Below are 72,089 nucleotides of genomic sequence, written 5' to 3'. Positions count from 1 at the left end.
AGCACTACAGTGCTTAAAGGGGCCCTGCAATCATATTTAAGCGTCCACCTTTTATGCGGTTTCCACGTCTCTTGGGGTTCGGACAAGCCAGCGGGCACGGAAAGAGTAGCTAAATATCAGTGCGCCATATTTTAACCGGACGACACGAAAACCTCCTCCACCGACGAGGGCGACCCGCGGTACCGAAAGCGCGCAAAATGGGACGTCTTTGGTCCTGGGCTTACTACTGGTCAGAGCCACTAAAAACTTCTTTTTGGTCAAAATACAAAATATAAATGGCGCGAACCGTTTCATTTATTTATGAAAGTAGTTTTTGCTCACTATTATAGATGAAAAAAAGAAAGAAATGCAGTTTATAAAGTACGGAAACAAGGAATGACCCGTCAACATACCCGCCACCAAGCGGTGGAAAAGGCGGCGCATACTAGAAAGGAGTAGTGGGATAAGGCGCCGACACGGAAAAATCCCGGATGTACGCGGTGGCGCTGCAGTCGTCTGGACAGGAGGATCCGACCGGCTCCGAGCGTTCCGAAGGCCTTCGGCGAGGGGCTTTGTCTTGCGGTTTGGCCGTTTCGCGGTATGGCAGCGCGAAGTGGCTCCCATTCTGAACTGATCTTTACCCCGTGTTTGCTGTCGTTTGTGGCCAATGAAGTGTCACGCCGAATTAGTGTTTAATCGCGCAGCAAACGCAATGAGAGCCGCTTTGGCTGCCTGCTGCATACAGCCTATCCAGAACATGCTTTAGTGGCGCCCTCTGGCGCTGTCGACACGAAGTGCAGTGGCCGTGAGCGCTCAATGAGCTCACTATTCCTCCTCTAGTTCACGGCCACTCAAGCCAGGACCTACGACGTCATGAAGGAGGTTATTGTTTGCTTGTTTTTGTAATTCTAAATTGCCTATAACTTTTAAAATAAAGCGAATTTCGCGAAAAGAAAAGTTTCACTAAGTTACTACGTTCAGTGCGCTCAGGTTCGGTGCAAATTAAAAAAACAGTAAAAAGTCCTTGCAGGGCCCTTTTAAAGAAACCCCTTAGCAAATCAACTAATCCGGTGCTCGTTTCTGAACTTCTATTTATTCACGCCACAGCAGCCAACAATGAACAACACATTATGTTTCAGTGGGTGCCAGGTCACTGTGGTCTTCCCAGAAATGACGCTGCGGCTGCCTGCGGACATAACATAGAGCTTTGGGAAGACGTACCATTCACAAAAGCTGACTGCCGTCAACTAATTAGAACATTAGGAAAAAAATCTTTTCCTTGAGACCTGGACATCTACATATTACCACACCTTCCCTCATCGCATTAATCCGCTTTTACAGAACTTTCTGCCAAAAGGCCTCCCAAGAGATCTAGACAACCTTCTTCATCGGCTAAGACACAACATACCCTACACAAATCAGCACAAATACAAATTGGGATTTATATCCAGCCCTAACTGCAGTGCATGTCATATACCAGAAACTATTGAACATATCATTTCCGACTGTCCACTCTACAACACTGAACGCGCGGAGCTCCAGAATTTTATGCCAAGTCACCATACCAACGACATGAGCATATCAATTTTAGGCCACTGGCCGTCGCCATTTTTCCAGCGCAAGGCCTTGAAGAGCATTTCAGCATTTCTTAAAAATACAGGCCTGGCAGAGACTTTAGCGATAAAACCTGGATCTAATGTTTACCCTAACGATAACTGTGACAGTAGCTGCTCTATGAATATTTGTGACTATGAACATATTTGCGACTGTGACTGATGACCATGAATGTGAGCGGGACTCTGTGACAATGAAAGTGTCCAGACTGCCTGCACAAAAAGACGTCGCCAGTTGAAATGTGCGTGGGCGTTTACGCCGAAGTGTGTCCCACTTCTCCCTCTCTCTTCCCTCCTTTTCTGACACTCTTTTATCCTTTTTCCCTTCCCCTAACAGAGTAGCCAGTTGAGGGTACTCCTTGGCTTACATCTCCTGTTCTCTCTATCTTTCTGCTTTAATAAAAAAAAACAAAAAAACACAGTATTCCAAACTCTACACGCTAAATACCTCATATCAAGATAACAACCAAAACCAACAGGTCAAGCGAGGGAAGGGAGGGGACACTAATTACCTATTCAGAATTTACAGAAAACCCAACCCAAGAAAAGATCCCCGAAATCTCCACAACAACTAACGAAATCGGCACCAGCGCCAGCAACCAGGGTGGACACCAAGACAATCCAGGAGACGGGGGAGAACAGGAAAGGGGAAAAAAAATGTATGTCAAGAAGCGGAAGGGGGAAGAAGAGCAAAAGGGAACCTGCAAGTCAAGAGTGAATTGGGAGGGGATATAACTGTTAATAAAAGCCGCTGACCGGGCTCGTCCCCCTGGCTGCGGTTTCGCTAATGGCATATACCGTAATATCCCGAGTCATCGCCCATCCCCGAGCCATCGCCCACCCCATTTCTTGGGCCAATATCGATTTCCGAAAAAACACCGAGTCATCGCCCACCCCTTCAAATACCCCAGCGCGGACTCGGCGATCCGCGAACACTCATCCTACCCGAATGACGCGGCCGCGGACCTTACAGTTGGAGGACGTCCGTGACAAAGTAAAACAAAGGAGGGAAAGACACTTCTTTTTGTTTACGCATTTCCTCCGTGGGCGACCCCAAAGTGGTCATGTATCCGTGCGAAAATAAAACGATGGAGATAACAAAATAAGAGTTTGTTAATGTAACCGCGGGGTGTTAAGTCAAAGTCTGTCTCCGCCGAAGGACACCGCGAACCCGCTCCTTCTTCCCGCCCGTCGCGACTGCGGTTGTGCAATATTTTAGGCAAAGCCAACGCGTAAATAAAGCTTTGCTGGAACGCCCTACACAGATGTTTGCAGAGCGTCCCAACCGTGCATTGATAGCCCCCCGTGCACGGACGCACGTATGTACGCACCAAACAAGAAAGTTGCGCAAGAGCTTGCGATTGACAAGGCGCCCGACTTGGCCCGACGCCAAAGTATTTGCCAATGCGACCGCCGGCTTTCCCGCTTTCCCAGGATTGCTCTTGGTCGCTTCTCTGGTCCGCTCGCTCGCTCGTTGCGCCTGGTCGGTTTTTCTATTTTCTTGTAGACTTTTCTTTTTTTTTTTTTTACTAACTAGGAGAACATAGTGGTGACATTCTTTCACGGAACAAACGTTCGCGCTATGTGCAGATCGGCGGTGTTTCTAGCGCGTATGCAAGCAACGAACTTCGCTATAGTAAAATATTCTTTCGTGAGCATTTTTTTCTATAAAACAATGAAACTAAATAGAGTTTTGAGTTTGATGTATCTTTTGTGCATCAGCGCTAGATACGCAGTCAAAAATAGGCGTTTTTTCCCGCTTTTTTTTCAAGTGTTTGTGCTCACCCACCGAGACATGGCCCACCCCACTTTTTTAATGAATTTCAAGTGGTAGGGGGGTGGGCGATGACTCGGGATATTACGGTATATACAATTTTTGTTTTTACCTAAATTCTTTTTGAAAAATTTTTTGCCAATTGTTGGCTTTGGCTTTTGCCCTATTCATTAATTTTTTATTGGTTTAAGTCTGCAATGCTAATGCGGGAGCAGACAGAGGCACTTTACTGTTCAGTACTTAACTATGCCTCAACTCAAATCTGTCGTTACTGCTACCCCCCCCCCCCCCCGCCTGGGGGAGGTGCCCTAGCTTTGGGGCTCCTCTCAAAGAAGGGGAAAATATAGAGGGGAGTAGCGCCCCTAGCCATCCCTGCCTGGGGGAGGAGCCCTATCTTAAAGGCTCCTTGTTTTGGGATAGGCTAACATAAAGATTGGTCTTCCCACATATACTCCCACGATGAGAGAGACCCTCACTTTGGGGTTCCTCTACGTGGGAGCGGTGGGATAGCAAATATCACTGTGGCGAGACCGCTTGGCGCATGGTTGCCTTGTGGGTCCACCGAACTCACTGTGATGCACGCCCGTAGCCCCTTCGTGGGGTTGGGCGGGGGTCGGGCACTGAGGGGTCTGTCTTCGCCGGTCTTTCCCAGGTCATCACTCCAGCCAGCCCCAGAATTTTTTTATTCCCCATTGGCTTTTTGATGAATTTCGCACTTGATCCTAGGATCCATTCGTTTATATAAAATTGGCTTTAAATCGGCTGTGCCTACACTGGCAGTACCGATCAAGGCATTATTTATTTTTCAATCTTTTTTACAAGCTACACCCTATCAAATGTTGCTACTGCTGGATGATGAGACCTTAAAAGGTCAAATTCTCAAGATCATTCGAGATCTCCTTTGAGGAAAACTAATGAAGAGGAAAATGAAGAAGGACGGAGCTCTTCAGAACAGGCAAATGACTCGATCGAGAGTGTAAAGCGGAAGAAAAAGAAGGAGAAGAACAATTCATAAGCACAAAAAATAGAAGAATCTGTAACAGTTGAGGAGTCAAACAAAAAGAGAACGAAACGAGGTGAAACAAGCGAAACAATAGAAATACCAGAAACAGAAGACACACAAGGGTCCAATGCCGTGGGGGACGCTGTACCCCGCTGAAGTACTGGAGGGTTCCTTGGGGGACAACTTCTGGGCCCAGTTGGAGGCGGCCCAACTGGAATACATGACGTCAGTGGCACCGACAGCGGCCACACTTAGCAAAGAACAGCTAAAGCTACTCGCATCGAGTCTACAGACTTTCACAAACATCGCTGTAAAGTTGATCGAGGAGAATGCATACCTCCGAAAAAGGCTTGATGAGCAAGCTCTCCTGCTGGCCCGGACATATGCTGGCGCTCTCCAACAAAAGACAAAAACATGGCAAGTCCACAAAGCAAAGAAAAAGGGTCAGAAACACCGGAAACCAGGAGGAACGAGCCAGAGAAGGCAGCACTTCTTGTTTTCCCAAAAAAAAATCCACAAGGGGGAGGAACTGGCACAGGTGATACCATTGAAATCGGGGGGGTCCTCCCAATGGAGCTGGGACTGACATATCCGGAATTCCGTCCCATCAAGAAAGGAGCGTTGATATTGAGCCCTTCCAAGGATGGAATTTCTAACTTGGAAAAAGCAATCAGGGAAAGAAGACAACTGCAAATAACCTCGAGGCTAAAAGGCCCTTCAAAAGAAAGCCACAAATAAGGATCACCTGCATCATCAGCAATGATCCAGAACTGGATCATTGCTGATCACGGCACACCTTCTTCGCCCTGTACTCCTTCTCCTCCTGCAGGTGCTGGTCAACCTCCTCCTCCTGCTGCACCATCTACTGATGGCTTGGCGTGCGGCATGCACATCATTTATCCCAAAGAACACTGTAAGCTTGCTTGAACTTCCGTCCAATCAATGTGGGTCCCGTCATCCAAAGGCTCTTTCACAAGATCTTGGCGAAGCGGGTCATGGCTGCCGCAGCACTGGACTTCCAGCAGCGTGCCTTCCAGTCGGTGGATGGATGTGCAGAAAACATCCTGCTGCTGTACACTGCACTGGACGAGGCCCACCAGAAGCTGCGCCCTCTACATCTTGCCAGCATGGACCTTGCCAAGGCCTTTGACCGTGTGACGATGTAATTTACCGTAGTGCACTACAAGCTGGGTTCGACGACTCTTTCCTGGCGTACATCCGGGAGCTGTACGCCACTTTGTACACCACTACAGGAGCTCGTGGTGCAGCCAAAAACAAGAATTCGGCAGGGTGGCCCTCTATCTCTCGTGCCCTTCAAACTCGTGGTTGCAAGTCCCTCAGCAACGTGGACCCCAATGTCGCCTTCAGGAGTGGCAAGTTTTCCCTGGATGCAATGGCATTTCGCTGACATCTGGTGGCGTTTGCATCTACGCCGCAAGGGCTACAGCAGCGCCTTGATGACCTGGCTGCCTTCCCGACTCCCAGGGGCCTGACCATCAACACAGGGAAGAGCTTTACGCTCTCCCTGCGGCCCTCGGGAAGGGAGAAATGCAAGATCATCACTACCAGACCATTCTACATTAACGGCGAGCCACTACCAGTTAGCAATGTCGCCTCTGTTTGGTGGTACCTGGGCATTTCCTTCCCACCAGATGGGACGAAATCCAATGGAGTGGAGATAGAGTTTGCTGGCCTCCTCGAGCGAGAGAGGTGGCGCCTCTCAAGCCACAGCAGCACCTCCTGATACTGTGGACTTACCTGCTGCCTCTCCTGTTCCACCGCCTGGTCCTCGGTCCCTGGTCTGCGGGGCTGCTCAAATTCTTTACACTCAAATTCGGTCATCCCCGCGGACTTGGCTAGCCCTCCTCCACGATGTTCCACTCGGCTACTTCCATGACCCTGTGGGGGAGGGAGGACTGGAGGTGGTGTCGCTGCGAGCATCGATCCCGTCCATGCACCTTTGCTGCCTAGACAACCTTTGCTTCAGCGACCATCGTCGTTGTGCGGTGGCGTTGGAATGCCCTCACCTCAGCGGGTTGCGGCGGAGGGCGCTGGATGCCTGCCATTACCAGGGCGTCGAGCTGCGCGACAAGACGTGGGCAGCGCGACTGCATCGGAGTTGCGATGGGGCGGCCCTCCGTGACTCCAGGAGGGTGCCAGCAGCCCACCAATGGATTTCTGAGGGGAGCTGTCTACTACGAGGCCGCCAGTTTATTCACCTCGTGAAGTTGCGTATTAACGCCCAACCAACCCTTGAAAGGACAAGCCGGTGTCGCCGACAGGACGTGAACTGCCGAGCTGGCTTCCGGGCCCTGGAGAGTTTGGGGCACGTCTTGGAATCGGACAAAGCGGCACGACGTCGTCCGTTACATGTCCGGACGGCTGAGTCAGCTTGACTGGTCTGTGCTGTGGGAGCCCCACTACATCCTGCCAGAAGGTGTCCTGAAGCCTGACCTGGTGGCCTATAAGGAGGACTCCCTGGTCATCGACGCCCAAGTCGTCGGCATGAAGATGGGCCTAGGATTCCTCCACAACCAAAAGGAGAAGTAATCTGGGGCGGAGCTGCGGCGGCTGATCCAAGGAAGGAGAATTAGTTCTGTAACTACCACCCTCAAATTGTGGCCGCTCCAGCTCACTCCTTTCTCGGACCTCCACGTGTGCCGGTCTAGAGTGCCACTCAACCACCCATGACGTGTCCCCCCCCCCCCCCCCCCCCACGCAGTCTTCCTCCTCTGCTTCCCACGAACTTCAGGGGGGTCTGGTCGTCCAAAAGTGCCCGAGACCTCCTGAGCCTCGGGCTGAGGGAAAATGACTTGAAACTTCTTATTGTGCGCTGTCTGCGGGGCGAAATAAGGTGCTTCTGGGTGCATCACAGTATGACCACCGCAGTGTAAAGGACGTGGGCGACGTGCCTAAGTTGGGGCGCTTAGCCTGAGCTGGCTCCCACCCTAGCCTGGTGGGGGCAAATACTGGGTACCTCTGCTCTTAAACAGAGTGGAATATACAGGGTTGTCTTGTTGGCCCCAAGTCCAAGCCTGGCCTCGGAAGGGGCCAGATGGGGAACGAAACTTGGCGGTCGGCAATCCCATTAAAAAAAAGCCAAATGCCTTGCCATCTAATTAGTGCCGCGCATGAATGGCTTAACGAGATTCCCAAAATCAACCAAATCAGACGAGGGGTTGCCAACATTCTGTGTGGTGCAAGGTCGACAATGCTGGAAGCAAGAACACTTTATGCTTTAGGGCATGATAACTTTTGATCGACCGGCACCAGGAAGCTCAAATTTCTAGGAGAGAGAGCCAAACCGAAGTACATTAAAATACAAGTCTAACCATGCTTAAAGGGACACTGACACCCCCCAAATTTTTTTTTTAATTTTTTGCCAGGCGCTTCATTATGGTGTCGGAGGACTACCCAATTAATATTTTGCAACAGAGTAGCGTATTTTTTTAATAAAGTCAAAAGGCGCAACTGCTCGAAACCGAAACCGAAACCCGACTGAGGTCGGAGAAGTGGAGAGAAGAGAATGAGTGGCGGAAGTCACGTGGCTACACCCGACCCTTTTTTTTTTTTTTTCTCCTTCCCGGTAGCAGACGACATGCGGTGTTTGGGAACTGCTCGCCGTGGGATTCTTTTGCAGTTATGTATGTTCCGCTCGTTGTTCTCTACTCCGAGATGAGTTGTTTTGTACATTGAGGAGTTGGAGATGAGTAGTGAGTGCCCGTGGTGAATTTTGATCGGCTCCGAAAAGAATACACCAAAGATGTTGCGTGAAAAGCTGGCTCACATGTCCCGCGTCCGAAACAGAAGTGGCATTGTGCGACAGAGCTTCCGAAAGATCAACGGGATCGGGACCAATGGCTGGCTGCAATTCCTCTAAACCATTTACGGGCACCTCGGAAAGCGGACGCTACCTGATTTATATGCTCCTTGTATTTTGTGGAAAGTGATTACATTGAAGAAGAACTTGTAGTTGGGCTAGTTGGTAAACGCTGGTATTCTGTTTGTCTCTTTCTCTCTTGTGTCCGTGTTTTTGCGCCTTGTAACATGAATACCAGTGATTACATTGAGTTCGCAGGTGTCAAAAAGGATATCCCATACCATCTAATTCAGCGACGCGTCGTCCACAACATTTGTTTCTTTTTTTTTTTTTTTTCTTCAGTAATAATTGTAAAAAAAAAAGAAATGTAGAAATCAGAAAATATTTAGAAAAAAAAAAAAAAAAAAAAGGTTTTACGGGGGATCGAACCCGGTCCTACCGCGTATGAAGGAGACGTCTTTTCCACTGAGCTACTGGGGCATATCGAAAGTGGGGTATCTTTTTCCTTAGTAATAATTCAGCCGATAAACTAAGTTGGAAAGTTTGCTGCCGATTTTCCTCTAGCAAAAGCACTCCCGGGTCGAAGTCGGGATGCACCACGCATTGGCGACATTCTCACCTAGTAGAGAAATCGTACGCGTGCATATTCCACTCGAAGTAGACACGTCGCGCTTGACGTTTGCGCGAGCGATGTCTTCAGCCACAAGAAGGGAGCGACGGCTCGGCGACGTCTTCGTGCAAATCGGCTTGGTGGTCGGGCGTGTCGTACGGGATGAATACCAATTCTTTTGACCAGACCCAAATTTCTCTTTTAAAGGCAGACAAAATTCGCCGGTACCGCGAACGACAGTTCTGAAATAGAGGTCCCACGCCCGTCGTCCGCTGCCATCGCCGTCCCTGCGAGTCCCACGATACGCGAAACGACGCACGCACAGAATGCTTCCGGTTTGTCTGTGGAACTTTTTTTTCAATCGACGTATTTGCAGCTTTTTAGAAGCCACAAAAAATGGGTTTTATATTTTTTTCTATTTTTAATATTGAGTGTGTGCTTTCAGTGACCCACGACTTCGATTAAATTTGGTGGTCGCATCGATACCTTAGAAAACGGCCCGTGACCGCGGAAAAGAGAGTGAGCGAGACTCGAACCGGCCAGTTCTTGATCGGCGGTTTTCGGGCGGAAAAAAACCGAATTTCGAGCCGCAAATTCTGTTCTGGGTAGTTGAGCTCTCATATGTCACGTACAACTAAAAACCTCGGCGAGCATAAATACCCTGTCAGTGTCCCTTTAAGAAATAGAGAGGGAGATAGAATGGTAGGCCCTATGCAGATTAAGAATTAGCCTAGAAACTCCTATTAGATTGCTGCCATACACAGGAAGGAGAACCATAACCAACCCACTGAAGGAGACCAGTGAAAAAACCCTAAGATGACAAAATCCCAGTCAGATCAGGAGGAAACCACTGAGATGCACAATGACATGGGACTTGACAGAAAAACAAAAGGAAGAAAAACAAAAACAAGACAGAGTAGAAAACTTGACACAAAAGACGTTAAGGAAAAAGAAAAACACAGCTAGGGAAGAGGATGAACAGGGGGAAAACACTGATGAGGAGGACGAGACCTCCAAGGATCAGAAAAGCCGGAGAGGACAATTAACAAAACTTAAAATCACATCCGTAGTTTTGGAACTAACAATCGAGACTGGAGAAAAGGAAGCTGCAGAAAAAATATTAAAATCAGTGGAAAAAATTGTAAACCTGGGTATTGACTTAGTAGAAGACGCAGCATACAACAAAGGAAAAGCAGAGAGCCTAGTGGAGTCCATCCAAATTCTCAAAAAAAGAAAACAAAAGCTTCAGGGAGCAGGCCAGGCACCAAGCACCAACCAGCGAGAAGCTGAGAGAGAGCACATGCAAACGTCCTATCAAACAGAGAAGGCAACAGACAAATGGAAGATATAAGAGAACCAAGGAACCAAAGATCCAACACGGTAACAAGAACACAAAGACCAGACGGGCCAAGGATGGAAAAGGAAGGCCTTCTCATTTAACCACGAGAAAACAGCGAAAATTCACCATACCACACAGTGAACCAAATGCTGAAAGCACTCACCACCACACACAAGCTCGGCCTGACGGCCATAGAGATTAAACCAGTAAGAGGGGGGGGGGGGGGGGGGTCGTCCTTAGCTCTAGCAAAGAGGGACTAAAGAAACTCGAGAACAAAATTGCCACAGACCCTAAAACCTCCGGACTTTTCCAGACATGCCGAGCTGAGCGCAGAAAATTCAACTGCCGAGCTGGCTGCCGAGCCCCGGAAAGTTTGGGGCATGTCTTGCAAAATTGCCACTGGGGACATCGTAACCAGACACAGAGGGACGACAACCTCGTCCGTTACGTGTCCGGACGGCTGAGTCAGCTTGACTGGTCTGCACTGTGGGAACCCCACTACACCCTGCCAGAAGGTGTCCTGAAGCCTGACCTCGCGGCTTATAAGGAGGAGGGCTCCCTGGTCATCGACGCCCAGGTCGTCGGCACGAAGATGGGCCTAAGATTCCTCCACCACCAGAAGAAGGAGAAGTACTCTGGGGCGGAGCAGCGGCGGCTGATCCAAGGAAGGAGAACCAGTTCTGTGACTACCACCCTCAACTTGTGACCGTTGCATCTCGCTCCTTTTTTCACACTCCACGTGCGCCGGTCTAGAGTGTCACTCATCATAGAGCTAAAACCATCAGCATTCTCACACATTATCCAAAAAAGAAGACTGCTCATTGGGTGGACATCACGCTCGGTCTGTGAAAATATCCACATCGCGACGTGCACCAAGTGCTGCAGGTACGGGCACGCCACACAGAACTGCAGGGGGGAGAGCAGATGCTCTGGCAGACACCCATACCAATGGTGCGAGGGGGAGTTAGACGAGAACGGATACCTCCTTCTCAACAGATGCCCTGCATGCACTGACATGAAGCGCTGAAATACTGCACATTGTATATAAGTACCTTTTTGAGCGCGCAGTGCCCATGCAGCAGTGTGCTGTGCCTTCTAGTCTATCCCCGAATAGATTCCAAGGTGGTTGGGACATTACAGAGATGAGTATACTCGGCTGGACAGGTGGGCAGCAGAACGAGTGTCACCCACCGACTCCAATGTAGCACAAAAAAAAAAAAAAAAAAAAAAAACCTTGAGCTCCTTTAAAGATGGCTGACAGCCATGATAAGAAGGGTCATCTTATCCTGATCTGCACCACAAGATATGCTCAGATCGCTTTGGACCATCTTGTTTTTACGCATCACACAATAAGAGTGTTTTAAAGACAGATGCTGTGCCAACAATCTTTGCTTTGCACCACCCCACTGATCAAATGAGCAACTCAAGATTACATTCTACCCGATTTTAATAAGGCAAATGTTAACTAACAAAATTCTTCTAAAAACAGTCACCAACAGAAGAGCCCAGCCTCCCTCAGATGCCATGTCAAAAAACTCAACAGGTAAGGTAAACGAATTGAGTATGATGTGGGTAGTTAGCCTCACACGTAAACCATTCTACGACAGTCTCCAAGCAATTGAGACCAGCCACCCTCGTTCTCGAACAGTTACACCAACCTTGAGAGAGACAACAGATAAGGCAAACAGATTGCAAATCAGATCCAAGTAGTCGACGACGCACGCGTCCCCCATCCAACGATAGTCTCCAAGCGGTCAAGAGACCAGCCACCCTCGGTCTTGGATGGTAACACCGACCCCAAGAGAAAGTTGACAGGTAAGGCAAACGGATTGAGAGCCAGGTCTGGATAATAGTAGAATTAATCTTTCTCACAACACACCATCTTAAAAGTCTCTTTAGACTTTAACAATATCCATACAACCATGAAAAGGAAAACACCATCAAAATAGCATTCCGTATAAAGCTTTGAATTAACCTTGTAAGAACACCATTGAAACAGTACTTCGTAGGAAGTTTTCAACTAATCGTACAAAACACCAGTAATTCTTACCACTAGAATCAATCTCCTTTGCCTAACACCATCTTAAACTTATTTCTAGCTTTCAACATAGTCCCATTTTTTAGAACCGCTTAGCTTTGATCAAAAATCAGATCACAGAACACTACACATAAAGATAGGCTGAAATCTGAACATAAACAATAGACTACATAACTTTCCAAGGGTGGAACTCACGGCTCTTTGGTCCTTGGGATTGAGCATTCAGATCTGCTAGGTCCGCGCTCTCAATGGTAACAATCATCTCTTGCTTTGTACACTCTCCCTTCCACCATTATTGACTAGTCTAACAACACATCATAATTTAATCATAGTCCCATAGAAGCACACAGTATTAGCAAATAAACCATTCTCACAGGTATTACTGTATAAAATGTTTCTGTATAAAGTGTGTATAGACTAATCTAAATAATTTCCTTAAAGGGCAACTACGCTCAATTCCAAAAAATTTGTGCTTGCGTGCGACTCCATTTCAGAAAGCACCACTAAACAGATCTACGTTTTTGGATTCGCGAAATGTGAAATATTATTAGTGTAATCTTAATTTAAACATCAGCAGATACCGAAACTTTGGTTGCGTCAGGCAACATTGGTCTCGTCGGAGTCGTGGCCAGCCAGGTCATGTCGAACCACGTGGTCTTGTGATGTTCGTGGGGGCAGGTCGCTTCAGATGGCGTGAACGGTGATGGCCCGGGAGACAGGGGGAACAGAAGAAGCCGAAAGAGTAGAGTAGAGTAGAGGAGAGGGGAGAAACGGGACATGGGGAACAAGTTGGGACTGGCCGGGGGAAGTGAGTCCGAGTGGGAAGACACGCCAAGAAAAGTGCCAGGGAGCGTGCTGGAGAGAGTGCGGGAAACAACGTATATCAGAAAATCACAACGGAAAGGACACCCGCTGACGTCAGCACCCCAGGCCCCCGAACCTTGAGTAGCCTGGATCGCCTCAACCGCTAGGCCATTCGCTAGCGTCAGCGCTCCAAGTCCCAGAACCTTTTGAGCCTGACCAGAAAAACACAATGGCCACCCGCTGGCGTCGGCGCCCCCGAGCCCCGAGAAGCCCGGATCGCCTCAATTGCAAGGCCACCCGCTAGCGTCGGTGCTCCAAGCCCCTGAACTCTGTGAGCCAACTCGCCCAGGCACCGTGACGGACAGCCTGGGTCACTACCCCTTCAGAACGCCACGACGGTCGGTGAGCTGCGGGCAGCACCAGCACAGACTCCTATTATTATTAAACAGTAAATATCGTCTCCCCTCACCTCACCTGTGTGGGCCCACCACAGTGCGTCTGTGCCTCCCCTACGGGGGGTCGTCACAGTCTCAAAAGTCACGCGATCGCCGGCGGGCGAACGTAGAGCAAAGTGCAAGTTTCATCTGCTCCGCAATTCTCGCCAATGTAGTTTGCTACAACAGACTGTGGAAGCTTGTGAAAGACAACTCCCGGGCTGGTCAAGTAATAATTCTAGCAGGCAGTGACACAGCATCGTGAGCCTATGGATCTTTCGACATTCATCGCAGCTAGGTATCGGAGATGTGGCCTGCACTCGTATCGTAAACAAAGCGTTCTTCTCAAGCTAGAGCAGCAGCGAGACGAAACAGACTGCTTCCAGCTCTTAGCTCCGATAATGAGCGCACAGGAGAGCGCAAACTTGCGCATCCGTGTTACGGTGATCACGAGGACGCCGTTCAACCAACACCGGAAGGAGAGACTCATGACGTCATCGTTCAATTTCTCTCCGAGAAGTAAAAACAAACAAAACGTGATAATGACGTAGTCATGCCTTTGAGGCAGAGCCGTATATGTAGAGAGTTTGGCCATTCGTTGGGAAGTATAGGAGACAAATGAGGAGGCGCCATTGGCCGAAAGCGGGCTGGGCGTGTTCCAGGGCGTCTTCAGAAATTCAAATGTGACCAACCAGAAGCCTGAAATATTACCCTGGCGGTGGTCGCGAGAAACAAACCTGATAACTACATCAGAGTAACTCTAGCTGACTGAAAATATGGTACACGTGATGTTCCAATCACACTCATCCAAAATGATGGTGGAAGAGTGCGACTAGCGGATCGATCGACATAATCCGTACGCCAAGCGCCGAGAATCTGCCGTCCGAGCGGTCACACTCTGCCCGAGCAAAACAGAGTTGAGCAGCGCATTCGTTTCTTACATCTTTCTGTATGATTAAGGTCAAAATCAGACGTGCACTGTATTTTCAACCACGAAGAGTTACTACACTTCACTCTTACGCGCTTAAAACCATTTACGAACATATACCTTTGATCAGAACTGTTTCTCATTACCACCGCTAGGGGATTCTTTTTGGCTTCTGGTTGGTCAAGTGAGCATGCCAAGCCCTCTTTCCGAGTCTGATGCACGCCCTGGCTCTGCCCGCGCCTCCCATTGACCAAACTCACTGTATACACGGCTCTGCTCTGGGGTAGTGGCTCAATGTTGACTGCTCCAACTCCGCGGCATTGACTGCGCTGATGATTGCGCCTCACAACGCACGCTAGAGTTGGCAGATTCGGCAACTTGGCCCATTTGAAAGTTTGCTGGCCAGTTTATTAAATATATAGATGGAATTAGATCGTAATATTTGACATATGGTCTTCCTATATGATACTGAAGAGGGCTGCATAGTTTTCTAAATATCAAAAATGAAGCAGAGTTTCCCTTTAATGTACATAAAGTAAATAGCTCCATAATAAGTGAATTATTATGGAAAGTTTTGTCGGTGGCGGGAAAGGAGTTTGTTTGGGGAAAAAAAGAGAAGGAGGAAAGGGAGAGAACCGAACAAAAATAAAACAAGGTCAAAAATATTAGGAAGAAAATAGAAGCACTTAAACTACTTGGTCCTTATAAACATCTCAATAGTTTATCTTATCATAATCCTGCTAATTCAAAGAGCATAATAACTTCAACACAGACTTAATAAAATATTATGAATAAACTAGGTCACTATCACTAACTCACTAATAACTACATCTAAAAAACATCTTTTGAACAGACAACATCGATCATCCCAGTCTTCTTCGAAAAATACAGGGGGCAGGAAGCAAGAAGGACAGCACCTATATTTAAAGCCAATAGATTACATAAAAAATATACAGGTTAACTTCTTTGATTACGATAACTGCCCGCTTGATCCAAGACCATTCCTGATCCTGTGGTTTCGAAGGCCACACAGTTTTCCTTTAAAATTGGCTGTAACGATAAATTCACTCATGGTTATTTAACCCTATTTATTTAATTTTTGATTGGTTTAAACCTGTTATGCCATTTAACGGTGCAGGTATAGAGGAATATGAGTAATGAGGAATATAAGTAATGCTATTATGTTCTCCAAGAGAGGAATATTATTTTAATTATTTTACTGTCTCTCAATTAGAAATTGGTTTGAGTTTTCTTTTTTTCGAATTGTTCCCCAAACCGGACAGATTTCTGTCGAAGATGTTTACTTTCAGTCAGGATCTGTATAGCGATTTTGCACACACTAAATAATTATTAACCTTTTCTGACCTTGTTGATTTATTTTATTCCTACCGAAACATGTCTTATTAGATGTCCTTGGCTCCAAGTGACCATAATTGGCAATAGGCATCAATTTTTTATGAGATCGACTTGAAATGACTCTAAGTGACTAGAAGTGATGAATATTGATAATTGTGATTTTTCGTTTGCTTACACTTATGAACGGCTTCAAGCAGATTTTGTTGGCTATTAGCATCTTCTTTGACCAGATTGATCTTAAATGGCTGCCAATGGTACTGACAATTATCTATTTCGGCGTTGGTGAATGCATATGGCTTCAACTGGATATTATTGCGTTGGTGAATGCATATAGGAACCGTGCGGATCTAATTCAAGCCCCGACCAGGGCGCCCCTAGCGGCAAACGGGTCCGTTGCATCGGGCATCTTCTGCCAGTCGCTGCGTTGATTGTGCATTGTAATGGGTTAGCGCTGTAATTTCTGAGATGGCTATTCCGCACCAAGAAAGCCGCAACAATTGCTGCGTGGTCGGCAAGATCGCGCACGGCACGAAGTACTACATCGTCCCTTCGAAGCCGTACGAGGCGGAGTACTGCGCGACCTGGGTACGACTTGTGCGTCCATACAGGTTAGTGGTGTTTCTTACCTTCCAGTTCGCGCTTTGTTTAAGCTGCTGACGAATAATACAATTAACTTTTTTTCTCTTCTAGCGACGATGGAACAGCATCGACACCGACGGCAAACTCTAAAGTATGCAGAAAATACTTCACCGAAATCGAGAAGCGGAATGCGGTCGCCCTCCTAAGCCTACCGTTGGATGTTTCCATCAGCCTACAGGAAGATAGTAAAGAGAATCGCGGAACGGCGCGAAAAAAAATCGCCCAGTTATTGTCAAGCTGATTCAGAAATAAACATACATAATTACCGCAGTCCACTCAACGGCAACAAAAAATTTTTGCGGGCGCGCTTAATTTTGTTTGCAGAGTACGGCGCTCCGTGACATCCACTTGTCCGTCGAAACGGACCTCCTTCACGTCGCACACGCGGCCAGATTCATGAAACAGTTTTCTCTTCGTCATATTGGCACCACGGAAGAAGCTTTCTGGATTTGTAACGGCCTTAAACCCCGTCGTAATCACCCCGGGAACACTGTCTGCTGTGCTGCTAATCGCCACTCCTCCCCCCGATGATTCTGCACCGGCTACCGAAGAAGCTTTCCGGATTCTTAGTCGCCCACTGTCCTCTGTGCTGTTCGTTGCTATTACTTCGCGATGATTCTGAGCCGGCGGCACCGGCTTCCGAAGGAACTTTTCGAACTGGTAGCTGCCTTAAATTCCGTCGTAATCACGACGGGGACACTGTCCGCAGTGCTGTTCGTCGCCATTGCTGCCCGATGCTCCTGCGGCAGCTACCGCCAGGTCGCGGCGAACAATAGGCGACCGCCGCGACACGGCCGGCTTGCTCGCTTCCTATGGCTTCAACTGGCTATTATTGGCTATCAGCCTCCTCTTTTATATTAATTTGCTAGATATGGCTACAAATATTAATAATGAGTAATGAAAGACTTGTTGGCTATTAGAATATATTTCTGACCAGATTGGCTCAATGGCTACTAATGGCTGTTAGTCAGTATAATAGCAATTATCTGCTGTCCAAGTGTTTATGAATGAAACGGCTTAAAGTGGCTATTATGGGCTATAAGCACCTATTTTTGAATGGATTGGCTGCAAATGGCTTTAACCGCAATTAGTAGATAACTATTGCTTGAGCAATTTGTATATTTACAAAATGGAATGGCTTCAAGTGGATAATGTTGGCTATTTGTATTTATTTTTGACCAGATTGAATTGAAATGGCTGCTGATGGATATCAATAAGATCATTAAAAAATTATGTGCTATTCGGAGGCTTAAAAATGAGTATGGCTTCAAGCGGCTATTATTGCCTCATGCATCAAATTTTAGATAAATTCGATTGAAATGGCTATTGGTGACTAGTGTTAATATTTATGGGTGTTTTAGTGTTTACTAGCTGGAATGACTTTAAGTGGGTATTGTTGGCTATTAGCATCTATTTCTGATCAGAGTGGCTTCAAATAGGTAGCAATGGCTATTAGCGAATATAATTGACAATTCTGTGCTATTTCACTGTTTACGGACGAAACTGGCTACAAGTGACTATAAGGATTTATTCTCAATTAAATTGCTTGAAATAGCTACAAATGGCTATTAGTGGCTAGTCTTGATAGTTGAGCAATTATAGTGTTTACTAACCGGACTGTCTTTTAGTAGCTGTCGTTGGCTATTATAATTCATTTCTGACCAGATTGGCTTCAATGGGCTAGCAATGGCTAAGCAAGTATAATTGTGGATATTCATGAATAGCCATTCAATGGATATTCACTAATAGCCATTCGAAGCCAATCTGGTAAAAAAATAGATGATAATAACCAGAAATATTCACTTAACGCCATTCCAGTTTGTAGACAAAGAAATAGCTGCTAATTAGAAATACTAGTCACTTATAGCCATTTGTAGCCAATTCAAGCCAACCAGAACAGAAACAGATGCTTATAGCCAATCCAACCAAACCTTGTCAAGGATAGGTGCTATAGCCAAAATATCCAGTTGAAGTCATTCAAATCTATACACGCTCCAATTGCATAAATTATAACTAATTGCTGATAGCCATATATAGCCATTTCTAGCCAATCTAATAAAAATCAATGCTTATATCTAATATTAGCCATTTGAATTAATTTTCATCTATAAACACCAAAATAGCATAGAAGGGTCAACTATATTCGCGAACAGCTATTCATAGCCATTTGAAGCCAGTCTGGTAAAAATAGATGGTAATAGCCAAAACTAGCCACATGAAGCCATTTCAGTTTGTAGACAAAGAATAGCTGCTAATTATAAATACTAGTCACTTTAAGCCATTTGTACCCAATTCAAGCCACCTAGGTCAGGAACAAATGATTATAGCCAATCCAAGCCAATAGATGCCTCTAACCAATAATATCCAGTTGAAGTCATTCATATCTTTACACACTCCCATTGCATAAATTGCCAATAGTTGCTGATAGACATGTATAGCCATTTCAAGCCGATTTGGCCAAGAACTGCCCATAATAATAGTAGACACTTGAATCCATTCATATTCAAAACATCATGAATACTATGTCACTAATGTTCATTCTGAAGTGATTTAAGGTGATATTTTTAAGATATGTTATTGCCAACACTAGCCACTTGAAGTCATTTTCATTCATAAGTACATAATAGCAGAATATTGCGATCAATAAGCACTAATAGCCATTTTTTGGCAATTCGAGCCAACCAGTCAATAACAGATGCCTGCAGCCAATAATAGCCATTGGAAGCCAACTCAGCCTGCATAAAATCAAACAAGTCAAAATAGTGACTGATTGTCATTGATAGTCCCTAGAAGTCATTTGGACCCCAAATCCACCATATAATTTATAAACATGATATAGCCAACAATAGCCATATGAGGACAAATCAGTCTGCACACAATCAGGTGAGTCGAAATAATGACTAATAGCCATTGATAGTCACTAGAAGTCATTTGGACCCCGAATCTGCCATATAAATAAAAATGATTGTATAGCCAATAGTAGCCATTGAAGCCAACTCAGTTTTCAAACAATCAAAACTCGAAATAGGGACTGGTAGTCATTGACAGTCACTAGAAGCATTTGGATTCCAAATCTGCCATGTAATTATAAATATTACTGTATAGCCAATAATAGCCATTGGAAGCCAACTGAGCCTGCTTAAAATCAAACAAGTTGAATTAGTGACAATTGATAGTCACTAGAGGTCATTTGGACCCCAAATCTGCCATATAATTATAAACATAATCATATAGCCAATAATAGCCATATTAGGCCAGCTCAGTCTGCACACAATCAGGTAAGTTGAAATAGTGACTAATAGCCATTGATAGCCACTAGAAGTCATTTAGACCCCGAATCTGCCATATAAATAAAAATATGATTGCATAGCCAATAGTAGCCATTGAGACCAACTCAGCCCACACACAAATAACTCAAAATTGTGACCAATAGTCATTAATAGTCAGTAGAAGTCATTTGAACTCCAAATCTGCCATATAATTTATAAATATGATCAAATAGCCAATAATAGCCATATAAAGCCAACTGTCTTCACACAATCAAATAACTCGAAATAGGAACTGGATATCATGGAGTCACTAGAAGTCATTTGGACCCCAAATCTGCCATATAATTATAAATATGAATGTATAGCCAATAGTAGCTGCTGGATGCCAACTCAGTCTGCACACAACAAATAATTCGAAATAGTGATTGATAGTCATGGAAGTCATTTGGACCCCAAATCTTCCATACAATTTATAAACATGAACATATAGCCAATAATAGCCATATGAAGCCAACTCAGTCTGCACACAAGCAAATAAGTTGAAATGGTGACTAATAGCCATTGATAGCCACAAGTCATATGGACCCTGAATCCGCCATATAATTCAGAAATAGGATCAAATAGCCAATAATAGCCATTGGAAGCCAACTCAGTCAACACACACTAAAATGACTAATTGTCATGTATAGTCACAAGAAGTTATTTGACCCCAAACATGCCATATAATAAAAAAATATCATACAGCCAATAATAGCCATTGGAAGCCAACTAGTCCATACATAATCAAATAATGTGAAATACTAAGTCATTGATCATCACTAGAAGACATTTGAAGCCTGAATCTGCCATATAATTAATAAATGACTGCGTAGCCATTGGAAGCCAACTCAGTCCCCACACAATCAAATAGCTCGAAAGAGTAACTGAAAGTCATGCATAGTCACTAAAAGTTATTCGGACCCCAACCCCACCATATAATTCAGAAATATCAAATAGCCAATATTAGCCATTGGAAGCCAACTTAGTCGTCACGGCATCAAATAACTTAACTATACTCTGTTTCACCTTGTGTTGTACCGCTGGAAAGGCTCCAAGCGCGAGCTCCTTGCTCAAGCACATCTCAGCGGAACAAGCTCTCGTGCACCAAGGGCAGCTGCCAACGCTATGAGCTCGCGCTTCTAGCCTTCGCTGCGGTACAACATAAGATGAAACGGAGTGTAGAAGTCATTTGAACTACATATCTGCCATATCAAATTTTGATCAAAAAGCCAAAATTAGCCACTGAAAGCCAACTCAGTCCGCACACAATCAAATAACTCAAAATAGTTAAATAGTCATTGATAGTCATTAGGAACCAAAATCTGCCATATAATCAGGAAATAAAATAGCAAATAATAGTCATTCAAATCCAATCTGAGACATAACCTCACAAATATCACGAAATGGTCACTAATGGTCATTAAAGTCTATCACAAGTGGAACTACCTAATAGCTGCTTGGTCTATATGCCCCAAAATAGCGTAGGATATTGGCCCAGAGCCATTATTAGCCCTTGGAAAGCAATTAGTTCATACTCGTCCAAATAACTCAGAAGTACAATCCAATTGTCATTGCAGTCATTAGAGCCTAACCAGGCCCCCAAAACGACAGGTAATACTAAACCCGACACTATTTCTACTTCCTTATAAATACTGGCTCTTCGTTAAACAGCCAGTGGAGCATTTACTGGCTTTTAATTACTATGTCTGTAGCACTTCCAGCCTCAGTGGAAGTGAATCTCATATAATTTAAAATATGGACCCATGGAGCAATTACATATGTGAATTGCTATGCTTTATTTCTAACTGCGAAGAGCCAGTCACTACAGCTCGTAACTGCCATTGCCTTTGGAGTGGTCCATAAACAGTCAACTTAATAGAAAGCGACTAATTGCCAGTAAGTCATTTGTACCAGGTGTAATACATAGGTCCATATAATCTAAATACTTACTGCTAATATGAAGCGCACCTCATTATTAGAAGTACCGTGTATCAGCTCTTGCTCAATTGAAATCGGCACACCGATTTGCCATTTATTCACAATTCCCGATAGTGAGAAGAGAAAAGATAGTGTAGTGAATGACTGTTATCCTTTTAATTTCGAGCTCATAGTTTACCACCCCACACCGAGAGATGACAGCACTTCTGTGTCTCCCGACAGCCCCATGTATTTTGGCTCCAGTTTCCAGTATTGGTAGTCAATGGTATTTGATGTCACCAAGTAGGTTTTTATGCCATTTGATGAGGAGCAAAGCATGCCAGGACGGCGAACCTGGAGACTTTCTCGAGCAGCTTTTCACTTTTCAAACTTTTTTTTTTCACACTTTTCCGTGTGATCGTCGGTTATATGACCTGGGCATACTAGGTATCTTGAAGTGACAGTGTCTGGTAGGTATTCTGACTTTTACACTATTAATGTGTAACGTTTATAGGCTAGCATTTGGGCGAAATGTGAATGACTGTTGGGTGAAGCCTGAGTGACTGAGTTAAGCCTGGAGAGGTTACCTGGACCTCTCGCGTCCAGGTAACCCCTCTCCCACAATCTTTTCTGCCTGTGAATCCGCTTGATCTCCCTAAGGCTTCCAGCAGGAAGGCTTGTCGCCCAGGATGGATGATGGATGTCCATCATCAGTCTTGCCTTCACTCTAAACAGCGTTGCGGACTTAGCGAAGAGACTCTTTAAAGGAGGCAAGAGCAAGTAATTCTGACAATTCAGCAAGCATAAATATTGTGGTTGCCTTAAAAAGTTTGCGACTTCAAAAGTTTTCATTCAGCATACTGCTTATGCTCTTCCTTCAGAAACATAACCTGTAACAAAATGTGTTCCCTCGCTCAAGGAACATCGGCACATATCGCTTGAGCCAGGACCATCTAGAGCTGTTCTTCAGCTGCGTCCGGCAACGAGGTGGCTGGAATAACACCCATTCAGCCGCCCAGTTCCGCTATGCATACCGCAGCTTGCTTGTCAATGCAGACATTCAAGCCCCAGCAACTACTAACATCACCCTAGACATGGAAAGAATCTCAACCCTGCAGCATCAGGGAATGACAAGGACGGCGGAAGAGGATGAGGAACCTCAAAGTTTTAATCCCCTGGAATTGGTTATTCCAGACGATGACTATGGGGTACCTTATGGCCTATCGAAGTTCAGTGCCGAGGCAGTGAAGTTTATCGGAGCCTCTTTGACAAAAGTAGTGGCAAAACTAATCACATGCTCAATGTGCTTGGACCTTTTGATGCAAAATGATGCAACAAGCGTGGTGATCTATCTCAAAGAAGACCTCGTTATGCCATCCACTTTTGTTCATCACTTAATCAATTGTGCGGAGTTTGTATTCCTACTAGATGTCAATGCTCCAGAGAAGGTAAGCGTCCAGCATCTCACACTTAAGGCATTTCGATATTTCACAGATAAACATGAGACGAGCCTTTCAGACATACCCCACTTCTGAAGTGACCAGGAGCATGTCATTGCCCTCATGAAGGTGATCTTAAGGGAGTAAGCTGTGGTGCGTTTATGTGACTTGACTAGGCGTATCAGTAAGCAGATGAGAGGACCCTACATAAGGTCGCATTTGACGAAGCAGATCTTGTTCAGGAACCAGTAGACCCAGTATGTTGTTAACATGTATATATGTTGCTGCTGTAATTAGTATATATCTGTGTGCTTATACACGTGTACGCTGTAAGTATGCATATATCTTAATACACTGTAAATAGGTACACATAATGCAAATGTGCTGCAGATATCTATATTTTCTATAAATATACTGTGAATATGTATGTATATATATATATCCATACCAGATATGATCTATACATGTATTAAATTTGCTATAACGCTGCCTGAATGCCAACATTTTTATGGACAACTTTGCTAAACTGCTGAAAAGCTGGTAACAGGGGTGTATTTGCACAAAAAAAGGAAATTGAAACTCGGGTGGGATTCAAAAACTCTCCCACTTTGCATAGCTACACAGCACGGACTGAGCTCACATCCAAGAGTTGAAAACACTGTAGGGGTTCCACGCCCCACGCGCGCACACATATCCAAAGCACGCTCCATTGACAACCTCATTACAAAAGCAAGACAAAACGCTTGTAGTTCCCGCCCTCAGTACACGTTGGACATCTTCAACACTTTGACATCGGATAACTGGATGAACAAGGATTTACATTTACTTCAGAGGTCACTCTTGCCGCTTCCTCACCGTCGAGCAGCCGAATCAGCTGGAGACAAGCAGCGGATGAAAGGTTTGAGCATCAACAGCCCAAGTGCACTCAGTGCCGATGCGGGTTTCTGTCAACCGGTAGCCCAGCACAAACCGTGAACGTTCCAGCTCTTCGTCATGACATGGTATTGCAGAGAGCAGGGTAAGCAAACGCACTGTTTTCGTAAATCTTAGCTTGTGATTGCGCTGTTGTAGATCTTATTCATTTTGCTGGAGATGCAAATGACAGGCATAACAAAATCGTTTGCATATTCCGCATACCAAGCAAAAGCACTTCCCCAGTCACCTTGCGAAAAGCGCAAAACACAGAGTCCGCATTGTCCTGACTTCCCAGTCTTTTACCTGCTTCGGAGCAGTTTGTACCCGCTAGTAGGCACGTCAACTGCAACTTGAAACTAGGGGCACAGCCAGAGAGAAAAAAGACAAAGTTGCTCGCTCTCCCCAATTTCTGAACTCTCAAATGATTGTACCATAATAAATGCACCAACGCCGCTTCTCAAAGTAAAGAAAAAGCACTATGTTCACTACGTAAAACATGGTCTCAGTTCATGCATCTGTGGGCAGGTAGGAAATCTTGCCCAAATTTATTGACACCACACCACACAAACACGCACGAGATTTACAGGAAAATATCGGTAGCGGCTTAAGTTTCCCCGAAATACTGTATAACTGGTCGTTTGTGTAATATAGTACCCTTAGGGGGCGCCACCAAGCAGGGAAAGTCAGAAAGAGACGACAAGAACGAACACGCGACACGGGTGTGGCCCGGGTAGGCGTCGCCATCGCATGTACCATGGAACGTCCATAAATCACGAATATTACATGGTGTCAGAAGTGTAAGCGATAAAGTATCCACTGAAGCGCTGAGAGTACCGAGCGCGCCAATGCAGAATCCTCCAGAAGCATCGGGAGTACCGAGCACAGACGCAAGTATCCTGACAAGCCTACTGCCGCCACCCCGACCGTTGGACCTGAGTGGCGACTTGGAGCAAGCATGGAAGATGTGGTACGAGGAATTCACATTGTACTCTACGGCTACAGGCCTCAAGGCTCAAGACCCAGCAGTAACATCGGCCACGTTCCTGGTGACCATTGGTGAGGACGCACGTCGCGTCTATCATACATTCACGTTCGCAAATGAGGCGGACCAACACGACCTGGACACTCCGATAGAAAAGTTTCACGCACACTGCAAGTTGACAGTGAACCAAACGTACCGGGAGTTCGTTTTTGGGATGCGAAATCTCAAGCCAGGAGAACCTGTGTACGTCAGAAATCGAGCAAGCCACCAGTGGGCACCAGCCATCGTCCTCGCAAGAAAACAACCTCGCTTGTACATTGTTCAGGACGATGAGGGACTATTACATCAGAGGAATAGGGTTGTGCTGCGACAGAGTACCAGAAGAGCAAAACCTCTTGCGCGGTACACCGACCCAAACTTCACGACTTAAAAAAAAAGAAGAGAAAAGGGGAGATGTAATATAGTACCCTTAGGGGGCGCCACCAAGCAGGGAAAGTGGGAAAGAGACGACGAGAACGTTGACATGACATGAGTGTGGTCCGGGTAGGCGTTGACATCGCATGTACCATGGAACGTCCGTCAATAAATCACGAATATTACAGTTTGCAAGACTGAATCATCTACTCGAGCAGTGTGCGTCGCTGTGCAAACATGTCACTGTGCAAACGCAGTCCAACACGAAGCATAAAAATGGCAGATCTAGGACAACAATCCGGAGTCCATTGTTCAATAAAACATATTTTTGTTGAAAATGCCCGCAGCTTTTTATTCACGGTATGCATCGGGAATCTTCCACATTTTGAAATGGAACGAAGGAAGATTTACTTTTAAAGACTATCACTGTGTCCTCCCAGACCAGCTGGACCGGAACAGCAGACGACGACGGGACTGAACCTGTTGAACCTCAACCCCACAACAAATTTGCACTCCATGTTAGTGTGGTTTTCTACCTCCAAGCACCACACCACACACCATGAATGTTTCAGCTCTCTGTCGCATCGCCGTGTTGCACCAAACAGAACGAGATCGCCAAAGTCAACGTAGCACTGTCGTGAATGTTGGCTTGTGGTTGCACACTCGTGGACCCTGTGACTCCCTTCGCTTTCAAAGCACACAAAATGATTATGAATGATACTTTCCATCTTCCGGGAACATCACAGGGGCATTTCTCCGGTCACATCTTCGCTACATGTGCTTGCAAACCGCGGAGCTTCTCGCGTACCGTCAAACCAAAAAGATTGAGATACACTTAAGCATTCCTTACGAGTTATGAATGCGAAAACATGCAAGCCGCTCGTCCGCTCCCTTTCTCGTCTGCCGCATACTTTTCGTCACCGGTTGGCGTGTGTGCTCCCCTGGTGACCTTAAACGCATCGCGCTGATGGACACGCAGCGCCACGGGGTGAGCAGTCGTGGAAACTGACGAGCGCAGCTGCCAATGGGAGTCCTGTCGATGTGCACCAGCCAATGGAACTAAAGGAAACTATGTGCCGTTTCCGCGCTTCAGATTGATGACATCAGCTCGCTCCATGAGACAGTTAATGCTTTCGCATAAAAACAATACCGGCGCCATGTTGCATTGTTGCCAGATTTTCTCCGACCAAACAAAAACAATGAAAGCAAACTGGCTCTAGCTTCCAGCGTACATTGGCGTTGCGCCGTGGCCAGACTTTTTCCGTCAACTCCAACCTAAAGATGACCTACAGATGCAGCAACACTGGTACGGAGTTTTCATATGGTGGCCAGCACGAAGCACCGTAAATTCTGAGGAAGTTGCATGGGAGGCCGCACCTTCCCCTTCCCTTCCCCCCTTCTCTTCCCCCCCCCCCACCCGGCTTTAAAGAATGAACACCCGTCGCGCCCCCTACAGGGCAAAAATGGAACTTAAAATAAAATTTTAAAAAATTTGTAGAAAATCTATTGACAAAAACAAAAACAAGATTTTTCTTATTGACAAACCAAATTTTCAATTCAGAAATCACGCTTTCAGAGTCGAAATACACCCAGAAGTACCGAAAGCTTCCCCCACACCAATCCGTTGGCGGGGTAGCACACGAGATAGAGGAGCGGAAAAACAAAATAAAAAACATTAAAAGCTTTTAAGACCTCTAACCCCTCCACACGTCTTAGACAACATAATTATTTCGACAAACCATGCTTAAAGGGGCCCTGCAATCATATTTAAGCGTCCACCTTTTTTGCGGTTTCCGCGTCTCTTTGGGTTCGGGCAAGCCAGCTGGCACGGAGAGAGTAACTAAATATCAGTGCGTCATATTTTAACCGGATGACGCGGAAACCTCCTCCACCGACGAGGGCGACCCGCGGTACCGAAAGCGCGCAAAATGTGACGTCTTTGGTCCTGGGCTTACTACTGGTCAGAGCCGCTAAAAGCTTCCTTTTTGTTGAAATACAAAATATAAGTGGCGGGAACCGTTTCAATTATTTATAAAAGTAGTTTTTGTTCCGTATTTTAGATAAAAAAAAGAAACGAATGCAGTTCATAAAGTACGGAAACAAGAAATGACCCGTCGACATACCCACCACCAAACGGTGGAAAAAGCGGCGCATACTAGAAAGGAATAGTGGGATCAGGCGCCGACACGGAAAGGTCCCGGATGTACGCGGCGGCGCTGCGGTCGTCTACCGGCTCGAGGATCCGACCCGTTCCGAGCGTTCCCAAGGCTCTTGGCGCGAGCTTGGCTGGCGATTTAGCCCTATGGCGGTATGGCAGCGCGAAGTGGCTCCCGTTCTGAACTGATCTTTACCCCGTGTTTGCTGTCGTTTGTGGCCAATGAAGTGTCATGCAGAATTAGTATTTAATCGCGCAGCAAATGCAATGAGAGCCGCTCTGGCTGCCCGCTGCATACAGCCTATCCAGAACACCCTTCAATGGCGCCCTCTCGCGCCGTCGACTCTGATTGCGGCAGTTGTGAGCGCTCGATGAGCTCACTACTTCTCCTCTAGTTCACAGCCACTCTCAAGCAACCAAGGACGTCATGAGGGAGGTTATTTTTTGCTTGTTTTTGTAATTTTAATTTGCCTCCAACTTTTAAAATAAAGGGAATTTCGAGAAAAGATAAGTTTCACTAAGTTACTACGTTCAGTGCGCTCAGGTTCGGTGCAAATTAAAAACTAGTAAAAAGGCCATTGCAGGGCCCCTTTAAAGTGGGGATGCATCTCACTAGTTCTGAGGACAAGGGATCTGGTCCTGAAACGGATGCCGATTACCACTCAGTGAAACAGGATTCGAATATGGAGGTTGACCCCCGGAAGGGACAAAAAAGAAAGGAAAAGAAGTCTACCAAAAATTTACCCTCGACTGAAGAGGATACCCTAACGGAGGCCTCCCACGAGTCTCAGGATCATGAAGGGACGGCGGAGAAGCGAGCAAGAACCACGACCATTGCTTCCCTAAAGGACGCTCTGCCCTCCATGTCGGCGCCCGAAGCGGGCGAGATCTCGGTGGAGTTCCAAACCTCGCTAGGGCAGGTACAGTAGGTATGTGTCAACACAATCGCCCCAGTGGGGGGATTCTCAAGCGGGATCAGTTGGAAGCAATCACGTCGAGTGTGCCACATGCTTACAAATATATGTACCGATTTGTTAGGAGGAACGCCTACGTCGAGGGGCATCAGGAGAGTGAGGTGAAACGCAACACACATCACGATCCTATGCCGATGCCACAAAAAACTTTGCAACCGAGAAAAGCGCCACAACCACAGCAGCACGAGGCTGCTGCGGGACCGAGTAGAGAGGACCAGAAACAGGAGGCGCTGCTCATTTACCCCAACAAACCTTCAGAAGCGAACGTTTGCCCAGTTGAGCTCCGTACTGAGATCCGCCCTTGCCCCAGACGACTTGGGTCTACAGACTTGGGTCTACAGAGACCAGAACTTAGGCCAGTCAGGGGTGGTGCAGTCCTGCTGAGCACTTGCGAGGGGATCGCCAGGCTCGAAAAACATCTCAAAACGAATTACGACCTCAAAAAACAACTGAAGGCCAAGAGGCCGTATACAAGAAATCTGTAAATTAAGGTTTGCGGAGTGGTCATGGCGGATGCCGCAATCATCAGGCGAAAGCTACTGGCACAAAACCAGCTCCAGGGGTCCGAGGACGACGTGCAGATTGTACATACCTTCGAAGGGCAGAACAGTATCTCCACTCTGATTGTTGAAATAACCCCCAGCACCTTCCAGCAGTTGAGGGAAAGGCGGAAAATCGTCCTCGACTGGACATCATGCCCAGTCAAGGAGAACTTGCGTGTTACCTTCTGCAGAAGATGCAGCAGGTACGGACACAAAATGTCAGGCTACACCCTGCTGCTGTGATTGTGGATTAAAACATCTTAAAAAGGACTGCCGGGGAAATATATTGAAGTGTCCATGCTGTGCAGACGTCCCACAGGACAGAAATGGGTCTTTTGAAGTAGACATCCGGCACTCCGTGTTGACTGCAAAATGCCCTGTTTTCCAGTACCAGGTGGAACGCCTAAAGCGTAGGATCAGGTACCATTCCAACTCAAGCACGACCCCCTACATCCTAAAGAGAACAGATGAACAGTCAAGTTGGCAAACTGACCGGAACATTCCTAAACATCAACTAAAATCTCTCAACATTACACAACATGATTCTAGTCACTCATATACCGCCACGGAACATTGAAGAATTACCCTACAATCAATGGATATTCACATATCGCGCTTACGGGAACCCTATTACCTAAACGACAAAATAATTTAATTCGCGCTCGCAGACACTGTCATCCAACACCACACAAAATCGCGTGCAGCGATCATAGTACACACAAAATCCGTCGATATTTTCCCCACATACTTATCTCGAGACACCAGTTGCAGTCCATCACACAACACAAACTATGAACTGTTACCTTCTTTCCGTTTATGCCCCACCACATGACGACATTGAAAAAACACTCATCACAATAAGACACCTTACAACAAAATACAGTCGAACACCAGTATTGATAGGCGGAGATTTTAATGCGAAAAATATAGTCGGGGGGGGGAGGGAGAGAACCGACTAGTGGGGAAGTGAGCATGCACAATTCATTAACTCTACAGACCTTTACCCTTTAAACTCCCCAAACTCTCCACCAACCTTCCAATCAAACATTGGACACAGTTGGATAGACATAACGCTCGTCGCCTCCTCCCTGGACTGTGCTCGACAAACCCTCTGGCAGTGACCATAGCTACATTTTTTTTTTCCAGGACTACCCAACACACACAACCAAAAAACTTACTAAAGCAAAACAACTTAAACTTTTAGATAAATTATCCAGGGCCACATGGTTTACACACGCACAAACACTGCCCATTTCAATGGAATGCAACTCGCCCATATCATCAACATATTTTATAGTAAGATCCTATCATTATCCAAAAGAAACAGTTGTCTAAACACCCTGGTGGACCACACAACTAGATATACACGTTTGCAAGTCCGGCTTCAGGGCGCTGCCATCTTGCTTGGCTGGGGTGCGCTTGGACGAGTCATAATCCGATTACGGACCCTTGCTAAGGCGCTGTAATTGGATTATGGCCGCGCCCAAGAGCGCACCCCACTGAGGAAGATGGCGGCGCCCTGAGACCGGACTTGCAAACGTGTATAGAATGGCAAAAAGTTAGAGCCTTCCGCAGATGGTAGCAGCATGCAACACCTCCACTCAAGCCCATACACACTCATTAGAGCTAGAGCCTTCCGCGGACAGTCGGAGTCCACCTAGCCAAGAGAGAGCATCACGCGTACCATTCCGTGCTGCCAAGGTAGACCCCCTCTTATCAGTGTGGAAGAGCCGCCTTCGCTACATGACACTCAAAGAGCCAGCCTCGAGAAGCAATGAAGACTCTGACGACAACCTCCCTCATATCATACAGGAGGCTTCGGGAAGTCACACACAGGTTCTGCGTGAAGCTCTGGCAGAAGATAGAGCACAGTCAAGCTGCCAGGTCTTGAAAATCATCCGCTAGGAAAGAACATCAATGCAAAACTCGCTCATGCAAGCCCTCCAGGCTCTCTTCCCCCAGAGCTACCCAGACTACGAGAGACCCCAAAGAACCTATCCCCTCCGGGATCTCTGCAGGCTCAGCATGCACCCTCCCCCTTCATACCAGCATCGCCGGAGCTGCCAGCTCAACGGACGCCTACACCTACCAGCCCACCCTGGGTGGCTATGAAGCCACACCAGCAGCCTAAGCCTTTGGATTCTAACAACCAGCCTACAAGCCCGGATTTGCTCTACACCACCCCAGGACGCTGGGCAGACAAAGGATCTTCACAGTCCAGGATCCACCCGCCAGAAAGGAGCTCAGAAAAGCCTTCGTACACGTCCAAAATGCAAATCGCAGCAGCCAGCAGCTGGGAAAAGAGAGATATCATTGACTACTATTTCGATGATGTCCTCATTGCCACAGAGAACTGGGAGGAAAACCTAAAGGCACTAGTTGTTCTTCCGGCGGGTAAAGGATGCCGGTTTAACAATCCGACTTACAAAGAGCGGAGTTGGTTTTTCCCCTCTGTGAAGTTCCTCGGACACATAGTTGTCGGGCATGTTCTTCTGAGGCCGCAGGTCGAGACAGTGGAGAAGAGTGTGGGGGACAATGAGCCTCACAGCATGTGGAGGGACGGCGCTAAGAGCGGCGACGAGGAGGAAGGGGCGAGGCTTGTGGTGTGTGCGCGAGGACAGAGGAGTTCGAAGGGCAGAGACCAACGGAAGAGACGGTGCTCAGGAGCGCGCAAAGAGCCGGACCTCACAAGCCCAGGAAAGGCCCGGATCTCAGCGAGCCAGGAAATACCCGGACCTCAGCGAGCCCATGAGTAGCAATTAAGGGGGAACATGGGGATCGACCGTAACTTTGTCAATTTTTTAGACAACTGAATGAAATTTGGAGCACATGTTACTTACACTAGTACAAGTAACTCTGTGAAATTTTAAGTCTCTACATCCAAATGTTCCCAAGTTATGAAGGTATGCATATCTCTTGCTTGTGCAGCAGAGCCTCACTTAACAAACTGTATCAGAACCTTGAAACCTTGCCTACATGTGCCCAAGACATGCCCCAAGGGGAAGAAGCTATTGAAATAATTTTACAGTTAAATGAATTGTAGTTTTGTTGATAATAACTTTCTGGGGTCACATGTACTGGGAACATATGACAGCTAATCCTAGCATCACTAATCCCAAGAGTATACTCTGGAAAAAAAAATAGCTTCTCCCCCTGTATATAACATTCTGGATCATTTTGCTGCAGACGAAATAAAATCGGATGATTGGTTCTCAAGATATCCAAAGCACGAGCAGCAAATGCAAGACAAAAATGTTTATTGGTAAAATGCAAATGAAACGGGGAATAGCAAAAATGCAAATGAAATCAGTGTTTTAGAAGGCGCCGGCACAGTACTGCTCCTTCTCCTTTGGACCCCTTTTCCTCTTGGTATTTTCACACAGATATTTTGCCTTCCGAAGCCTGCGGGCATCTTTTTCTTTTGCACATTGCAGCGTCTGTGTTCCAAGTCTCAGACTTAGCCCTTGGGAAAGCTCTTCAATTGCACTTTCATTCCCTTCATTGAACCTCAGGATGGCTGTGCTTACGCCGTCCTGTACTGCAAAAAGGGAGGCGTGCTGCTCTTTTGGCAACAAAGACCAAATTACACTGTGAAGAGACTCGGCGCTGTTTTGAGTCTTAGCCCCAAGGCATCGTTGTAGGAGGGCTCGGTCAGAGAGCCTCTTGTATATAGGAAGCATTGCGGCACACACATGTTGAGGAAGCTTGTACCTGTGTGGAGGTGGCTCCTCTCCTCGTGCCTTAGCACGCTGCTGTTTGCACCACGAGTCTGGTCCTTGGGGGCACAGGTCATGGTGTCGGTTGTCGTCAGTGGAGCTGACGTGATGGAATGTCGCCATAACCGCTCTCTGCATCTCTTCAATGCTGGAGGAATTGTTCTTCATTGCAAACGAGTAGTAGTTTGTTAGCTCTTTGATGAGGTCTTGAGTGAGTTGGCCCTTTCCACCCAGTGGCAGCTCTCCTTTGTTTTTTTTCCACAATTGCCCGCAGCGCAGAGCCCATACGTTTCGACACATGGTTCAGACATTCTTCTTTCTTGATAGGTATAAAACCGTAAGTCCTGTTCTCAGTGAGTGCGAGAAAGGTCCTGCTGTCCCCATCGGACACCATGGTTGTATATCTCAGGTCATGCTTTTCAAGAGAACGACCAAACAAGATAAGCGCTGCTTCCACCTCCATTCTCCCAGATTTCACCTTGGTGTTTTTCTGGCACTTGTGATCCTTCCTCCATCCGGCATAGTGCTCATCCTCTGAATCTGGAGCAGCCACTTGACATCCGAGGCAAAAGTTTGACAGAACCGTAGAGTCAAGCACCAGACCAGTGTAAAACTCTATGACACATCCCACAGCAATGTGGGAGGAGTGCCCCCGGGTTTTCCATGTGCCATCGTACACGACTGTGATATCTTTGGTCCAGGATCAATACTTTTGTACAGCTCTTTCACAATGGTGGCAGCCCTGGAGAAAGCTGCAGTGACAGCAGCTTCTGACACCCTTCGGAAATGCTTCTTTTGGTGTTCTTGATACGTCTTCTGGTGTAAGCCACGATGTGAAACGCCCATTGCTGCCCAAAAGTCATTCATTCCAGTAGGGCCTTTGCCAATTGCCTTTGTGGCCAGCATCGAACGGAGATTCACCTCAAATGCTCGAGATCCTTCATGACGTGGAGATGACTACGCGCTTGCAATATTTCCGCAAACTGGACAACTTAGCACCCACTTCACAGCTAGACCAAGCTTCGTCGACTGTTCTAGAGTCAGTCCAGGTTTGCCACACTGTTGACACAATGTGTGAAAAAGCAAGTTGTTAATGGCTGCAATTTCAATAAGCGTGAATTCCAGGGCTGTTTGCAACATGCTGGGTCGCTTCTGAGATGTCAGCCTTAGCTTTCTTTCTGTTGCAGAAACGGACGCAAGTTCTTGACGACGCTCCGCGATCGTTTTTGACAACGCCTGCGCCTCCTCGGTCGTCACGTAGCGAGGCACAATGTGAGCACTCACCGTAGAACATCCAGCACTCGAGGTAAAAGGAAGTTCGGTGGCGTCCTGGATCACCGGTGATGCCGCACGAGACGACTCGGAAATCACCTCCGATTCGTCCGAAGGGACATCGTCCGGACGGCTTGGTTTCATTCTGCCGCGATTCCAGGCCTTGCGTTTGCGTTCGCCGAAACGTTGTTTCGTTTTCCGCTTCCGTGAGAACGAGCATCCCATTGCGACGAGGAAATGTCCAAAGGAAAACAAGCTGAAAACTGTTGCTTCCAAGCCGATATTCGCAAGGCGAAAGAGATGCGCACTTCTTGCCGCGAACAAAAAGTAACGAAAAAGTGGCTTCGCGCGCGAAGCAGACGAAACGCCGCTCTCCCGCCGGCGGTTGCTAGGGGCAACCACGTAGCCGGCCAATGACGAAACGCGCCGCGCGTGACGTGGCGACGGGGGCCAATCGGACGCCGCTCTTTCTGTTTCTAGGCGCTTGAAGTTTTATTTTTTATGTGTTTGCTTTACGCGGGAGACGAGAGCCGACGCGGGAAACGGGTGGATGACGAAATGCTCTTTCATTTGATACCAAGATGACCGCGCTCTGTTGTGTCGTCGCGAAGTTACGGGGGTGCGAAAAACACTTGTTTTTCAAGGTTTTTAGTTGATATTGTGCCAGCTGAACTGCTGTAAGTAATTAATTAGGCCATTTAGAGATAGTTTTCAGCGGAAAAACTTCGTGATCGCGAGGAAGAAGGCCTGTGGAAGTGAAATATCAAACTTTCTAAAAATCAACTTTTTTTAAATTTTTCGCAAACTGAAACTCGCGTCCCCCCTTAAACCTTTCTTCATGATAGCGCTCCCTCGTGTGGCTTCCTCGGGGCAAATACAACTCGGCCTGATTGATTGATCATGACAGGCGACCCCCATAACTGGCGCCCAACGTGGGCGCCAGTTATGTGTTTGGATTGTAGCAGAGGGTTTTTGCAGATCCAGGTAGCACCACACGATATCCAGAAGACGGCGTTCACCTGTCACAGGGGTCTGTTTGAGTTTATCCGCCTTCCGTTCGGATTGTCCAACTCTCCATCGAGTTTCCAACGGCTTATGGACATCGTGCTGGGGGACGCGAAGTTCAACTTTGCCATGGCACACATGGATGATGTCGTCGTATTTTCAAAGTCATTCGAGGAGCACCTAGCGCACCTTGAGATCATCTTAAGCAGAATGAGCAAAGCGGGGTTAACGATTAATCCAAAGAAGGTACAGCCTGCGGCCTCAAGGGTCAACCTCTTGGGTTTTATCGTAGATGATGGTACTTTGAGGCCGAACAAGGATAAGTTGAGGGCCGTTCTTGATTACCCACCGCCGCGCAACGCGAAGAGCCTTCAAAGGTTCCTTGGAATGGTCGGTTTTTATCGGCAGTTCATTCCAGGGTGCGCTGGACTGACACGTATACTGAACCTGCTGCTCCACAAAGGCTCGAGATGGGCCTGGGGCCGAGAACAAGACATAGCTTTCTCTTCCCTCACGAAGGCGATAGCAGCCACGGCTAGCCTGTGCCTGCCAGACCTTAACCGTCCGTTCGCGGTACAGGCAGACATGAGCAACTATGGCGTCGGTGCGATGTTATTGCAAGAGCATGACTGACAGCTGCGCCCGGTGGCATTCGCCAGCCGAACCCTTACACCGCCAGAACGCAATTACAGCGTGACGGAAAAGAAGGAGCTGGCCGTCATGTTTGCTCTAAAGAAATTCTACCTGTATTTAGACGGGGGGTTGGCAACCAGGCGCCAGACGGGAATTAAACTTAAACCGCGGGCGCCGAAATTCGGAGCCTCCATTCCCCATAGGAATACACATACGGATCTCGCCCCGTCCATAACTTTTCACTAAGTTGTTGGTGGGGGTTGGGATTCGTGTGGGAGGGAGTTCCATATGAGATCTCACTCTGTATAAAATTTTATTTATAGGTTTAGCTTAGTTTGGAAGTTACGAGCAGCGAAAGTTCCGAGGCGGGGGCTCAAGGGACGCCGCCATCTTCTTTTTTCCACCTCAACGCTCCGAAAAAGCTTTCACTTGGCGCTTTACCATTTCTTAACCTAACGGGTTGAAATTTAAATCGCATCTTCCCCTCGACGAATAGATCATCCTACGTAAATTTGAAATCAAAATATGAAAATTTGATTAAGATACAGACGTATCTCCAAAATCCAAGATGGCGCCGCTCAAAGGACGTTAGCAGACGCTAACTTCCGAGGCTAATAACTTTTGAAGTTTTGTATCTAGATTTTTGAAATTTGCCACACGTTTGCCCGCCAGTGGCGGCTTTCTTACTGGAGATTCTTGTCCATGTGCATGCGCGGGTTGCCCAGTTTTTGGTGGTTGAAGTTTTCGCATTGAAATACATGTGTTAACTCCGGACATTAATAACTTTTAGAGATTTATTCCTACAGTTTTGCAATTTTCCACGTCGCTTGGTATCATTACCGAGTTCCTTACTGGAGAGTTTGGAGGTTGTGGACATACAACTGCACAAATTATAGACAGACACACTTTTCCCATTGAAACACATGTGAAATGTCGTGGTCGAGAAATCATTCTCGCGATACGGTCAGAGATCACTCACGATCTCCCTTAAGGGATACTGACGATCGAGCACAAACCAACATGGACACTCAAATGAGTTCCAAGAAAAAGAAAATGAAAGACAAGAAAAAAGAGGCCGATCAGGAAAAACAAAAACAGATGCCGGGCGCAGGCTCGTTGAGTTCGTCTCACGAACCAGAAATCAAGAAGACACGTACAGAAAGTACAGTACCCACCGCTCAACAGACCAATCTAGCACCGACCTCTGTGGTGGACCTAACACAGTCGGGTGTGGAGGGCTCTCAGGCGTCCTTCAGGGACAGGCTGGGGAGGGCTCAGTTGGATTACCTGGCCGCGGTGACCCCGTGTGGAACACTGCTAAGCCCGGAACAACTGAGCGCCCTGGCACAAAGTGTGCAAAACTTGACCAATATTTCCATCGAAATATTGGAACGAAACGCCTACCTACAGGGAAGGTTGGATGAACAGGCTCTTCATCCAAACCAGACGTATGCAGAAGCGACTAAGGGTTTAACAACAACTAAGCCGAAAGAGACCGAGGAACAAACACAAATGGACACCGTCACTCAGGAAACACCTAGTGAAAAGGTTGCACTCCTAGTCTTCCCAAAACATCCCACACGGGGTCAAGAGTTTAGTCAGGTGATCTCCACCCTGCAGTCGGCAGTCCTTCCTGGGGAGATAGGACTGACTGCCCCAGAATTTCGATCTATCAAAGGAGGAGCCCTGGTCCTGAGTACTTCCAGGGAAGGGATTGCTCGGTTGGAGAAGACCATCAATTCTCACATCAAACTGAAGGACAAGCTTCAGGCCAAACAGCCTTTCCGTAGAAATCCACAGATTAAGTTGCGAGGGCTGCTAAAATGTGACGATCAGGATCTAAAACAGAAGATACTGCAACAAAATGAGGTCGTGGGAACGGCGGATGATATTCAGATCATCCGCCGATTCGAGGGTAAGGATGGACTCTGCACAGTGATAATTGAGGTCACGCCGGCTATCTTTGGGCAGATCAAGGCACGGTCGAGGGTCTTTGTAGACTGGAGCTCTAACCCAGTCGAAGAGAATCTCCACGTGTTGTTCTGCAAAAGGTGCTGCCGCTATGGTCATCTGGCATCCAGATGTACCAGCACTCCACGGTGTACAGAGTGCGGAGGCGACCACCTTAACAGCGACTGTGAAGGCGAAAAGCATCACTGTCTCAGCTGTGCAGGGAGCACAATCCAGAGTAAGAGAAACCATGCTCACTCCGCTATGTGGTCGGGTCGCCCGATCCTCAAGGCACAGATCGAGAGACTTAAGAGCAAAATAAACTACAACTAACTCCAACAAGATGTCAAGTATTCGTTTTCCTTTAAACATGGCTGACCCATTAAAAATATTACAAATAAATGTAAATCACTCTTACTCCGCAATAGAACATTTAAAAATCACTATTGCTCAAATTCAACCTAATATAATAGCTCTCCAAGAGCCCTATTACCACAATGACAAAATAATCGGCTTTTCCCTAAACGAAATAATAATTCAACATTCCGAACAACCTCGTTCAGCCATGATAGTGAGGGGAGGGAATATTGATGCTTTCCCAGAGAAAGTGCAACGCGACCTAATATCTCTGCGGGTCACATTTAACAAGGAATGTTTGAGAGTCGTAAATGTATATAACCCACCGAACGATGACATTGAGATCATCTTGGATCAATTGGAAGAGATAGTAACTACTTACGATCCTCTCCCTACGGTTATTCTGGGTGATTTTAACGCAAAGCACCAGGCTTGGGGCGGAAAACACTCAGATGATAACGGGGACAAAGTGACACAATTTCTTATTAACCATTCTTTGCATATTCTTAATGACAAAGACCAAGGTCCAACATTTGAATCGCGCAGAGGAAGCAGTTTCATTGACCTAACTCTAGTTAACCACAGTTTTTTTAGGGAAGTGATGGAATGGAAAATCCTGGAGAACCATAGTGAGAGTGACCACAAGTACATTTTAACTACCTGTTTCCATTCCTACTCACAACCAAAAAAGAGGTTGACAGTAAAAGGTGAACTTAAACTGCTAGAAACTCTGGCCCAGGACAGGTGGATCGCCTCATTGCGGGACATAGAAATATCTTCCGTAACGCAACTAGAAACTATCATACATAGATTGTATGATAAAATTAACGCTTGGATACAGAAATTCTCCAGAATTGTTCCTTACGAGAAAAAGAGCCTAAAATGGTGGACCCCAGACTTGGAGGTCGAGCGTAAGAAAGTAGGAGCCCTGAGGAGGAGGTACCAAAAAACAAGCAACAATACTAGGGGAATACAAAAAGTTAAATACAAACATGCTCTAGTAGAGTATAAGAAACATATAGCAGCGGCTAAGGAGACTTCTTGGCAAAACTTTTGTACAGAGGTCACGCAGGCAAATATCTTTAGCTTACCTTATAAGCTAGCCCTTAAAAAGATAAAGAAACCTACTCTTATCCGGCCTATTACCCAACCTGATGGAACCCAAACTCAAAGCTTGGAGAGTTCCATTAAGAACATTCTGGCATACCACTTCCCAGACGATGATCCCGAGTCATACTCAAACTATCAAAAAGAGGTATTGCAGTCCCTTCAGACGGCAATGCATGGGGAAAATGATCTAGACTTTACCATCCCTGAGTTAGAACGGGTGGTCGCCCAGTTGGCCCGGCGAGTTACCCCAGGGACGGACCAACTGACACCACAGATGGTCAAAACATTGTGTAACGCTCATGCACCCAGCATCCTAAAGCTTTTTAATGCTTGTCTAAGGTACGGATTTTTCCCATCTCAGTGGAGGGAGTCAAGAGTTGTTCTGTTGACCAAACAGGAAAAACCATCCAACGAGGCGAAAAGTTTCAGACCAATTTGCATTTCCTCGCTCTTTGGGAAACTTTTAGAAAAACTTTTGAACAATCGCATATACTATTTTCTTTACAACAACAACTTACTGCACCCCAACCAGTTTGGGTTTACTCATGGCAAGTCGGCGACCCTAGCACTTTACCACCTCAAGCGCAACATAGAAACAAACAGGGAGGAAGGGAGGAAAAACGTATTGATTTCATTAGACATATCTAATGCATTTAATTCTATTTGGCTTCCCTTTTTATTTCATTACTTTCATTCCCATGAACTCCCACTTAATTTGTATAACTTACTTAAGGCAGTATTCAATCACAGATCAGTAACTTATTCCACAAACACCACCCATCTTGTCAAACAAGCCACAATGGGATGCCCACAGGGCTCCCCCATCAGCCCACTTATGTGGAATGTCTTGATTTCCAGTCTTCTGGAAATTTCTTTTCCAGAGGGAGCACAGTTACAAGCATTTGCAGACGACGTGGTGATCTTAATTTCAGGAAAAACTAGACTTCAACTAGAATTATTAGCCCGTAAAACATTGGAAATGATTCAAACATGGAGTATTAATCATAGAGTTAGATTCAACCCCGAAAAATCAAAGTTTTTATTAATAGGAAAGGACTATAAAAAACGTCCACCAACCATAAAACTAGGTTCAGTTTCAATACCTAGTGTGCCTGAACTAAAAATACTAGGAGTGGTATTTGATGGTAACCTCACCTTTCTACCACACTTACAATATGTTCAGAAAAAGGTAGCTCAATCTACTCTAGCATTGAGTGCCTATTCTGGACTTCACTGGGGATACAATCCTCACCAATTTAGACAACTCTATTTAAGGTCAATAGAAAAAATTATAACTTATGGTTGCCCGATTTACTATAAATTCGAAAAGAATTCACATCAGTTACGCAAACTTAAAACAGTACAGCGTATACCACTTTTAAAAATCACAAAGGCATTCAGGACTGTTCCTAACGACAGTCTAAATATCCTAGCACGAGTTCTACCGATACATCTAACGATAGAAAAAGAGTTTCACATGTTTAAACTCTTTCAACTTAAGAATGATGACACAATTGAAGGGGAAAGAGTGGAAGTCACCGATCTAGACTACCCAATCGACTTGAGAGCACTTCATCCATCTGCCTGTCTCGCTTATCCTTATAAACCAATGCCACTCATGGAAAGACAGGTGGATTATGAAGTGTATACAGATGGCTCAGTCCAGAAGGAAGCTGTTGGAGCAGCATTCGTGGTGATGAAACCAACGATGGAAGTCTTACAAGTAGGTAAGTATAGACTACCTCCACATGCGACCATTTATGATGCGGAATTAGAAGCAATTCAAAAAGCTTTAGATTTCCTTCAAACATTAAAAGAACCCTCTAAGATCATCTTAATAACAGATAGTCTATCCTCACTCCAGGCGATAGCTAACCCAAATAACACAAACCGTCAGGTTTATAACATAAAGCTAACCATAAAAGAATTACTTACTAAACAATCTCTCATTCTTCAACATGTTAAAAGCCATAACAACAATATCGGGAATGATTATGCAGATAAACTGGCTAAACAAGCTCGAACAGAGGGGCAGCTTGCTGATAGACCAAGGTCAAAGAAAAATGTTAAACAGTACATAGTTAGTCTTCTTTACGAGAAATGGAACACAACATGGATGACCATGGGAAAGGATAGTTCACTTTTCCAATGGATTCCTACACCTAAGAATATCCCAGATTACTTTCCTTCGGATTTTTTGCTTACGCAGCTTCTTACTAACCATGGTAGGTTTCCTTTTTATTTCTTTAAGTTCAATAAACAACCACACTCGGACTGCCCTTGTGGAGAAATGGCACTGGATTTTAACCACTATGTTTTGAACTGTCCACTAACTCTGTCGGAGAGAAATCAGATAAGCGCCCTTCAAGTAAACGATCTTTCCACAGAAACCAAACGTAAAATAATCAATAACGAATCAATAATAAGAATTCTTACTACTATGGTGGCTAAGATATCTTCCCACATTGAACAGCTATAAAAAAAAAAAAAATATATAAAAAATGTGTCGGGGAGTAGGGCCCCCATGGCCACTACACACAACAGTCCTAAAGGGATTTATAGTAAACTGATTTTTCCTAAGGAGAAGGAAAACAGCAAAAAAAAAAAAAAAAAAGAAAGGCAAATGAAAGGACAAACTAAGCTGGAACCGAGAAAAAAAAAAAAAAACCAAAGCAAATTGAAAAAAAAAAAGCAACAACAACTTCGGTTCTATGAAAACATCCTTCATCAGTGCAAAAAAAAAAAAAAAAAAAAAAAACCCACCAAGCCTCGCCGAGGCCAAACAGCTGGACAACCAAAGTCCAAAACTGGACATACTTGGACAACCAAAGTCCACACCACATCAAAAAAAAAAAAAAAAAAAAAGTCAAAGAGAACTTTACAGTACAACTCCAAACAAAGGCAGATGAATCGCAGCCAGAAGTCCGGCCTAAAACGTCTGTTAGGGGTGGAGAGGGCCAGGGCCCACTCTTAACCCAAAAAAAAAAAAAAAACAAGAAGGAAAGCACATACGTGTGTGGACATGAGTTCAGAGGACGGGGAGAGACATTGAGTCGACTCCTGCGAGCTAGGCTCAGCCCTGGGATGGGTCGGCTCCCCCCGACCATCTAGGTTGGGGTGCCTCATTGAACTGGAAAGGAAAAAAAGAAAACGCAATGGCCGTAGACTATACTGCCGGAGGAAAACATGAAAACGTCAACAAGTCTCATGGTGGATGTCTCAATGCACTGTGGAATTGAACAATTCCAAGAGGAAAGAAAAATTCCTCTTCAGGTATAAGCTCAGAAAAAAAAAAAAAGATTTTCAACTACGGTTGACTTTCCACTCCTGAAGAAAAAAAAAAAAAAAGGACAAATAAAATGCTGTACCTTGCTGTAAAATAAGAACAAACTGTATGAAGACAATATACAGTACTGGCCGTGGGGACCTTTGCGCCTCTCGACATTTTAATTACAAACAAAACAAAAACCTTAAGATAGCTATACCAAATCTAAAATAGCCAGTAATCTTAGGAGAATCCATTGGAAAATTAACTGGTAAAGATAATTTCTAAAGAAATCACCAGGTACTTAACACTCCCTACCAAAAAAAGAAAAAAAAAAAAAACTGTATTGAATGCTTATTAACCCCAACTTATAGCGATTGGATGCGGTGGGGGGGGGGAGATAATGCATTTCTATTCTATTCAGAGCAACAAACCATACAGCACTGAACCCTTGCAACACATCACCAAATCGACTCGGCCTGGACCTTCTGTTCCGCGGAGCGCCATCTGGTTGGGAGCCTTGGGACTTGCTCCCTGAGGATCCCCCTGGTGGCTTGGGGAGGGACGATCTTGAGGCTGGCCTTTCCTGCATCTCGAACTGCTGCGGGGCGCCTGCGCGGGCGGGGGCCTGAATCAAGCCATGCAAGCAAAGAGAGAAATCTCACATCACCTCTCAACTCACAGAAGAGGCATGCAAACTGCAATGAGAACCTGGCTGACACGTGAGGGGAGGGGTCTACGGTTGGGGGCCTTGGCCTATTGACCAAGGCTCCCCCTGGCGCGGCATCTTGCTGGGGCCGTCGGCCCCAGTATGGGGATAGCCGCCCACGAGCGAGCTCTGTGAGACGTGCCTGCCCCGGGACTGACAACCCCCGGGCGGATTTTCCTTGCATCTCGGACCGTCGACGCCCCTCACCTAGTTGAGAGCCGCCTATGGAACCTGCCATAAACAGAATACAGAAGAAGGAATAGAATCTTCCATTGACTCACATCTCATGGACAAAGGCATCAAACTTCAAGTGACTCTTGACTGACTCCCGGAGGGGTCCCACGGTTGGGGGTCTCAGTCCACCAACTGAGACCCCCCCTGGCGCGGCGTCCCGCTGGGGCCGTCGACCCTAGCAATGGGAGCGCCGCCCACAAGCGAGCTCTGTGAGACGTGCCTGCCCCGGGACTGGCAGTCCCCGGGCGGATTTTCCTTGCATCTCGGACCGTGGCTGCCCCTCTTGTGGTTGGAGGGAATCAATGAAACTGACAACAACCGTGTAAGGACACCTGCATAAAGAAGACAAGAAGTGCTGAAATACTGTGAAGTGAAAAACTGTGAATTGAAAAATTGTGAAATGAAGACAAGAAGTGCTAAAATACTGTGAAGTGAAAAACTGTGAATTGAAAAATTGTGAATTGAAGACAACTATTTCTATTACTTTTCATACTTTATATTTAAACTTTCCACCAATTTTTTAATTCTATAGAAGACCCTATAGATAGATATTTTTATAAATAAATGCCCGCTGATTAGGCCTGCTCCCCTGGCTGTGGTTTGCTAACCCTTTCCTATTATTTTTTATTACCTTCTTTTCCTTTTATTTTTGTTATTCATTTTTTATATAAAATAAAATTTCTTTTTTGGTGGATCCTTCTACCCACAATATTTTTAAATCATATTGGCTTTAAATCGGCTATGCCTAACAGGCGGTACCGATTGAGGAACTTTATTTTTCAGTATTTTTATATTCCTCACCTATCTTATGTATTTAGACGGGACCACCTTCGTCATTCAGACAGACCACGCCGCTCTAACCTGGATTCAAAGGTTGAAAGAGCCGGCGGGGAGGTTAGCTCGGTAAGCACTCACTTTGCAGCAATACTCCTATACTGTAGAGTACCAAAAGGGCTCCACCAACAAGGTTGCAGACACACTTTCTCGGGCACCCCAGGATAGTAGTTGGAAGGAGGAGACGCAACCAGGGGATTGCAAGAGACAAGCTTCCCGCGCGGCCGCTCCTAAGCGAGACAGCGGGGAGGGATCGATGCAACAGGAGCTCGTCGCAGTTTTAGGAAGCCGCACGAGGGAACAAAGGATCGTGGCTTGGGGTGAAGTGGTGAGCAAGGAAGAGCATGTCGAGGCCCAAAAGGAAGATGGTTTTTGTCAGCAAGTGTTGGGGACAATTGCGGAAATGGCAAGCAACACCGCTGCCGGCAGATGCACGCAAACAAGTGGGTGCTAAGCTGCAGCGAGTAGGAGGGCCGCTGCGGTGAGCGTTGAAGGTGTCGGGCGTAAGCCCGCCTGGAGCCGCCGCTGGTGCAGATCTTGGTGGTAGTAGCAAATACTCAAGTGAGAACCTTGAGGACTGAAGTGGAGAAGGGTTCCATGTGAACAGCAGTTGAACATGGGTCAGTCGGTCCTAAGGGAAAGGAGAAGTTCTTTCCGAAGCGGGAGCACTTTTTTGCAGTGGAGAGAGCCCCGCAGTGACCGAAAGGGAATCGGGTTAATAATCCCGAACCCGGACACGGAGATTGGTCCTTCGGGGCCCAGTGCGGTAACGCAAACCAGCTCGGAGACGCCGATGCGAGCCCCGGGAAGAGTTTTCTTTTCTCTGTAAGGAGATCGAGTCCCTGGAATGGGTTCGCCCCGAGATAGGGATGGTGGCTCCGTAGAGCAGTGCGGTTCTTGCGCTGTCCGGTGCGCTCGCGTCGGCCCTTGAAAATCCGAGTGAGGGAGTGTGATTTTCGTGCCGGACCGTACCCACATCCGCAGCAGGTCTCCAAGGTGAACAGCCTCTAGTCGATGGACCAATGTAGGTAAGGGAAGTCGGCAAAACGGATCCGTAACCTTGGGATAAGGATTGGCTCTGAGGACTGAGCCGGTCGGGCTGGGGACCTGAAGCAGGAACGGCACTGCACCGGGACTGGGCGGGGCTCGCCGTTCACGCGGCGCGGCCAAGCCCGGACCAGCGTCGGGACCTTCCTGTGGAAAGCCTCAGCTGCGCGGCGTCCGAGGGCTTCGTGCCCAAAGTGCTATGCTTCGGCCGGCAAAGAACAGTCAACTCAGAACTGGCACGGACCGGGGGAATCCGACTGTCTAATTAAAACAAAGCATTGCGATGGCCGCTGGTCGGTGTTGACGCAATGTGATTTCTGCCCAGTGCTCTGAATGTCAACGTGAAGAGATTCATCAAAGCGCGGGTAAACGGCGGGAGTAAGGGGAAAATCCAACCGCAGACCTCCACGTGGTCCCTTCTGGGCATCGGAGTCTATCTCCGATGGCAGACGTGCGGCAATGGTGCACACGGCCGTGTCATGCAGCCGTGTGTGTGCAACCACGTAATGTGTTTGCACCTTGCATAACATCGCAAACTGAGCAGCCCTCAGATTTACTTGTCGTTCGGGTTGCCAGCCCATTCGACAAAATTTCACTTGGCCTGGACAGACAAAAGAAATTAACTATACGTGCCTGCCAGTTGGCAGGTGCACCAAGTGTAGCTGAGCCAGGTGTGCCCGGTGAGGGTGGTGATGGGTCTGGTGGACCAATTCCAGTTCTGCAGTTTAAGTGCACGGTGTGTGAGAAGTCCTTCCCTACTCTGAAGGGCCTGAGGGTTCATGCTTCATTGAAGAAACATGGGAGGCAGGACGGTGTGCGTGTAGTGGACTCTGCCGTGCCTGTGGAGCAAGGAGGCGATGGGGACATTGGTGACAGTGTTGGTGTGGTTGTGGACACGGACACTTTGAGTGCAGTGCGAGCAACATTGGCTGTGACATTTGGGGAGGCTGGAACAGGACTTCTGGCTGGTGCGACTGGTGCTCAGGCGGCAGTCGCTTCTTTTTCACCCCGTTCGGGTGAGGGGCCGTCTGAGCCCCGCGATGTGGGGGAGTTCTCACGTTCACTGGACGGGGTGTCCCAGGATAGTCGGCAGGTCACTGGGGGAGCGTCGAGCGGGGGGCAGATTCATGATGGGGCAGCTGTGGATGCACCTAAGTTTCACACATGTCCCGAGTGCGCCAGGGCCTTCACATCCGCGAGAGGCCTAACTCAGCATGTACGACATGCCCATAGGACGTTATACAACGAACGTATTGACGTCCATAGGATCAAGCCTCGGTGGGATAGGGAAGAAGAATACTTATTAGCTAAGAAGGAGGTTGAGTTGGGGTCATCCTGTACCAACATTAACCAGGTTCTTCACTCCCATTTCCCCTCGCGTTCTCTGGAAGCGATTAAGAGTCACCGCAAGGACTTGAACTATAGGGAAACAGTGCAGAGGTTAGCCGCGGAAACTGCGTTGCGCCTGACGGACTCTGGTGCGGGCTCGGGTGGTGTGTGTCCTCGTGTGGTGCGTACACGTGAACTGAGAGAGGGGGCCCCGAGAAGTGAGGGTGGTGCTGCTGTCACCACCTGCCCCATGGATCCTGTTCTCCAGCATCGGGGGGCCCTGCAGTCTTCACCGATGCCCCAGTCCCAGCTGGACTTCGTGGCGCAGGGCGCCCGTCCCAGGCGCCCCCTACGTTCCTGCCGGCGTGATCGTCTTCAACCATCCGTGGAGGTGGTGCTGCCTGAGTCATCGGGGACGTCAGAACTTCCAGATCCGCCATCTCGGGGGGATGACCTGGGAGACGTGGTGACACCTGGTGGTGTTGTGACCCATGTGGTGCAGCAGCCCCAGCGATCCCGCTCTCCTAGTGAATCCCCCTCCCGGATCTTGCGAAGACCCTCATCTCCGCTGCGGGACCAGTCTCAGGCTTCATCGGAGGAGAGGGTGCGGGAGGAGCTCCGTGGGTTGCTGGCCCGGGCACCCCCTGCAGTCTTCCAGGGCCCCCGCCTGTGGGACATCGCCCGGAGGGCTCTTCTGGGAGTCAACATCTTCTCGAGCCTCGAGGACTACCTTCGTGAAGTCTTCGTGGATCCAGCTGCTCACCACCGAGGACAGCGATGCCCCCGCCGACAGCCAGCACGTGAAAGTCGCCGCAAGAAAAAGAAGCGGGAGTACGCGGCGACGCAGGAGAGGTTTGCCAAGAGGCAAGCTGACTGCGCACGGGCAATCCTGGACGGCCCATGCGAGTCAGCGATCACTGACTGCCGGGGCCTACTGCTGGAATGGAGGAGCTTCATGACTGGGTCTCCACCGGCACCTCCCCCCGAAGCCGGTGTCCTTGCCCCCGCAGAGGATCGACGTCTTCCAGCCAGTGACGGCCCAGGACATCAAGGTGGCGCTGCCGCCAAAGAACTCGGCGGCAGGTCCCGATGGCTTCACGGCACGTCTCCTGCGATCCGTGCCCTCGCTCCTCCTGCGGGTGCTGATGAACCTGCTCCTCTTGCTGCACCGCCTGCCCACGGCATGGCGTGCAGCCCGCACCAGTTTCATCCCCAAGAAGAACCCTGCTGCCCTCCCGTCAGACTTCCGTCCTATCACCGTGGGTCCGGTCCTCCAGCGGCTCTTCCATAAGATCCTGGCTAAGCGGGTCATGGCCGCGGCACCTCTGGACTTCCGGCAACGTGCGTTCCAGCCGGTGGATGGGTGTGCGGAGAACATCCTGCTGCTGTCTACCGTACTGGATGAGGCCCGCTGCAGGCTGCGCCCTCTTCATCTGGCCAGTGTGGATCTCGCGAAAGCCTTTGACCGGGTGACGACGGAGGCCATCTTGCGTGGAGCACTACGAGCTGGCTTCGATGACGCCTTCCTGGCGTACCTCCGGGAACTCTACGCCACTTCGTACACTACTCTTCAGTACGGAGGGGAGGAGCTCGTGGTGCAACCGACGACGGGAGTGCGGCAGGGCGACCCGCTGTCTCCGGTCCTCTTCAATATGGTCCTGGACGAGTTCCTGAGCAGCGTGGATCCCCGGGTGGCCTTCAGGAGTGGAGACCTCACCGTTGACGCAATGGCTTTCGCCGACGACTTGGTGGTCTGCGCATCGACGCCACAAGGGCTGCAGCAGCGACTCAACGACCTCGCGGCCTTCCTGTCCCCGAGAGGCCTTAACATCAACGTTGCAAAGAGCTTTACGCTCTCGCTCCAGCCCTCAGCCAGAGAGAAGAAGTGCAAGATCGTGACGACCAATCGTTTTCACATCAACGGCGAGCCCCTGCCCGTCAGTGGTGTTGCCTCTGTCTGGAGGTACCTGGGGGTATCCTTCACACCTGACGGTACCAGATCCAATGGGGTGGAGATGGAGCTGGAGGAACTCCTGGAGAGAGTGAAGAAGGCGCCCCTCAAGCCGCAGCAGCGACTCCTGGTGCTGCGGACCTACCTGCTGCCCCGCCTCTTCCACCGCCTGATCCTGGGTCCCTGGTCGGTTGGGCTCCTCAAGAAGTTGGACACCAAAGTCCGAGCGGCCCTGCGGAGCTGGCTGGCCCTCCCTCATGACGTCCCCCTTGGGTACTTCCACGCCCCTGTGGGAGAGGGAGGCCTGGGAGTGGTGTCACTGAGGGCGTCCATTCCATCCATGCGCCTCCGCCGCATCGAGGGCCTACGCTTCAGCGATCATCCAGGCTGTGCGGAGGCTTTGCGCTGCCCACTTCTGGTGGGCTTCCGGCAGAAGGCGCTGGACGCCTGCTACTATCAAGGCGTTGAGCTGCGGGACAAGAAGGCGGTCCAAAGGATGTGGGCGGCACGGTTACATCGGAGTTGTGACGGGGCGGCCCTTCGTGAATCCGGGAAGGCTCCAGCAGCTCACCGTTGGATCTCGGATGGAACCCGTTTGCTGCGGGGACGCCGGTTTATCGACCTCATCAAGCTGAGAATCAACGCTCAGCCCACCCTGGAGAGGACTAGCCGGGGCCGCCCACGGGACCTGGCCTGCAGAGCTGGCTGTCGTGCCCCTGAAAGCTTGGGGCACGTTCTACAGTGTTGCCACCGGGGACACCGTAATCGGATCAAGAGGCACGACAACCTCGTCCGTTATGTGTCCGGTCGGCTGAGCCAGCTCAAATGGTCTGTTCTGTGGGAGCCCCACTACTCCCTACCAGAAGGAGTTCTCAAGCCGGATCTGGTGGCTTACAAGGGGCAGGATTCCCTGATCATCGATGCTCAAGTCGTCGGTACGAAGATGGGATTGGGTTTCCTGCACCACCAGAAGAAGGACAAATACTCCGGGGTGGAGCTGCGGCGGCTGGTCCAGGGGGAGAGAACGGGCTCTCTCACGGTTACCATGGTGACCCTTAACTTCCGAGGAGTGTGGTCGCCAGAAAGTGCCCGGGACTTACAAAGCCTGGGCCTGACGGGCAACGACCTCAAGCTCCTCTCCGTGCGGTGTCTGCAGGGCGGGATGCGGTGTTTCTGGGCCCATCGCTCTATGACCACCGCGGGGTAATGCCCGTGGGCGAAGCGCCCAAGTTGGGGCATCATGGCTCAGCTGGCTCCCACCTCGGTGGGAGCAATTTCGGGTTCCTCTGCCCTTTATTCAGAGTGGAATAAAAACAAACAAATAGCCAAATGCCTCGTCATCTAATTAGTGACGCGCATGAATGGATTAACGAGATTCCCACTAACATGTAAGACAGACTCTCAACCGATCCTTCACTCCGCATGAACTCGGGTTAGACAACTTTGCATGCACCAAGATAAGGGAGGGCGCCATTGTAACAAGCACTAACCGGGAGGGACTCGAACGGCTACAAAGACTGCTAGAAACAAAAAAAGAAACAGCGGGGCATTTCGAGACAAGAATAGCGGAAAAACGACTTCCCCAGATCTCGGTAACAGCAGTTGACCCGAACATTGAGGAAGAGGAACTAAAAATCAAAATAATCGAACAGAACAAGATCGAGGGAAACAGTAATGACATCAAACTGATGCGTACATTTGAAAGAAGGGACCAAACAAAAACGCACATCCTTGAGGTCACCCCAGATATCTACCAACAAATCTACCACATGGAAAAACTCCTCATAGGGTGGACCTACTGCCCTATGAGGGAGAACGTACACACTAACAGATGTACAATCTGCTGTAAGTACGGCCACACTAGCAAGAACTGCCGAGGCGTGGAGAGGTGTTCCGAGTGCGCGGGCCCCCACCACTACACACACTGCGACGGGGAACAGGACGCAGAGGGCTACATCCTACCAAACAGGTGCCCCGCCTGCACTGATAACAACGAAAAACTTCACACAAAGTACGAAACGAACCACTCTTTTTACGACCAGGGATGCCCCCGAACAGGCCAAGGTGCGTGCCAGAACAAAATATAATTAAACCCCAAAGTTGAGCCACCAAGAATACGCACAACAAAATGACACAAGAGACCGAAACCAACAGTGGTAAGAGGACGACAAGTCCCCAAACACCAGGAATGAAAAACAATCAGAAGGAAAGGGAAAAAAAGGAAAAGAACTCACTTAACATAATCCAAATAAATCTTAATCACTCGTATGCAGCGACAGAACAACTAAAAACCAACCTTCAAACTTTCGAAAATGATGTAACTTGTGTTCAAGAGCCCTACTATAGCAAAAACAAAGTGATCGGATTCTCAATGAAAGATATAATAATACAATGCAAGGAAAAACCACGTACAGCAATAGTAATTCACAAGAAACAATTTGATATACACATTGAAAAGGCAGAGAGGGACATCACTGCAGTAAGACTAAAAACTAAAGACGAAGACTTCCTTATAATCAATGTATACGCACCACCTAACGCTGACATCAACGAGACCATAAGGGAGATAAAGACAATTTCCGAAAAGTATGAGACAGTACCCTTACTAATTCTGGGGGACTTTAATGCTAAAAACCCAGCCTGGGGAGGGAAACTATTGGACAGGCGAGGGGAAACTTTAGGGGAATACATCCTAGGTAGTGAACTACACCCGATAAACGACCAAGACTCTGCTCCAACTTTTACCTCGTCCAATGGACGAAGTTGGATCGACCTAACAATAGCAAGTCAAAACCTCCTTCCTAGGGTTAACTCATGGAAGATACTCGATGAAATAACGGAAAGTGACCATAATTATATAGAAATTAAACTCTTTAACACAATCAAAAACAACACGAAAAGGTTAACTAAAAAAGGCGAGATTAGATTCATAGAGGAAATAACCAACGACGACTGGCTAATGAAAAATAAAAATAGACAAATAGAGTCAAAAGAGGCCCTTGAACAAATCCTAAATATCTTAATCGAAAAACTTAAAAACCTTTACAAAAAGCACGTACAGAGAGTAAGGGAATCCACCCAACAAAACCCATGGTGGAGCCCAGAACTGGAAATGGAGAGGAAACAAACGAGAGCAATGCGGCGCAGATACCAACAATGTAACAGCACAATGCGCCCGGCATACAGAAGCGTTTACCTACAGGCTCAAAAAAAGTACGAAACCAATGTAAAAAAAGCGAAAAACGACTCGTGGCAACAATTCTGCACAGAAGCCACAAGAAAAAACATTTTCGGCATACCATACAAAATAGCTTTTGACAAAATGAAAAAACCAATAGTGATCCCAGCAATCATTACACCTAACGGCGAGTCAACCAAATCCCTTGAGGAATCCATAACAACAATACTCACTGCCCACTTCCCTCCTGATACACCGGAGAACTACTCTAACTCAAAAAAAGTGATTAGAGACAGCACAGCTCTACCGCCAGAAACAGAAAACGACATACCTTTCTCAGAGATTGAGTTAGAAAACACAATAAAAAACATACCAAACAGAATAGCCACCGGCCCCGACAACCTAACAACCGGAATAATAAAAGCAATCAGCACCAAACATGCCAATCTCATCCTTAACATATTCAATGGATGCCTCAAATACGGGTACTACCCACCCAGCTGGAAGGAAACAAAAGCTATACTAATCCCAAAACCGTCAAAACCTCCTAGCGATACATCATCATACAGACCAATATGCATAAATTCAATCCTCGGAAAAGTCTTAGAAAAACTTCTCAATAACAGAATATACAGTGGAACCTCGTTGATACGTTCTTGGTTGATACGTTTTCCTGTCCGTTGCGTTCAAAAACGCCGGTCCCGTTTTACTTCCATAGAGATACATGTATTAGTTTCCTGCCTGTTACGTTTGCTTTCCCGGTCGTTACGTCCAAAAGTGCCGGAATCGCGGCGCCTCGGCGCCTCGGCGCGCCGTGCGCCAAGGTGCCACGCCGGCTTGAAGCGAAGCGAAGCAGAGCCGAACAGCCGAACCACGCAGCGCGGATCGCGCGGCCGCGCCAGCCGCGCGGCACGCGGGCGCCCCCCTTCCCTTTACTCCTTTCCCCCTCTTTCCCGGTCTCCTCACTGGGCTTTGCTGAGCTCTGCGAAAACGCTCGTTCTCTCTTGCTCTTTCTTTACATCTGTCCTCTCTCTCCGGCGCGAGTTGTTTACGCGCCGCACGCACGCCGGGACGCTGCACTTCCAGTTTCTGTTCCGCTCGACAGCTCGACTGCGTGAACAGTGCCGTTTCTGAGTGCGTGCGCGTTGACGAAGGCCATGACATCCCGAAAGAGAAAAGCACTCTCTTTTAAAGAGAAGTTTGACATACTTCGCACGGTGGATCGAAATCCCAGCCGGAAGAGGTCTGAGGTCGCAAGAGAGCTTGGACTCGCGCCGTCAACTTTAAACAGTATCGTCGCGAGACGAAAGGAGATCGAGGCGAAGGCTCCTTTCTACCAACCAGGCTTTAAACAGGCTCGGGGGGCAAAACACGCAAAGTTAGAGGAGGCCCTGTTGGTATGGTTCAAACAAGCCCGGGCATCTTGTGTCAACATCGACGGAGGCATTCTGCGAGAGAAGGCGCAAGAGATTGCTGATCGTTCGGATATCGAGCATAGCGGACATTGTGGCCGACCTCACTACTGCCGACAACGAAGAAAGCGATGAAGAAGACGAACAAAAAACCAACGATTACGCTGCACCCACGTTTGCGGACGCGATCGCTGCGTTGGACACCTTGCGCCGCTACGTAAACGTTCATGACTGCGCGGAGAGTGAGAGGGGACTGCGGCTTCTGGAGAAACGACTTTTACTGCATACCATTAATTCGAAGCGGCAGGTGGATATTACGCGTTTTTGTGAACGTGTCTGAGTCCAAAAGAGCTCGGTAAGTGCATAAAATAAACCATTGCATAAGAGCTGCTTTCTATCTTATATAGAGTGCCTTTAAGTGCGTTATCGGTTGCTGCGCTTTCCCGGTTGATACGCTTTTTCTCCGCGGTCCCCTGGAAAACGTATCAACGAGGTTCTACTGTACTACTACCTCTACTCAAAACAACTCCTACACCCCAAACAGTACGGATTTACGCATGGAACTTCAGCAACAAAAGCCCTTCTAAAGATAAAAGAAGTCCTCAAAGAAAACATAACATCAAAAGAAAAATCCCTACTAATATCCCTAGACATATCAAACGCATTTAACACCATATGGATACCACATGTACTGAAAAAACTGAAAGACTACAAGTTACCAAAGAATCTCTACGCCCTCCTCCAGACAGTTCTAAGTGAAAGAATAATCAAATACGAAACAGTATCAGCAAACATTACAGTAAAAAACCCAATAGGGAGCCCACAGGGATCCCCCCTAAGTCCACTAATTTGGAACATTTTCATCACTAACTTATTGGACATACCACTTCCTGATCACGCACACATACAGGCATTTGCGGACGACGTCACCATCATAATTAAAGGAAACACAAGAAGCGAACTAGAACAGAGAGCCAACGCCATGCTTGAAATCGTAAATAAATGGAGTAAAGAACACGAAGTAAAGTTCAACAAACAAAAGTGCCAATACCTAACAATAGGCAAAGACTATAAAAAAAGACACCCCGTAGTCAAGTTTGGTGACCAAAATCTAAAACACAGAGGAACTAAAAATACTAGGAGTCATATTCGACCGCAATCTTTCATTTATCCCACACGCCAACTACCTAAAGTCAAAAACTTATAAAAATACGACTAGTCTCGCAGCGTTTTCAGGCCTCAAATGGGGTATCAAGCCAAAACAATTTAGAGACATTTACATTAAATCAATAGAAAGATCAATAGTTTACGCGGCACCCGTATTCTGGAAAAACATGAAAAACTCGCATTTGTTGAGGAAACTCATCTCAGTACAAAGAATCCCCATGATAAGAATAACAAAAGCATACAGAACAGTAAGCAACAACTGTCTCAATGTCTTAACAAATATAAAACCAATTGATATAACCCTAGACAAAGAGGTCGCCGCATTTTATGTCTTTCAAAACAAAGAAGACTACTCCATAAATGAAAAAGAATACACTGCGGACAAGGTACAACATCAAGTAGATATATGGAAAAGCCATCCTGCAAAACAGTATGCAGTACCATTTGCGACAAGCAACGAAACGCCAGAACAAACCCAGTACAAAATATACACGGATGGATCCATAGCAAAAGGATCAGCCGGGGCTAGTTACATTATAATGGACAGGCATGAATCAGTCACAGTAATGAAAAAGATAAAGCTACCAAATTACGCAACGATATTTGATGCTGAAATGATTGCAATCCAAGAGGCAATAAAAGAAACACTAAGTTTCCCCGACAACACAACATTCGCCCTCTTCTCGGATAGCCTCTCCTCACTTAAAGCCTTAGCAAACCCATACAATCAGAACCCCATCGTCCACGAAACGAAAAACCTAATTAAAACACTCCTTCAGAAACAGAAACTCAGCATGCACCATGTCAGAAGCCACACCAACATCGACGGAAATGACCTAGCCGATAAACTAGCCAACGAAGCTAGAAAAACTGGCAGACCAATTGAAATCAAAACATCGAAAAAGTTCATAAAAAAAGAAATGGAGGAAGACGCACGAGAAAGATGGGACAGGGCCTGGACGCAGAGCGAGGTAGACATAGAACTCCACTCATGGATACCTTCAATCCACCAAATACCAAATTCCAACCAACCACCATCAAACACAGCTGTTAACCAACCATGGAAAATTTCCATATTACTTTAAAAAGATCAACAAAACCAAAGACGCAAAATGTATCTGTGGGGAGCTGGCTGAAACACTTAACCACTACACAGATAACTGCGCAACAACCCAGGAATTGAGCAACACATTTAAAACAACCCACCCAGCCGGCCTAACAAACGAATCCAAACCTGACATTGTAAGCGACGAAGAAATAATGAAAACTTTAGAAGCATTAGTACAGCAAATAAACAAAATAACGAATCCCAACTAAAAAAGAAAAAAAAAAAGGAAAAAAAAAAGAAAAAAAAAACAGAACACATTTTAACAGATACATGTCTCCTTTGCCCCTCAGTCGCAGCTGAGAAAGAACAGGTCAAACCCGGCCAGTCACTCCCCCTTTGCCCTCCTGTTGCCCACGACTCCATGGGTTTCTACCACATGGTCAAAAAAAAAAAAGAAAAAAAAAAAGAGCGCTTTAAACTTGCAAACATAGACCAAGGTGCACCGCAAGCAGGGAACCCACAGGGGGGAACCACCGGGACCTCCCCCACAAAAAAAAAAAAAAAAAAAAAGAGGATGAAGTTTTTAATTAAAACGCAACAATGTGACTAAAATCACAAGAAACTAAAGACAAAATAATGAGGCCACGGCGGAGGGCATCCAGCCTAACACCTGGGTGTTCTTGGGGACCACAGGCAACCTCCCCGGGGTGCCAGGGTCGCCCGCCCGGCTCTGGGGAACCCCCCTAGGGCCGAGTCGCGAGAGCCCAGACAGGGTAGTAAGGTCAAAAAAAGAGAGAAAAAAAGGGAAAAGAAAAGAAAAGAAAACAGAAAAAAAAACTCTAAGAAGGAGCCAGAGAAATGGAGGGAGGTGGGACTGGGGACAGGAGGAAGTCTGAGGAAGAGTCAGGAACATGAATGAATGTTGGAAAGAAAGTAAAATGGAAAAGAAAGTGCTACAAAAAAAAAAAAAGAACGCACTTTAATAGATACATGTCTCCTGGGCCCCTCAGCCGCAGCTGAGAAAGAACAGGCCAAACCCGCCCGGTCACGCCCAGTCACTCCCCCTTTGCCCTCCTGTTGCCCACGACTCCATAGGTGTCTACCACATGGTCAAAAAAAAAAAAAAACGAGCGTTTTAAACTTCAAACTTCAAACATAGACCAAGGTACACCGCAAGCAGGGAACCCACAGGGGGGAGCCGCCGGGACCTCCCCCACAAAAAAAAAAAAAAAAAAGGATGAAGGCGTTTAACTAAAACACAACAAAGTGACTAAAATCACAAATAACGAAAGCCAAAAAAAAAAAAAAAGGAGGCCACGGCGGAGGGCATCCAGCCTAACACCTGGGTGTTCTTGGGGACCACAGGCATCCTCCCCGGGGAGCCAGGGTCGCCCGCCCGGTTCTGGGGGACCCCCCTAGGGCCGAGTCGCGAGAGCCCAGGCAGGGTAGTAAGGTGGAAAAAAAAAAAAAAAAAGAAGAAAAAAAAAGACAGAAAAAAAAAAAAAAAAAACCTCTAAGAAGGATCCAGAGAGATGGAGGGAGGTGGGACTCGGGACGGGAGGAAGACTGAGGAAGAGAGTCAGGAACATAGATTAATGTTGGAAAGAGGGTGAAAAGGAAAAGAAAGTGCTACATTACAAAAAAAAAAAAAACAGAACACACCTTAACAGATACATGTCTCCTGGGCCCCTCAGTCGCAGCTGAGAAGACAGGCCAAACCCACCCAGTCACTCCCCCTCTGCCCTCCTGTCGCCCACAACTTCATAGGTGTCTACCACATGGTAAAAAAAAAAAAAAGAAACGTGCGTTTCAAACTTGTAAACATAGACCAAGGTGCAACGCAAGCAGGGAACCCACATGGGGGAGCCACCGGAACCTCCCCCACAAAAAAAAAGAAAAAAAGGATGAAGGTTTTTAACTAAAACTCAACAAAGGGACTAAAATCACAAACAACTAAAGCAAAAAAAAAAAAGAGGCCACGGTGGAGGGCATCAAAAAAAAAAAAAAACACAATACAAAACTTACAATGGGTAATGAGGACGCTCTGCGACCGGGGGCCCTGTTGTATCTAGCGGCTGACCGGCCGCAGCACAGGTCAGGGACAGCAGAACAAGGGCCCTGGCCGCTCACCGCTCCCCCTTCCAAAGAGGGGGAGGGTGGGCGGCCGGGGCCCAGTCCAGGGAAGAACGAGAGCAATTATAGTAAAACATAAGCCTCAAACACAGCCTAGAAACACGAGGGGACACAAATTGGGGAGGGGGGAAATAACGATAAAAACTAGACATTTCAGTCGTCAGCCGCCAGCCGCCACCAAGGACTCACCAAGGCCAAGAACAGCCAGGGAGAAGACCGAGGGAGGGGAAGACCGAGCAGGAAGAGAAGGGGAAGAAGCAAGAACATGGGCGAAGAGCAAGTGGAAGACTAAATAGAAAAAGCAACAACATACATATTAAATAAAAGCCGCTGACAAACCGGGTCCGTTCCCGGGGCTGTGGTGGCGCTAGTTCCTAACTTCTTCAACCCTACATCTTCTTCTTCCATTTATTTTTTTTTTTTCTACGCAAAATTAACTTTTTTTGGTACACTACCCCATTTATTTATTTTAGATTGGTTTAAGTCTGCCATGCGCAAGCGAAGCAGACAGAGGCACAGCTCTTTTCTTTTTTTTTTCTAGCCTCAACTCAATTATGTATTTAGACGGGACCACCTTCGTCATTCAGACAGACCACGCCGCTCTAACCTGGATTCAAAGGTTGAAAGAGCCGGCGGGGAGGTTAGCTCGGTAAGCACTCACTTTGCAGCAATACTCCTATACTGTAGAGTACCAAAAGGGCTCCACCAACAAGGTTGCAGACACACTTTCTCGGGCACCCCAGGATAGTAGTTGGAAGGAGGAGACGCAACCAGGGGATTGCAAGAGACAAGCTTCCCGCGCGGCCGCTCCTAAGCGAGACAGCGGGGAGGGATCGATGCAACAGGAGCTCGTCGCAGTTTTAGGAAGCCGCACGAGGGAACAAAGGATCGTGGCTTGGGGTGAAGTGGTGAGCAAGGAAGAGCATGTCGAGGCCCAAAAGGAAGATGGCTTTTGTCAGCAAGTGTTGGGGACAATTGCGGAAATGGCAAGCAACACCGGGGACGCTGGCGGTCAAGTCAACGAACATATTGATTCATACCTGCTGGGTCAAGACGGCTTATTGCTCTGCTACATCCCAACAATCGACGACGAGGAGGGGAACGACTCTCCGTTCAGGGTGGTGATTCCTAGGAGGCTACGGAGGCGGTTCATCGGATACGTCCACGACTCGGCTCTGGTTGGTCATGACAGCAAGACTTTTCATAAGTTATGTCGCGTCGCGACCTGGCCGGGGATGAGACAGGACACACTCCGATACGCCCGAAGCTGCCCAGCCTGCCAGAAAGCAAAGCCACGAGGGGAGAGCCCCCAGGCCTGATGCAGCCTGTAGTGAGTCACGACCCGTGGGAGATGGTTGCTTGCGACATCATCGGCCCACTACCAAAACGTCCCCGTGGGAACCAGTATTTATTGGTAATAACCAATCATTTCTCAAAATGGGTGGAGTTACACCCGCTGAGGAAGCTGGTCTCGGAGCGCATCTGGGAGAAGTTGTTGGAAACTTTCATGCGCTTCGGTACACCCACGTGTCTCATCAGCGATAATGCTAGCTATTTTACCAGCAGAGTGTTCATTGACTCCTGCTTGGCACTAAACATAAAGCACAAAAGGACGACACCATACCATCCTCAGGCTAATATCACTGAGAGAGTGAACCGAAACTTGAAGAGCATGCTGATCACACTAACGGAGAGGCACAGGGACTGGGACGAACACATAGTCGAATGGGTTTTGCAATCCGGACGACCATGAACAGATCGACTGGGTTAACGCCTGCGCTTCTCAACTTGGGTACGGAACCATCGTCTCCGCTGGAGAACGGGTTACGAAATAACCAAGGTTCGACAGAACGCCCACTCTCTAAATACGCGGCGCAGTTGAAAGTTCGCCTTTCGAATGCGTTGCACGAAGCGAGAGAGAACCTCGATGCAGCAAGGATCGAACAGGCGGCCCAGTACGACAAGAGTCATCGTCACCTGGAGTACAAGGTGGGGGACTTGGGGATCAGGAGAACCTATCTTTTGAGCAATGCAGCGAGCGGATTAGCAGCCTCACTTGCTCCGAAGTGGGAAGGGCCCTACGTGGTAAAGGCACAACTGTCACGTCTTACCTACAGGCTCGCTCAGGAAAATGCGAGCGAGGAGTCTGGCCCAGTCCACATCACAGACCTGAAAAAGTACCATCTTCGTGATCGGGATGACGATGAACGAGAACAAAACAAGGAATCCTCCTTTCCGAGTGGCTCTCGCGTGCGACCGGCAACGCGGCCTAAGCGCGGTAGCCGAACAGTGCGCGAACCCGTTGGTGAGAGATCTGATAGGGGCTCTGCGCGGCTTTATAATCTGCGGCCTAGAACTTGATCTAATCTTTACCAGATGTTAATAGAGCTTGTTTTGTCCAGATATGCCCCCCCCGGAGGGACCAGAATGGGCGGCGCATCCATGAGGGTGACCTTCCACTTCCTGCGGTACCGGCGGAGCCAGCCAGACCAGCCGACAGGGTGGCCAACCCGTTCGGCATGAGACCAGACAGACCAGCCGACAGGGTGGTCAACCCCTTCGGCAGGAGAGCGACCAGACCAGCCGACAGGGTGGTCAACCCGTTCGGCATGAGACCAGCCAGACCAGCCGACAGGGTGGTCAACCCCTTCGGCAGGAGAGCGACCAGACCAGCCGACAGGGTGGTCAACCCGTTCGGCATGAGACCAGACAGACCAGCCGACAGGGTGGTCAACCCCTTCGGCAGGAGAGCGACCAGACCAGCCGACAGGGTGGCCAACCCGTTCGGCATGAGACCAGCCAGACCAGCCGACAGGGTGGTCAACCCCTTCGGCAGGAGAGCGACCAGACCAACCGACAGGGTGGTCAACCCGGTTGGCGAAGAACAAGGCGGACCAACCAACAGGGTGGTCAACCCGGTTGGCAGAGGCGGGGTGATCAACCCTGGCCTCGATCACATCAAGAGAGGCAGGGCGGCGGAGACGTGGAGCACCGGAGAGCCTCGAGTGACCAGGCGGGCAGACGAGACTCCACCCCACGAGGAGAAGCGGTCTCGACGGCGGCTGGAGGACCACCCCGGCGCAAGCCACCTTGCCACATCGTGGCCACCTGGACGGCCCAGGACGGCCAAGCGGCCGTCCACTTCGTGTCCAGGGTGCGATGGAGGAACCAGCCCCGTCCAAACCCTTCCCAGCTGCCCGCCCAGATCTTGCAGCCCTTACGGGGGCATACGCTGCCCCGTTTTTCGCTACCCGACGACCACCCAGACGCATGTTGGCTGTGCCAGGTCCCGGTGGTCCACCAGGACACGCACAAGGCCAGCCGCCGACACACTGACCTCCTGAAAAACATGGGCCGCCCCGCCGGCATCGCAGCAGCAGTAGAACTGCTTCACCGGGAGCGGCCAGACCTCCTAGCTCCGGCGGCTCTCGGCCTCAGCCAAGCTACGGGAAGCCGGAGTCCTGCCCCCGAACACACACCGGTCCCACCAGTGCCGGCCCCCCGTTCGACAACTGCGGCCCAATCCGCGTCCACCACCACCAGCGACGCGGAGATGAATGAGCTGGAGGAGTACTTGGCCAACAATCCAGCGACTCCGGATGCTACTGACGAGCCAGATTCTTTCGTCAACGGAGCCACCACCGAAGACCTGGCGCTCGGCCTCTTCCCCGAACACGCACTGGTCCCACCGCTGCCGGCCCCCCGTTCGACGGCTGCGGCACCATCCGTATCCACCACCACCAGTGACGCGGAGATGGGCGACCTGGAAGAGTGCTTAGTGGACGGTCCATTGACTCAGGATCCTTCGGACCCCCACGGAGTTGGAGACTTGAGAGGAGAGGAGTGTGGGGGACAATGAGCCGCACAGCACGCGGAGGGACGGCGTCAAGAGCAGCAACGAGGAGGAAGAGGCGAGGCTCGTGGTGTGTGCGCAAGGAAAGAGGAGTTCGAAGGGCAGAGACCAACGGAAGAGACGGTGCTCAGGAGCGCACGAAGAGCCGGACCTCACGAGCCCAGGAAAGGCCCGGACCTCAGCGAGCTCAGGAAATACCCGGACCTCTGCGAGCCCATGAGTAGCAATTAAACCTTTCTTCATGATAGCGCTCCCTCGTGTGGCTTCCTCGGGGCAAATGGAACTCGACCTGATCGGGCGATATTGACAGGCGACCCACAAGATTCAAGCTGCTAAACAGCCAGAGACGAAGAAAGAGGAGCGATCATTCCTCGGCCTTACGAGCTATCGGGATTTCATCCCTCAGTACGCTGAGATTTCTCATCCGCTCACCGAACTGACATGAAAGAGGGCACTGAACAGGGTAAATTGGAGCAAAAAAGAACAAGTGGCTTTTGACAAGCTAAGAGAACAATTGTCCAAAGAACCCACCCTAAAAGCACCGGAGTTCTCGAAACCTTTCGTGCTACGCACCGATGCGTCGAACACCAGCGTGGGTGCCGTTCTCATACAACAGCATGATGCTGTTCTTCACCCGGTCGCCTCCTCAAGTCGTCAACGTCTCCCACGTGAAGCAGACTATTCAACGATCGAACAGGAAGGTCTGGCTCTTGTGTGGGCAGTTAATAAATTTCATGTATTGTTGTTCGGAAGGTCATTCATTTTGCAGAGTGACGACCAGCCACTTGTTTATATGAATTCCACAAAGCACGTCAACAACCAAGTCTTGCGCTGGAGCTTAACTCTAACGGAGTATGACTTTACCGTTGAGTATATCAAAGGTAGTGAAAACATTGGCGCTGATTACACGAGTCTGATGTCTGTTGCTTAAGAATATTTGTTTATGTCATTCAGGGTATTATGTACGTAAATAGAATTTTTTTAAGTGCATGTGTGGCCGACGGCGCTTATATTGAGTGACTTTTGACGTGTACGCCGTACACACCACTGTTTATGTTGAAACAATTTTTTTTTTTATATTCAATGCACATTGTGTAGGCTTTGGTGCATGATCCTTCGCATAGAAACTTGTATTTTTGTGTGCGCGTGTGTTTGTTCATTGGACATAATTTATAGCACATGATAGCTTTCTTACTCAGTGACAGTGAACGTGGTAGAATTGTCTTAAGTGGGGGGTGATTGTGGTCATTGGAGGTGAGTGTGGTGATTTCAACGGGATAGAAAGAAAGCATTCACTAAGCGATAAGAAAAACGAAGAGGAAATAGTTTTTGGAACTCAATGAGACAGCATCAGGCCGGTGGGCTGTGCCTTGCAACTTTACGCAAGGTCGTCCATCGACAGGTCGATCGAGGCTTGCAGCTACACGCAAGACTCGAAGCCTAGCCACATGTCAACTAAGGGGTTGGGACATCCCTCCACGCTATCACTGCAGCACTCACTCACGAGGCTTCGAATCCTGTCGCATTGCTCCCCGGCAAAGCTTGGAAGACTAGCTCATATTCCGTATGTCTGTATAGCTCTCAAGTTTTGAGCAGCGCTCCATACGAGCAAAATAGAATATTTCTTTTATTTAGAGGATACTACAAGCCATTGAAGGCCCAAATAGGTGTGGGATACAACATATACATTCACACATACAACGAAAGCAAATAACACGACATTAAAAGGTTTACAACTAACTAGCAAATATACAGGATATATTATTTAAAAAAAGGGGAGGGGGGGAGAAGCAATCATCAAGCAGTATGTAATTCCATCATGCACTAATACAAAATGACCTATCCAGATGTAGTATGAAGGTTTATACAATCCTAATGTCCATGCGAAAAAGATGAAGGTGCAGCAATGTACAAAGCAAAACATGCTAGTTATCAAGACGTTCGAGACCTTCTACAAAGTTGGTGTCGATAAATAGTTCGAGAGGTAAACCGTTCCAGTCGCTAATAGTGCGAGGGAAAAAGCTAAACTTAAACATATTAGTACGTGCAAAAATGGGTGTTAGTGAAAACTGATGTCTGTGCCGCGTAGCTCTTGACGCTAAAGGGGAAATATATTGCAATGGGTCTATGCGAGTCTGTCCTTGCTGAAGATGAAACAAGAATTTCAACCGCGCTAGTTTCCTTCTGGCCTGAAGAGTCTGTATTCCGTTAGCCTGCATAAGTTGAGATGGTGAATCCAGCCTTCTATACTTTCCGTAAATAAACCGAATGGATCCCAAACGATATTTGCATACTCCAACTTGGATCTGACTAATGAATAATACGCATGCAGCTTAACCTGAATCGGAGCGTCGTTCAACTTTCTTTTAATGAAACCCAACTTCCTGGATGCCGAGGTACAGATATGTTTTATATGAGGAGACCAAGAAAGTGTGTCCGATATAATTAAACCAAGATATTTACATTCTCGCTCCACAGTAACCGGGGTGTCCGCGATATTATAAATGTATTCAAAGGGTTGCTTCTTTTTTGTAATACGTAAAAGTGTTGATTTAGCAGAGTTAAGCTTCATTTTCCACCTATCGCACCATGATAAAACGGAATGCAAACTATGATCTAACAATAACTGATCCGAGCTCGAAGTTATTTCTTTAAAAATAATGCAATCGTCGGCAAAAAGACGTATATGGACACCTGCGTCAATGGTCGATACAATATCATTTATGTACACCAAGAACAAAAGAGGACCTAAAACGCTCCCTTGGGGGACCCCTGACGTTACAGGCAGAACTGGAGAGATGCAACCTCCGACGGAAACAGACTGTGTGCAATGGGACAAGTGTACAGCAATCCAGTTAACAAAACCATGTGGAAGACCAAGCTGTTCAAGTTTAAAAAGCAGTTGTTCATGAGGCACCTTATCGAAAGCTTTGCTGAAGTCCAGGAAAAGCACATCAATTTGACCTCCCCTATCGAGGATTTGCGCAAACTCATGGATGGGAGTGACGAGTTGGGTCGTAGTTGATAAGCCTTTGCGAAATCCATGTTGAAATTCTGTTAGAAGATTACGACTGTCCAGCAGTTCATTGATTTGGCTGCAGATGATGTGCTCTATTAATTTACACGAAGAAAAAGTCAAGGAAATTGGACGGTAGTTCTCAACTGCTAGGTGATCCCCTTTTTTGTGCACAGGTACCACTATGGCAGTGCGCCAATCATCTGGCAGTGAGCTGTTTGAGTATGATGCACAAAAAATAATGAGAAGATAATGGGCTAGGGACTCAGCGTACCGTCGTAAAAACGTGTTTGGAATCTTATCGGGACCAGCACTTGTTTTCGTTTTCAGTGACAACAGCAAAGAAACTATGCCGTAATAAGTTATGAACTCAGAGTGATAGTTTGATGTGGAAATCACATAATCATGGTTACGGATATCGGAGAAAACCGACTGAAAATACTCATTGAAATGGCACGCTATAACACCAGGATCAGTTGAGACAGTGTCATTCACCACGATTTGCTCAACAGGCTTATTTTTTTCAGTCAAGTAGCGCCAAAACTTTTGGGGGTCATGTTTAAGATAGTTTAGAAGCGTACCGGAGAAGTACCGTATTTACTCGCGTATAGGTCGACCTGTTTTTCAAAAATCGCCTCATCAAAACTGGGGGGTCGACCAATACGCGAATCCCGGTCCGTTCTCATCGCGCGCGTCGGCACTCAGCTGACTCAGCGACAGCTCGCCTGTACTATCACTCTTTCTTCTAGCGCGTAAAGTCCCTTGATACTTCTTATACAAGTAACGACAACCCATACAAATGACAAAGCAGATTCCACTGGAAGCGAATGGCGGCATTCAGTTCAAACCTCTGCTGTACGCCGCCATTCGCTTCCTAAAACCTGCACCGTCACGCAGTCGGCGCTTCAAAGAATGTCGCTACTTGTAGGAAGGTCTTATCTAGGGACTTTACTAGCGCGGTGCTTGCAGCGCCCCCTACCGGGAACATTAAAGCGGCCCCACGGCAAACAAAAGATGAAAAGACGATGACTACCCAGTCACATGATCACCACGCTTGGAGCCAGTCACGCAATGCCTCCCGAACGTCGGCGACCGTTCTCGGCAGCTTTCAAGAAAAAAGTGATTTTACGTGCGGAAGCGTCAAACAACTGCGTGGCCGAGGACGACGCCGTATACGAGGACAGTGACAAAGAGGACAGTGATTCGTGCGCATCGTCGTCCGATGAGTGATTGCGAAAGTGCAAAATAAACATTTCTTTTAGCCCTGTACGATCATTGCTTCCGTGCTTGATATGTTCGCGTAACACATCGGCGATACTGCGGGCGTTCGAGTGGCCGATTAGTCACGCGGTGCCAGGCACCGCGTAACGGCGGCTCAGAGCTTGCGGGGGTCGACCTATACGCCGTTCACTCTTTTTTTTTTTTTCGGGGGTCCCGAAGTTAGGGGGTCGACCTATACGACGTATCGACCAATATGCGAGTAAATACGGTAGTTGTTTCTAGCCACTGCAATTAGGCTACGAAGATCGCTCTGCTGATTGGTGACATCACAGTTAACCGGCCTTGATTTCTTCGCTCGTTTTATCCTGTGTTTGAGATGTATGATTTTTCTGTTAATCCACGGATTATTACGATTAATACACTTGCATTTTGTAGGTACAAATTTGTCAAGGCAGTATTCACATAAGTTCTTAAATTTTAGCCAAAGGGTATCAACATTTGTATCAGTGAAATTATCAAGATTTATGTCAAGATAATAGAGTATGCTAGTATCGTCAGCTCGCGAGTAGTCTTTGAAAGGTGAATATATAACTCTTTTTGTAGGTGAAAAGCGCTCAAGTAAACAAGTCAAGAGGACCAAATAGTGATCAGATATACCCTGTTCAACAGATATGGTGCAATCACTAAGTGAATTGTTTACGAAAACAAGATCAAGAATTGAGTGACTTGTACCATGTACTCTGGTTGGATCCTGAACTAACTGCGTCAGATCAAAGGCGAACATCATATCAAAAATAATTTCAGTTGCAGAAGAACCACACATATTCGCCCAGTCAATGGATGGGGTATTAAAGTCACCAGCCAGGATTATTTTATGGCTGCTAAATTTAAACAAGTGGTCAAATAACCTGCACAAGTAGTCAGGAGTAGCAGAGGGGGGGTCGATAAACAGTTCCAAGGATAACAGTGTTGCCCCAACAGTTAAGGCGTAGAAACAAGCTTTCATGATTTTCTATTTTGGTTTCCAGGACCGCTTCAATGCCTGGGTTAAGTAAAACAACCAGTCCGCCACCCCTTCCATCACAATCCCTGCGAAATACATTGTACTGATCCGGAAATACCTTTCCGTCACTAATGTAATCAGTAAGCCAGGTTTCGGTTATAACACAAACATGCGGGTCATGAGTAAGAAGGATAAATTCAAGTGCGTGTGATTTGTTGACGACACTCTGTGCATTTAAGTTCAAAAGTCGAAACTGTTTACGATTAGGTACAAGTCAGTCAGAACGGGTGGTTTTTATCTGGGTTGAAATACTTGCGCGTGTATTTTTGTTTTCGTCCCATACAAATACATCGTCATTCACGTGAAGCTTATCATTAAATAGATAAACACGGGCGCCTTTATCTTTATCGTTTCTGGCACTCTCCCACAGCATTTTTCTTTTCATGAGTGTAGCCTGCGAGTAATCATTGTTTATAAACACTTTCGAGCCTTTAAGTTTTTTAGCATTACGAAAGATTTCCGTTTTTTCATTGTAATCCTGAAAGTATAAAATAATCGGTCTTTTGGAGCCATGTTTACCAAGCCTGTGAGCACGCGCCACGGACGAACACGCAACGCCCAGTTTGTTTTGAAAAAGTTCAACGAGTACTGTTCTTTTTAATTGGTCGTCGGTTTCATTGGGAGTTTCGGGGATGCCATGGATTACAAGGTTTGAACGGCGACTTCTGTCTTCCAGATCAGTAATTTTTGCATTTTGTTTAAATATAATTTGCTCAAGAGCAGTTACAGTTTGCTTTAGGGAATCAATCTGCATAGTCTTTATTTGTATTTCGCTCAGAGTTCTCTCAATTCCCATGCATTTAGACGTTAGGTCTTCAATTTTTTTTGTCATTACGATCGTGTCGAGCCCTGAGCTCAGATATTTCACTTTTAATCACGATTTGGCCATCAATGATTGTCTGAAACATTTCTTCAGTTGTAGGCCCCGGGTTTGACTCCACATCCCCACACAAAAGAAGCGTACATACTAACAAACAGTCATGCGCAATGTGACACAAAGTCCGTGGGCACGGCACAACTACAATCGTGATATCATCACTTCTAAACGATCTGAATGAATAACCAACCTGTAGGAAGAGCCAGCAGAGGTTAGGCGACATGCTTGCTAGACAATCGCCGTGCCCACTGAAGATGAAATGTTGTGGCAGCTCCCTTTGTAGGTGTCTCACAGGTGACGTAACCGCGGAAGCAGAAATCGATCCAAGCGCTGCGATGACCGTGGTGGGCTTCAGCGCGGGAAGATGACTGGCGTCCGGCACGGATTTACTGAGCGTCATCGTGGGCGTGGAGGCCAGGTGGCTAGTGATGTTGCATTCCCCGTTGGAGCATCCATAGAAGCATGACAGCGCTTGTAGGAAGAGCCAGCAGAGGTTAGGTGACATGCTTGCTCGACAATCGCCGTGCCCACTCTTTATATTTGGCTCGCGTTTCGAACGTTTGTTTTTACGCTTTCCCACTACAGTTTTTGTACCCTGTTCCATTCAAGTGCCAGCGTAGCAGAGGCTACAAGAGCGAGTTCCGAGCTTTCAGCGTCCTTTCCAAGCAATCGCGCTCGTGCAGTGCGAGCATCGTTCAGGAAGAAGTGCTTTGGCGAGTAGCTTCGGCTTCGCTGAAACATGCGTGTTTGCGGAAGCTATGAAAGAAAGCAAAGCTGAAAGGAATGTTTAATGGTACGCTGCAGCCGCAAACTGCATAATTCTTTTATTTTTTTTTATTTTTGAGAAGTTTTGTTATTGCACATCTAGAGATGCTGACAGATGCTTGTATTCGAACGTGGCACGTGCAAACTCAAACGTTACAGCGCCACGCGGATGATGCGGCCAGCATAACATGGTCACGTCTTGCGCAAGTCTTGCCAACATGCTCGCGCCCTCTGCCCCAGAGCAACGGGTCTACTGTCAGTGACATTCGTACATGCTGTTGCTGTAATAATCTCTGTATATAATGTCTTAAATCTTTCTTATTTGTCCTATCCCAACCACGCTGTCTTCATCTTCCATCTCACTGTGTCACACACCTGCGAGCGTTAGCTAGTCCACCACATTTCTTGGCCTAACTTATTAGGACGAACTACGGCAAACAAATGGTCAATTTGCAGGTCCCCAGCTCCTAAATGCAGTAGGCAATAACTTCATAATTGCTGGAAACCAAACATTTAAAAAAGATGTACGCTCCTTTTTTATTGCCAATGAGTTAATAATTCTATAGATATGCTGCAATACATTCTGAAGTACTTTAACCAGCATTTTTTGTGCATCCGTTTTTTATTACAAAAGTTTTATACCTTGTGATCACATTTATTGTTAATTTTATTGTGTGGACAATGCCAAATTGCCATTTTTATATGTGCCAGGAATTTATAAATGTGTGATCTAGCTTTTTCACTTTTATGATTTTTTACCGTGTGTACTATTTTGTTTCTTACTGCTTGATGTTTTACATTATTTTTTTACAAATCTTTGTTTTTACAACACTGTTTACATAAACATCAGTGTGCTAGAATTCCTTGACAATTTTATGTGTGTATGTATCCATCCATTGTCTCGTGTGTGTGTGTGTACCCATTATATCTTGTAACCATTATCCATATTTTTGCTACTTTTGTGCTGAACAAAGTTTACCCTTAGTGCTGTTGCTAAGCACTTTGCCCCCCGCCCCGCCCCGCCCTGCGCCGCCGCACCCCGCCCCCCCCCTGTTCGTTGGACCTTGGTGCCCGGTCAGGAGACACAATCGCCTTTTGCGCCAAGGTACCATTTCAAGGAGTATGTACCTTTGGAGAGAAAAATAAACTGATTGACTGACATCAATACTGATTTATTGACTGAACTGATTGACTGACGTCGGTACACACGAGAACACGGTAGCCCCGACTGTGGAAACAACCGCCGCCTTCGCACGACAGGCGCGCGCGCTCCATGGGGAGGATTATGTGAGCAACGAACGATCAACGGGTGAGAAAGAACTCGCGACGGGGAAGGAGGAGGAGGAGGGAGAGGACGACACCTTGCCATAGGTCTCCTGCTTTGCCCAGGAGGCGCTGCGCATTTGACTTTGTCCCGCGTGAAAACGTTAGCGGGCGGTACGAATTGCCCCCCTGCGATTGTTTTACGGCACGGAATCGAGCCAATTCCTAATGTGGGAAGCTTCTTTCATTCCTCAACACTTTGCAAAGGGAAAACTCGGCGATGCATGCTACTGCGAGCTGCGTCTATGCCTTACAAGCTGCAAATTTGTGCAGGTGCGCTGTCACTCGAAAAACAGGGAGCTTCCTAAGATGTCGAGCATGAGGTGAGCATTATGAGCAGGGTGTCGAACCGGAACCGAACCGAACCGAAAGCCGGAACACAACCGTTATTTTTAGCCGAACCAGAAATGAACCGAACCGAAATCTTCACCGCCATCTTGAAACTGAACCGGAACCGAACCGAAAAAAAATATAACGGTAACCGGTTCAAAACGGTTCAAGGTAATATTTGTTTGTTTTTTTTTCCTTTTTTGTTAGTATCACAAAATGAACATATGGGAATAAAAAAAAATGGCGGCTGTATTTCTATCTATTGATCAAATCGTCATATACAGAATTGGAATGTATATTGAATTATGGGTTTTTGTGGCACTTTTGCATTGGCACTATGATTACCCATGTGTCACTTTTTCACGTGACGTCATGGTGTCAATACATGCTGTCAAGTAATGTCACGTGTCCCGTGACGTCACGTGACTCAGTGCGTCAGGTCGATTTAATTTGAGGAAGTCATTAGATGTATTAACCTTGTTCACAGCATGACGCCACATGACATCACGATTTTGCACCGAGAGTCACGTGACACCGTGACGTAAGCGATTTTCATAACCCTGAGTCGAGTGCTCGGGTTCATGACAATCAGCATCTCCAAACATTCAGGTAAAGGCTCATGTCAAATAAATATGATAATTAAGAGCCTAACTCTAACAATATCTGAAGCTCAGCCCAAGCTTTTGCTTTCCAAACCCTAGCGCATGACTGTGATGAACACTGGCGGTATATAATTAGCGTCAGATCACGTGGTCGCTTGCTCAAATTGCGAGTTGAGGAGATATCGACAGCTGTCTCTGTCCTTTATTTTTTTTTTTCTGCATCTGTTATTAGGGGAAAATTAATGGATGTTTACAAAAGCTATCAACGTCAGGGGTAATTTCTTAACACTATTTATTGAAAGTACAAAAAAAATGTTGCAAGATCAATTTTACATTATTGAGGCACCGAAACATTTTTCCATTGTTGCTGAACTGCATCCGAAAGATGTTCCTGAGAATAGAAGTTCTGAAATGACTAAATGCGACTTATTAATATGACGTTACATAGAACTACATGTGCTTACGAAAGGAATACCTAAAAAAAAAATATAAAGATATTTTAGTGACCTATGAAGAACAGCCGAACGTTGACAGTCGCTGTAAGTCTCACATGAGCGTCGTTCTAAAGTTATTGCCCAAGTTTCGACCCCTTCTGCATTTTGCTTAAATGAGCTATAAAAATATTTCTGTATTACGTAACAAAATACTGCTCAGGATAACTCCCTAACGTTAATAACTGGTTGAACTTGGCTTTGCTCTTTTTTCTAGGCAATGGCAGTCGCCAAAAAATTTGAAAAATATCAGCATCGTTCATCCCCTCAACTCGGAGCCAGAAGCGGCCACGTGGCCTGTTGCCTATCTTATGCCGCCAACGTTAATCATACCGCCGCGCTGGGGTTTTAAAGGAAGAAAACGCGTGCTGGAGCTCCAGGAATTATTGGAGTTTGATTTTCTCATAACCGCAGTGGTTGGACACGAGCCACTACCCTAGTGTCCGCCGAGGCATTGATTGTTACGAGCCGATGTACGGTGCTCACGCAGTGCTTGCGTCCAATCCACGAGCCGCGCTCGACTGCCGACAGGCGGGTGGTTTTGATCCCACAATAAGGACATCAATCTTTGGGAAGGCAAGACGTTTAATCCTCGCAATTTCACAGCGATAAAGAAGCTTCTGAATCAGTGGCGGCCTGTGCGAGTACACTTGGACCAGGGGACCAGTACGCCTCGGAAGTCATGAACATTCCTACCCCATATCGTTTTATGACCCCTTTAAAGGGCGCAAAATAAAAGCAATGAAAGGTTGCGGTTAACAAGTGTCAAATAAAATTGTCGAATTAACAAACACAAACGAAGGAGGCAATTCCTCAGGAATACTTTTAGCCTTTGCACTCTGGTGAAGAAGGAAGACCAGCGAAGCTGTGCTCTGGTGGGAATGAAGTAATGGCCGGCCGGAAGTCGGCAAGCCAGACTGGAAAGGCTGGAGGGGTTGCCGCCATCTATGAGCGACGGCAGCAATCAGACAACCGGCAAGCCGGTTGTCTGGTCGCCGTCGTCATTTATAGATGGCGGTAGCTCTCCGGAGTTTAGTGTCATCATTTGTTTGCTGACGGACACGACACTGGGGAAACTAGCCCTTAACAGCACCGCTGTATAAAGAAGTGCGTCTGTGTGTGTGTGTGGAAGGGGGGGGGAGAGGGGAGCTTTAAAAACATACTGTGCTGTAAAGGTTCCTCTTCCCTGCATCTCTGCCGCAGACCAAAAAGCGT

At 47.4% G+C, this 72,089-nt stretch overlaps 4 protein-coding genes across 4 annotated transcripts; all 4 read left to right on the top strand.

Annotated features, from left to right (window-relative positions):
- Window positions 1-34,578: 34,578 nt before the first annotated feature.
- LOC121832851 lies at window positions 34,579-43,820 on the top strand. The gene has a single exon (XM_042287184.1). It carries the CDS (start codon window positions 36,540-36,542, stop codon window positions 37,890-37,892), a length of 1,353 nt encoding a protein of 450 aa, XP_042143118.1. The 5' UTR covers window positions 34,579-36,539; the 3' UTR covers window positions 37,893-43,820.
- Window positions 37,930-43,820, top strand: LOC121048000 (putative 115 kDa protein in type-1 retrotransposable element R1DM). The gene is made up of 2 exons (XM_040503786.2): window positions 37,930-40,753; window positions 42,716-43,820. Exons 1-2 carry the CDS (start codon window positions 37,930-37,932, stop codon window positions 42,736-42,738), a joined length of 2,847 nt encoding a protein of 948 aa, XP_040359720.2. The 3' UTR covers window positions 42,739-43,820.
- Window positions 43,821-49,783: 5,963 nt separating this feature from the next.
- Window positions 49,784-50,753, top strand: LOC121047993 (the record flags this gene model as incomplete). The annotated part of the gene is made up of 1 exon (XM_040503775.2): window positions 49,784-50,753. A coding segment is annotated over one exon (699 nt), but the record flags the coding sequence as incomplete, so codon positions are not given.
- Window positions 50,754-54,286: 3,533 nt separating this feature from the next.
- Window positions 54,287-55,686, top strand: LOC121048001. The gene has a single exon (XM_040503787.2). It carries the CDS (start codon window positions 54,320-54,322, stop codon window positions 55,235-55,237), a length of 918 nt encoding a protein of 305 aa, XP_040359721.1. The 5' UTR covers window positions 54,287-54,319; the 3' UTR covers window positions 55,238-55,686.
- The last annotated feature ends 16,403 nt before the right edge of the window (window positions 55,687-72,089 follow it).

This window comes from Ixodes scapularis, unplaced genomic scaffold, assembly GCF_016920785.2.
Source record: "Ixodes scapularis isolate PalLabHiFi unplaced genomic scaffold, ASM1692078v2 PGA_scaffold9__187_contigs__length_104089568, whole genome shotgun sequence".
In the NCBI taxonomy this organism is placed as follows: domain Eukaryota; kingdom Metazoa; phylum Arthropoda; class Arachnida; order Ixodida; family Ixodidae; genus Ixodes; species Ixodes scapularis.
The sequence above is the reverse complement of the archived record's forward strand: the minus strand, read 5'-3'. Positions and strand labels throughout refer to the sequence as shown.

Bases quoted from the DNA above. Each gene is read 5' to 3' on its own strand.
- LOC121832851 (XM_042287184.1), top strand. From the start codon at position 36,540: ATGTCGTGGTCGAGAAATCATTCTCGCGATACGGTCAGAGATCACTCA.
- LOC121048000 (XM_040503786.2), top strand. From the start codon at position 37,930: ATGGCTGACCCATTAAAAATATTACAAATAAATGTAAATCACTCTTAC. The intron at 40,754-42,715 runs GTAAGTATAGAC...TATTCTATTCAG, and splicing joins GATGGAAGTCTTACAAGTAG to AGCAACAAACCATACAGCAC.
- LOC121048001 (XM_040503787.2), top strand. From the start codon at position 54,320: ATGAAAAACTCGCATTTGTTGAGGAAACTCATCTCAGTACAAAGAATC.